Source organism: Pavona decussata, unplaced genomic scaffold, assembly GCF_977016875.1.
Source record: "Pavona decussata unplaced genomic scaffold, jaPavDecu1.1 SCAFFOLD_187, whole genome shotgun sequence".
Taxonomy (NCBI): Eukaryota; Metazoa; Cnidaria; class Anthozoa; order Scleractinia; family Agariciidae; genus Pavona; species Pavona decussata.
In genome coordinates, this window is record NW_028145596.1 from 839,941 (window position 1) to 912,029 (window position 72,089).

The window sequence follows — 72,089 nt, forward strand, 5'->3', positions numbered from 1 at the left end:
CCATCAGTTTGTAAGCTCTAGTTGTCTTGAATGCCGCAAAACATTTATAGGATCATCTATTTAAAGTTAGCTGACATAGTCTCATAGGAGTGCATGTCGTACTAAGTAAAACGCTATTTATCGTTGTTTAAATATTACCTGTACTGGTGATGGGTTTTTTGCACTGTCACCATCAGTTTGTAAGCTCAGTCTAGTTGTCTTGAATGACGCAAAACGTTTATAGGATCATCTATTTAAGGTTATCTGACATTGTGTCATATGGGTGAAAAACGCTATTTATCTTGGTTTAAACATTACATGTAATAGTGATAGGTTTTTAGCACTGTCACCATCAGTTTGTGAGCTCTAGTTGTCTGGAATGTTGCAAAATGTTTATGGGACCATCTATTTAAAGTTAGCTGACAATGTCTCACGTGGGTGTATTTCTTACTTAGTATAGAGCGTTATTTCCCGTGGTTAAAATGATAGCTATTTGACAGGGTCGTTTATGTAGGGTTAGCTGTACAACACGGATATATTTCTTACTACGTGAAACGTAATTTATCGTGGTTAAAATGTGCAAAAAAATACGAATTTTAGCGTTGTCATCATCAGGTTGAACGATGCTAAACTTTTATAAGGTCATGTATTTAAGGTTCACTGTAAACAAAAAGAGGCATGTATGCATATTTTAATGGGCCACAGACATTATTTAATTCTTCATTGTTGTGGTGCTAATAATAGCAAGTTCTTTTAGCATTCTCTGTTTTTGTCACTGTCTACGAGACACGTCAAGCCCTGTTATTTGTATTAGTGTTTAAACACAGGACTCCCAATGACAGTTCATTGAGGATTAATAGGGTTCTTTCGAAACATTAAAATTCAACTTGATATCGAGGTCCATAGAACACAAACAACAGAAGTGAATAAACTCGATTATTCAGTTTCCTTTGTTTGTGTCCTCTTGGCTTCGTTATCAAACTGAATTTTGATATCGAAAGGAGCCTATTCCATTGTACGTCGCATTTTGGTTGCGTCAATACAATTCAAGTAACATATAAAGATCAAATCTGCTCTCTGTTCGACTTTTACTACCTTAACCTGTCAAAGTGAAACGTATAACTTGTTGTTTGTATGGCTAGGGAGGTTTTCAATTGAGTGTCGAAAGAAGTTTGCTTTGTTTTGTTTTACTGCGCTCTGTGATTGGTTAGCAAAATTCGCGCCACTTTCTCCACCAATGAGAATCAAGACAAACACCAACCCACTATATGGAAAAAGATGGCGGGAAATCGCGCGCGAGAATCGCGACTTGCTCGCACGCGTTTTCCCGCGCTTGGCGCTGGTTACTTGCCTTAGCTTCGAATTCTGATTGTTTCATTAAGGTGTTTACTTCTGTTGGGATTGGCCAGAGTAGTCACTTTGGTTTTGTTGGTTTTTCGACAATCAAATCAAAGCCACTCTATTGGGCAGAATTACTGCGATTTTTCCAGTTTTTTTTTAATGGGGTTTGAATGACATCCTGCACGATTGAGATGTGTGTCTGAATTGGGTCTGCTTTCTCAGAGAGAATTGCCGCTGAATTTAAAGCTATGAAAAGTTTATTAACGGTATGACGAGAAAAAACCAATAATTTTTTTAGCGTATTTTATAGTGCACGTGTGATGTTGTTCAATATGATTAAAATTGTTAAATCTGTGGAATCTGTGTAGTAGATGTGCGCTCCTTTGGCGGTAGTCCGCGTGGACAGTGCGTGTGTGGGCCGATTTTGCTGATGTGCTTACGCAGCTTCCGCGCACGTAAAGTACGCAGCCTCGTACTGGCGCGACATCTCCTTGTTAAGTACGTGGAACCTGCTATCTTAAGTTCGGTTTTTAAGCTGATCTCTTTGAATACTTTTACGATAAAGCAAAAATAAGTTATACAGAAAACCATTCAATACCCAAGAATTGTCAAAAATTAATTGAATTAAATTCCCTTAACGACCGTGTCCATAGCCCGGTCCTCGCGATATTCAAAATGGCGGACGGCGAAGACCCATGGTACACCGCTACAAAATACTCCACGAATCGTGGAGTATTTTGTCACCTGACACAAGGTTGCTCCATTGGATTTAACACCATCCTTGTTCCCAGAGCCCCGCGTTTCTTTGATTTTTTTTTTTTTTTGCGATATTCAACATGGCGGACGGTGTCGAAGACCCTGAGACACGACGCAAAATACTCCACGAGTCGTGGAGTATTTTGCATCGTGACACGGTTGAATGTCTTCTTTGCTATTCTTTTTACGTGATCAAATATAATTACATCTGGACTCCATATCTGATCCAGAAAAAAAAAATAGCTCAGGCGAAAATCAAGTGTGTGTTAGCAAAACAATCCACGATTCCTGGAGAATTTTTCGCCGTGTCCCAGAGTTTTCGCCGCCGTCCGGCATTTTGAGTATCGCGAAAGATCCTGGAGACGAAGTTGATTTTGCGATTCTCTTCATTTGCGTGATTGTTCTGTTGTTTTGCTGTCGACCACCAAATGAACAAATTCCTTGCTCAAAGTTTTACACTTTAATTTAGAAATTGGAGCAGTATGATGCAATTTTCTGAATTAAATTCATTTTATTTATGTCTACTTCACGTAGGGCATGTAACCCTTGCCATGTAACACCTTTATTCTTTATTAAATTTACTGATCTTATTCAGTTAAATAATACTTTAATTTAATTATTTTAATACTTTAGCACTGTAAGTGTCTCGCTTAAAACCTAATGGAAAGTTAATTAACAATGTTTCGACAGTTCTTTGTCAACCTCAAGTCGTCAAAAAACATTCGCTTACTTTACTTGCCTTTTTAAAAGACACTTAAAAATTGCTATTGGTAATTGATAAGTTGAATATATTTGAACATCGTTCTATGTTACCACCCAACCTTTCAGTTAGATGTACAGTAAATATGGAAAAGATCTGATGTTTAGTCACATAATTGTTCCATTTTTTCAGATATATTATTCCCTTGTTATTTTATTATCATATCATATCATATCATATCATATCATATCATATCATATCATATCATATCATATCATATCATATCATATCATATCATACCATACCATACCATACCATACCATATCATATCATATCATATCATATCATATCATATCATATCATATCATATCATATCATATCATATCATATCATATCATATCATAACATAACATATATCATATCATATCATATCATATCATATCATATCACATCATATATCATATCATATCATATATCATATCATATCATATATCATATCATATCATATCATATCATATCATATCATATCATATCATATCATATCATATATCATATCATATCATATCATATCATATCATATCATATCATATCATATCATATCATATATCATATAATATCATATCATATCGTATCATATCATATCATCATACAACATATCATCTCATGTTTTTCAGGTCATATCTATTATGTTTAACAATTACTCCACGTGCGCGCGTTGGATGATATGATAGACGCGTCGAGTTGACTATAATCATCTCATATCCAACAAGCGTTAAAAACAGTAAAGAACAAGTAAAGAAATACTTCTAGAACTTGCTCATTTCGCTTGCAAGAACAACCAAAAGACAATTTAATGGTCGCTATTTCTCGGGCATTGTATAGGGCTCATATGTACCATGGCCGCTAAGCCAATCAAATACCTGGAATTGCATATTTATACAATGATCCAGTTTTTAATAATATATTATATTAGTTGTTGAGATTTGCATAAAAGTATTTAAGAATTAACTTAGCATTTATGTATTCATAGTTTTAAGAGTAGTATATGTTATAAACTTGCATCGTAATAGTTTCTATGACGGCTCCCGTTGATATCAGAGACATTCAGTCACTGATTGGGTTACCCTCAATAAATAAAGACATCTCTACCTCTCTCTAATCTGGGTTTTGGATTGAAAGGAATTATGTTTATACGTAATCTGTGATGTATTGTTGAAATTTGTGTTTAGAACCTAAAAAAATAGGTGTTTGTTGTATTTTTGTTCAAAACTAAAAAAAGATGCAGACACAGCAACAAAATTTCTAAAAGGTTGAACCTCACTGCCACAAAACATTAGAAACCATAACAGTGCAGTTCACGCACCCTTTGATCACATGACAGTCACGTGTCTACAGGCGTCATGCTTCTCTGCTGATGCAAAACAAGCGGATTGTCGTAACCACTCTTTGGTCGAGAAGTGGCTTCGTTGGGTTTGTTGTTCAACTCGTATGTGTCACTCTTAGTTGCTTCGTTTGTCCATATGTCGTTTGAGCGTTGATGAGTAGTGCGGGAAGATGCTACACTCCTCATTTCTTTCCACTTCTGTTTTCGACGAATGAATTCTGCGCGCACATCGCCATTTCTCAGAACGTGAAGAATGAAGATGAAAAATCCCTAAGGGAAGGTAAACAGCAAAAAATGTATGATAGAGGTAAACATCACAATTCTTTCCCCAAAACCACTCATGGACATTCATATCCTAGCAGTATGCAGGATGTTTACCACATGAACCTCGTTTGATGGGCTTAGCTCCCACGGGTCTCCTGTAGCTCAATGGTAGAGCATCCGAACTATTAATCAGTTCGACTCCTGTTTGAAGAATTCGGATTTCCTTTTTCCGAGTATGCCTGTGCCACCGACTGATAAAATACCTTTGTCATTTATTCACCAGACTAAAAATATATCATCACATTTCTTTCACAACAGAAAATGTCCTATGATTAGAATAGATTTTACCAACAGCCTTGATGTTTTGAGTGAAAAAAATGTCACAAGTCACACAAACCTTGAATTGTTGTTGTTAAGTAATCTCTTAAGTTCTGCTCTTCGATAAGCATCACCTTGGTTGTTGGGCTCGGTAATAAAACCCTTTCATTAATCCCCAACCCCTCTTCTCACCCTTTCAATTTTACCATTCATTTTTATTTTATTTGTTTATTTATTTGTTTATTTATTTATTTATTTATTTATTTATTTATTTATTTATTAACTAGGAATGAGGAACGAAGTTTCCCTTTACCAGTCATTTTCATTTATTGGTGTAATGAAGTTTATGAAAGTTAATTTGGATTTTGCTATAATTCAAGATTCGAAATACCCCCCTCTTCCCCGCTAGTTAGCCCCCCTCTCTTATAACTCTTCACCCCTTCCGTCTTTAGCGACCTGGATCCAGTTGTTCGAAGGAACTTTGACCCCAGTTTAATTACCGATCACTAAAGATTCTTACAAAACGTTTTTGTCCCTCAGTTCTGACTTAGACTCTTAAACTACCATTGGCGTGAAATTAGCCTTTAAAAACATGTTTAACAAGCGAGATGTAAACCTTGATACGTTAATTGTTGAGCGTAGATTAGCGTTAATCGGCTTTTGAACAACCAGGGCCTGGATCCAGTTTTCAAATCCCGATTAAACAAAGCCTTGGATTCGAGTTTAATTACCGATCAATATAGATTAATTCAAAATATTTTGTCCCTTAGTTCTCACTTACACTTTTCCTTACCACTAGCTAAAAATTAGCCTTTAAAAACATATCGAACTTGCAAGATGCAAACCTTGGTTAAATTTTAATCGTGGGTAAGGGTCGGTAAGCGTTAATCGATTTTTGAACAACCGGACCCAGAAGGTAAGTAAGACAATCTCCTTCAAGCGGGAACTTTGTAAAGATTTTGTGGGGCGTTGAAAATTTGAAGTCGCTAATAAACAGATTAACTGTTTGGCTAGAACGACAAGTAGAGAGCAGGGAAGATTTAATGCAGGCCATTATTTTGACTTGTAGAACTATTATAGACCTCTATATGACCGGAGTAGTATAGATATCGTCCTTTATCTTTTGTACGGATGCTTGCTGTTGCAAATTGTCTGTATTGAGGAAAAGGAAATGAACATTACATCAGCCTGTTTGTATGTATCTAAGAAAGTTACTGACTGTACCTGTAGTGAGTTGAGAATGGTGAAGATGTACTGGAACACAAGACCAGCATCCGTCACGCTCAGAATACCAAACACCCAGGTCATTCCAAGAAGAGGGAAGAGAACTGCGCATGCCTTGGCACCTTGTCTTATTCTTTCCAGCTCCGATGTTTTAGCGCTTTGCATCTTGAGGATTTCATGGACCACTAGACCAAGGATCACGGCGTTTATCTGAGAATAGTAATTGTAGTTGTTAAATGGCTCCTGGGAAGAAAATGCAACCAAGATGACAGAAGACCTTTCAAATATATGTGTTTCATATACAGCTGTTTCGACAAAGGTTGTCCAAACAAGCGTAAAAGCGTACACGACAATGCCGAAAAGTTGTCTGGAAAATACCCAATAAATTTTAATGAAAGCTCAGAATCCATAATTCCCCGACCGTACAGCGAAGACTTGAGATGGCGGGCAATATGGATTCTGCGCTTTTATTGAAATTTATTGTGTATTTCCCAGACTTAACCTTTCGGCATTGTCGCGTACGCTTTTACGCTTTTTTTGGACTACCTTTGTCGAAACAGCTGTATTCTTCCTCCATTTCTTTACCTGGACGGGTATATTACGAATTCACAAAATGACCAGCTCCCAGTTGGCTTGATAGCTCAGTTGGTAAAGCACTGCACCGGCATCGCAGAGGTCGTGTGTTTGAATCCCGCTTAAGCTTGAATTTTTGCGATGGTCATTCACTTATTCATTCTTTCATCCGCAGTTCAAATACATGCATTTCATATATTCCACTCCCAGAAGACCTTTCGTTCTACATCTTTCATTCAATGTTCTTTTAAGCTTATTTCTTGACAAAATTCGACATGAAATATTGTATAAGTAGTTACTTAATCGCTAAATATGTGCCGGTTGGAATTGAAAATGGTCTTTCAAAATTAGATTGTTTTTTGGGAAAGGGAAGAAAGGAAATCTTACCAGGCATACCAAAAGGACAGGCGTCACAAAGGTCCAGACAAGGTTATTGTTGAAAGAAACCCAACAACTACAGAAAAAAAAAATGGAGAAGTAAAGTGCCCATCACATACAAACAAACACGTTTATTTTATACCACACCGGAATACAGGTGCAGTGGTATATGCAAGGTATAATGCCACCTAGAAAGCCACAATACTACAATAGAAAGACATACATGCGACGTACAGCTTAGTAAAAGCCAGTAACCGTGTTTGGAAAGGCCACCGTGACAAAATATAAGCACCGGATCCTGTAGTAAAGGATGTAATCAAAAAAAAAAATTGTAGAACAACTAATGCAAAAAAAGAGCAAGGCTGATCAGGTCATGGTCAGAGAAATAATACTTTTCCATTATTTCGAAAGGCACGGCCTTTCTTCTTCAGGGGATTTTAATAAAAACGTAAGGCCAAACGTACAATCTGCCCTTTTAGAAAAAAAATGTCACATGATTTTCTTCTTCATTCCGACAAAGTCTTGGTTCAACACCATACTTTGTAGTCCGTTTCTTTTAGAAATATTTGAAAAAAGAGTTCAGTGTCGAGACACTTTTATTAAGAAGACAGTTTAAGTTAATCAACAAGATCGTGTTTTATAGGGACTTAATACTAATTATGTTCGAGTGTCTCAAGTGCTTGTAGAATATACTTCAGTGGAAATAAAGAAATAGACAATTGTTTGCCTGGAAGAAAAAACTATCGATTTCTTTAATTAATTACAATATCTAAGTTTTCAATGAAGTTTTTCACTTGAAATGATAAATGGCTGAAATTTACTCACAAGTCGCCATGCACATAGCTGTGTACACCGCCATCTTGGATGGAGGCAATCCCAATTGATAGCACCACAATCACAACAGGAAGGCCTGTAGCGAGGAAAAAGATGATAGTAGAATCTCATTAAGCGACGAATTGGGAGTGTAAAGTGAAACGGAAGTTCTGTTCCCTTCTCCAGCCGCTTTCTTGTTTCATTGCTTCATTAAATTTGATTCAAAAACTCATTAATAATTCGTAAGCCCATTGACCTATCAAATGGTCGATAATACATCACGTGTAGTGACTTTATATCGATAAACCTCCTTATTTTTGTGCGGTGTTTTATCGGCTGATAAAATACTGCTCATTAGTATGCGGTCTTTTTCTCGTATGCTAATTTTCAACGTTCACAAAAGCATAATTGTTATGAACTCTATTGACACTCTTTTCCAGGAATGTTTTTGAAACCGTTCAAAAAGCTTGCAGCTTGTGTTTTATCGGGTCTAAAACCACGAGGTGCATAAACCCAATAAAACACTCCTGCTCGTTTTTTAAACATCATTCGAATTCAAATGAATTCCCCTGAGTCGGTTGGCATAAACAGTCTCAGAATTGTTCCAATTGCAAGCCCTTGCACGGGATACTAGACAATTACGTGTAGCATCTCCTTGAAATACAGCTATTTCAATTCACGTATTTGGATTAAGGCATAAAGCTATAAGACAAGACCTTAAGATTCTGTGGATTTTTTTATGAATAAATTCATCAAAATCAGCTATGACTCGTCTGTCCAGTGAAGATATACGATGGAGAGCCATTTGGATGAAAGAAATGTTAGGATATCAAATGGATGTGGTGGCAGCCTCTTTGAAGATAAGCTTTGATCCTACAACGTTAATTGAAATAGTTGTATCTACTTTGATAAGCTAGCCTTTAACGCACGCAGTCGTTACAGGTCATATTATAAGTCCTAAACACACAGCAAATTTTAGGATAGTTGTGAAGAAAACATTTCTGCCCCCCTTCCATAATTCCACAAATATTGAAGCTGTTACAATGAAACTTGAAAGGTAAGTAGAACGTCCAAGGACGTTGCCTTTAAGGTCCACAACACTTGGCGATAATGTCAAATAAAGGGACAATTACGTCATGATTCTCAAGCGGCGGCCACCGTGGATAATCGATTTCAAACATTTTCTACTACCTCAGAAAAACACCAGAATAGAAGAACGCTAATTTGATACCAAAAAACCATTAACGTTGCCGTACGAAAGGTAATATTTATTCGATTGCATTGATATACCAAATTGTTCTCCAATAAAATTTCGAGAAAAAGTCACAACATGGGGCATCCTCACAATCAAAAAGTTATAAGCCTTCAAAGTCCGCGAGGGCAGAATCCGACCGTCTCCCATCCTCTCCCCCCCCCCCCCCCGGCCACTCTCCGTCCCCAGGTCTAGACTGTCTCGTAGTATAGTATGGGGATAAGCTTAACGTAAACCGTCGAATTTTGTGAAATTCTGCGTCAGGTTACATAACAAAGAGCGCCATTTTTTATATTTCCTACAAAGTGACATAACTGGCATAGCACCCACCCCAGGCAATTACATAGAATAGCCACATTCTGATCATCGTATTAAATACTTTGACCACCATCAGGTACAAATAAACTCCTTCAAATAACATCCAGGCAAATCCAACCAGGTAGAAAAAATGGATTACTGCTGCTACGAAGACACACACACCCTGCGGAAGACAACAATGAATCATTGATTAGTTTTTAGTTCATGAAGCAGGGTAACTCAATATTTATCGACAAACGGTGGATTTCTAGTCATGGAACAACATTGGGTTGATTAGCTGTTAAAGCTTTCAAAACCCACGCTTGTGTCCAAGAACTTTGTATCCTAAAAAACTGGAAACATCCGAAAAGGAACGACCGTAAGGCTCACATGGACGGCGGAGGGTGGGAGGGGAATTACAAAAACCGGATGGCAGATGGAGGGTGGCGGAGAGAGTAGACTGAGAGATTTAGAATCGCGTTTACAGCAAATGGCAAGCGTGAGATTCATACATAGATGCCGGAATAGTGCAAAATAATTCCGGCTTTTGACGCTAACACAAAGCGACTCAATTTCACTGAGAAACAGAAAACGCAATGTAGGACAATCATGGTCACGTGGTCATTTCTGGAAAACAAAGCAGGGAAAGCGGCAGACGGCTGATGGAGAAGAGCTCCTGGAAGAGATGGTTGCAATCAACACATTTTAAAGAAGTGGACCCAGAGTTTGGATTCACTCCAACTAATCCGACCTAATTTGCCATCGCTTTTTAGAAAGTTTTGATCTTCTCACTTATTCCCGATTCCGGGAACTTTCTTAACAGCCCATACCTATTAGGATTGCGAAATGTCTTTAGGCCAGCGAGTATTGGCGTAACTTACCTTACTTTCCGAGGCATCGATTCCGGAAAGGAAGGCAATTTGTGCCATCGCTATGGCAACTACGAGGTTGAAGCGTATTTGAATTTGTTCCTGTTTTAAATTCCTAAATGAGGAAAAAAAATAGTATCTTAGAGTCAAACATACTAACATAGGTCCGCCTATGAAAGCTTTATACTAGCACTTTGTTGTTGTGGGAGAGAGGTATATAAAATTCAAATATTTGACCTTCGGATGAGAGAATTAATAATGAGAGACCATCCCAGTATGTATGCAACTCTAATCTTGTACTCAGAGTCCTCATGCTCTTTGGCCAGCGGTTGGTCGCTAGGAGAGACTCTGGGGAACTGTAATTTTATCACCGCAGGATTTCTGCGGTAAAACAATGCAAGTAGTTACGGGGAAGCCAGTCAATTTTTCGAATTCTCCAGACTCTCTCCTGGCGCTCACCCGCTGACCAAAAAGCCTGAGGACTCTGGGTACGAGATTGATGCAACTCCTGAATGCTTTGCTGTGGTGATTTTTCCAGACAGATTGTTAACCAAAAAACAGAACAAAAACAAAACTGAGAAACAAACAAACAAACAAAACAAAATAAGTAAATAAAAAAAACACAGACACACACTCACAAAAAAAAAAAAAAAAAAAAAAAAAATGGGAGGGGCTCTATTATGTCATGGGGATTTTCAAACCGCAAACGTACATTGTCCGAAAGCGGCAGTCGTGTTAACCGCGAGGTCAAAAAGCGGGAATAAAGTACACCCTGCACTCACATTAGCGTACAATATATAATGATAGTTAACACTTCCCCAATAAGCGACAAGGCACAACCAACGTAAGTGATCACTTCTAACGCCAATCTGTGGTCTGTAGAAACCACCTATAAATGTAGGAAAGAGAAATGAGAAACGTACGCTTTGAGAAATATAAATCTTGTTTCTTGTATTTCGATAGATTTATGGAACCTCGACTAGTATGGGAGTCGAAACACGAACTTTGGAAAAGTGTGACCATTGTTACCCGGATTTCTACCAAATGTCTAGGGATATTTCTGATTTAAAAACAACAATAACAACGACAAATTTTATTCAGTGAAAGACATTAACAAATCGAGTCGGGCGGACAATTATACAGTTAATTTATAAACAATAAGAGCACAAAATAAAATGAATATCAGTAAATTACTACAATAAATTACAATAAATACAAATACATCATTACAAACCCCCAAAAATAATTAACTTAGTCTAACAAACAGAAGGAGTTATACAGTGATTTCCATTCTTTCAATACTGACAATTTGGAATATGAGCATCACATTTAATCAAGATGGAAACCTCGAATGGTTTATATCAGTTGAAAACTGACTACTGGCTAACGATGTCAATTTTCAGGTTTAAAACAATTCTATAAAAACACGGAGAAATTGTTTTATATATCTTTCATATAATACCCAATGAAAAACATACTGTGTTTCCATAGTCACAGGAACAAGGATACAAAACAATCACAGCGCGCCCTGACTTAAGTCTGAGTTGACGTGTAATGTATTAATCAGGATAGCAGCAATGGCTTACTCACTCACATAGGAAATCTGATACTAAGGTCCTTAATCTGTTGACCGTCTGAAGTACAGGCAGCTGGCGTTTGCACTAACCTTACTTTCTCCAACTTGCATCAGAACAGCAAAGTTAGTGAGATGATTAAAGGAGCAGGTGATTTCATTATGGGCTATGTTCACCAACGAGCATCCTTTGCTGGACCAAGATCCATTCAATTCAGATCTGAAATAATAATGAACAACAACAAAAAAACCTCTATCTCAGTTTCTTTGTTAATTCTTTCAACTCGTTGCAACCCTGTTTTAACAAAAACACATAAATATGTTACAATGGGCCCTCCTTAAATAAACTTGGAGTTTTTCTTGATAAACAGTGCCATTTTTAACGCCAGTTGTTCGGTAGATGAGTCTTTGTTCTCCATGACCTTACTCCGTGGGGTGGGGAGGGGGAACCCTGAAGTAAATATAACTCCCTCGGCACTTTTTATTTATTGAAGATAGATAGTTAGGTAAGACCTTATTTTTAGAGGATGATGTTGTTTAAGACGTGTTCAAAGCATGAATCTTTGACCTGCTATGTACGCGTCCTTTACAAGGCTAGGTGAAAAGCTGTTGTTGAATAGGGCATGAAATAAACGAATAAATAAAATAAAATAAAATAAAATAAAGTGACACCACATTTGGAAAATACTTCAAAAACTCATTAATAATTCATAAGCCAATTGATCTATCAAATGGTCGATAATACATCACGCGCAGTGACTTTATATCGATAAACCTCCTCCTTATTAGTATGCGGTGTTTTTCTCGTATGCTAATTTTCGACGTTTACAAAAACATAATTGTTATGAACTCTATTGCCCCCGTTTTTCAGAGGAATGTTTTTAAAGCCGCTCAAAAAAACTCGCAGCACGTTTTTTATCTGTTGTAACACTAAACCCGATAAAACATTCCTGCTCGTTTTTTAAACATTACATAATGTTGGATGATGGCTCATGGCGTCTATTATTTTTGGAAAATTAAATCGCCCTTAAGATCCAAATATCACTGGCATAACTTTGCATTTCCCAAGTTAAATATTTTGGACAAAAAAGGTATCATCATTAGGTAGTTTGTGATTTGCTTCTAGCATTGGCATTTTTGCTGCAAACATTGTGATTAACAAGTTTCACGGTTGTTTGAAATCGGTTAAACAACTGCATTCCTCAACCAGATGAAGCTTCGCTGAGCAAGATGTACAGCATCATAAAACATGTCTGGCATACTCTGCATGGTAATAGTAAAAACAGCTACACAAGTACGAATCGTAATATTGGACGTTTTCGGCAATCTGGGCTGAGTTGCTCGAGGCATGGTTAGCGCTAACCATTGGTTAAGAGGTATTAAAACCTATAGGTTGTCATGGCATTTAACCCGGGTTAGCGCTAACCATGCTTCGAGCAACTGGGCCCTGGCGGCTACATTCAATTGCAGTGCATTGTGGGACGTCAAGAGCCACGCCTTTTCACAGACCAATAGACTTTGTATGGGATTCTGTGAATTTCTTAGTGAGACAGTCCAAAAAAGGAATGTTTTTGTGGAATTCCAATTTAATGTTTGTGGACTGTACATTCAACGAGGAATTCACAGAAACCCACGCAAAGCCTCTTTGTCAGAAATAAGCTTTGCCCCCTGGACACCCCACAATGCATTGCAATTCAAGATGGCCGCCAGATTACCCAAAATGTTTACTGTTCTGCCTTTGTAAGCCTTACTTGATTGAAAAGTTCCAGAAAACACAATGCGGTACGTCTTCTTTCCTTTTTCCCTGTAAATTCAAAACAAGCAAATAAAATATCACAAACAACCTTTTCTGTTTGTTTTCAACAAATTTTTCTCAGGGAGAGAGAGTGACAAGTGCTACTCTAAAGTTTTTATTCACAATGGACATACACTATTGTAACTGAATGAAACTGTGACATTCTCTTCAAGAATTCCAGTGGGTTCAGGGTCTACTCTTCCGGCAATTATCCTGCTTCCCAACTTGAGGTTCTTAACATTATTGCTGTATAAAAAAGGACAAAAAAATCTTCATATTAATTAACCATAACAACCGTTTTTTACATCTCTGTAATGTCTACTGTATAGTGAGCTGAGAAATAAATAAATGGAACAACCTTTGAACCGCGGTGTCATTAAAACCCAAACTGAAGTTTTAATTTTGGATACAGTTGAATGCTGGCTCAGTATAAATTTGGAATTGATAATAGGTATAATTAGGGTGAGTTTTTGATTGATACTTAGGACACTGCTTTAATCGAACTTTAATATAACGACCCCGCCCGTTAATAGCATTTTGAGGACACTGTCGTTTAAGCGTAATTCCAGTCCTCTCTTTTTTCATTTGCATAGACCAGCATAGACCAGCAGAGGGCGTAAAAACTTACAATTAGTCTATGTCGTTTGTGCGACTAGTACTTTTTCTAAAACTGTCAGTTTTTGTAAAATTTATAAAGAGATTCGAATGCTGAAGTTTCGAGCTTTCTGACGAAGGTCTAAAGCTCGAAAACGTCAGCACTCGAATCTCTTTACAGTGGCCAATTTACCATATCATGTTATGCGTTCAAAAGTTCTCACTTTGATCGAACTTTTATACTATGAAACGTTTTCCTTTCCGCTCTACCATTACGGTGGGATCTTTGCAGACGTGATAGATAACTCTCGCGTCAAAACGGCAACGGCATGTACTACCCTCTACCCCCTCTTGGGCCATGTTTGATGACGTCACAGGCTCTCTAAACTATTGTTACAAAGCAAACCCCGTGGGAGATAGAGAGTTTTACACCTTACAACCGGTCTGCCGATTTCTGTTCCAGTTTGCTGTAACGCACAGGGAAAGAGAGGGGGTGATTGGTGGTGCGAGGAATCGGCTTGATTAACACAAATTTGTGTCGCACTGTCGGGAATTTTTATAAATCAGGCCGATCTTCGTCTATTCGGCCCGAATAATTGGTACATGCAAATTGCTACGTCATGTAGAATATCCTTTTAATTTATCCAAACCCACCCGTCTAACGTGACTTGCTTTTGATCCGGGACCCATTGCTTGATGTCATTATAAACAACGAATACAACGACAGCGTCTAAGGAAAAAGTGAACTAACGAAATTAGCAACAGAAGAACATCGTTATACAATCTAATTTCGTCTATTACAACCTCAAGATTGTTTTTACTCAGTCGGTAGTTATCAATATACTATAAAGCCCTTGTTTTCACTCGTGCTATGGGCACAAGCAAAAGCGTAACAAAATTCTTGTGTGAACCACACCAATTAAATCACTTGTGAGCCTATAGAGCAATTTTATTATTTTGGTTCAAGTATGTTAGCTCTAAATGTAGATATATGAAACATATATTTTGAACTGCGGATGAAAGATCAAATAGAAGAAAGATCCTCGCAGTTAGTACGTAACTTAAGCAGTTGCGAAAAGAAAGCCTGAAAAGCCTGTATGTTAGCTCTGTTACGACGTGACGTCAATCACTAGTTTCGCGGGTTCTCCATTCCTCAGTTGTGTTTTCGTGTTCACAGGAGGAAAACTGTGTGGACGATATAATGGCTGGGATTGTTGAATGCTCAGAATGAAACAACGGAAAAATAGAGAAACCGCGAAAGTAGCGATCCTGTATTGACTTAGTTACAGCTATACTTTGCCCAATCTCAAATCTTGCGCGGTTTTGTATTCCACCGAAAGTGAAATTTGACCCTTTTATTTATATACCTCAAACGCTGGAAAGAAAAGTTGAAGATTTGATCAAGCAAATATATAATAATTCTGTCACATACACTTTAATCATTTTTAACAGTAACTGCACTTTACCTTTTCCTCCAAAAGTTTTCGAGGGTATGGAAATACTCGCCCATCCTTCCTTAACGGAATATTCTGTCTCATTTACAGAGAAAACGGCGGCATCCATATTATCCGTTGGTACTTTCTGGATCTTCATTGCTATGAAGTAAATTAGAAAATGACGTGTTCTGTTAACTTCAAATTTCGCCACACTGTCGCGTACTACGAAGGTGGAAAAGACACTGCTTTAGCGGTGCCTCCTGCATAGCCAACTATATCGAGCAACCCTTGTTTTTAACTTCCATTTCTTCCGTTGGAACTGTTACGTGAAAAGCAAGATTCATTGAGCTTTCAAAAAACATTTACTCGCTTCAGTCTATAGTTATATGCAGTCTTAGGCACTGAAAGGAAACGTCCCAGTCGGTTTTCATTTCAATAATAGTTTAGTTAATTGAGGTACTGGTTATGAAACATTGCCATGAAAACAATCAATGCTGTAATTTATCTTGGAAGGCCCGCGACCGTGCACAATCCTTTGTTTTAACGTTCACACTACAGTTGAACATCTTAACGGGAACGTGTTTATTGGTCAGCTGCTCCAACGCTTTTAAAATCTATTGTGGTTTGTACACTGTCAAGGCCAAAAATGCTACCAAAAACATATACCAGAGAACTTTGTTAGTCTTCATAACCATTTTCTCTTATTAACTATGACAAAAGTAACCAGGAGAAAATAAGGGGATAGAGAGGAAAACTAGGGGAGTTGGTTGGGATATGTGAATTTCACTTGATTTATTTTTAGACATTAAAACCCTCAGTGTGACGTCAGGAGAAGTCATCGGAGCGTGCCAATGTCGCAATGTGTTATGGCGGTTGTTGAATATTCAGTATGGCTTTCCTTAGTGGCATTTACCGGTCTAGATACGTTTGCGGACGTCTTGGGAAACAGGCTTCGTATTCACGACGTCTAAAAATAACTTAAGTGAAATTCACATATCCCAAGGACTATACTGGGAGTCTCCCTTTCTGTCCGCTTAATTTCTCGTGAAGTTACTCATTCAAAAATGTTTCGGTTAAACTAAGGTATGAATCGACTGCGACGACATGTGAGATTGGCGACTGTGAAATGGAATGAAATTTTCAAAATTGGCCATCCTTAGCCTTCTTGATTCTTTCTAACTTTATTGTAAATAGTCCACAAATATAAGTGCAAAATTAAATCGAAAATAACGTTGTTAAGTTTATGGATGAAAGTAACATGAAAGTAACGAACGTTTGACAAAATGCAAAGGTATGGTTAGCGAAACGTGTTGCACAGAGATGACCCATCATACATTTGGCAATTTGGTGAGTTACGTGTCAGCGATGATGATGTTAGCTGAAGGAATATTCCCTTCACTTATTGTGGACACTTAACGTAAAATTATATATACATAAAATTATATTCAACATTTAGTAAATTAACATTTGAAAGTAGCTAATTTCTTCCCTCGAACTACTCCTTTATCTTACTAATCAATCTAATGCTCACTCACCATAGTGTTCTTTGGAAATGACTTCGCTTTCGTTTGCTTTGTAATGAATCTTGCCGTACGTTATCGCGAATGACTCCAATTCCTGAGTAGCTAACAGTACGTTAATGTCGATGGACTGTACTTTTTGCAATTCTTTGAAAAAATTTCTGGTTGTGTCAGTTGCATTCTGTAAGAAAAAAAAAATGCAGGTGAGGGAGAAGTTTTAAGTCGCATTTCTGGCGGTCTCGTTGAATTCGGTTAAAGTTATAGTTCAGACGCTGTACTTCACATAAGCCGAATCGAATTCTATGAATTTTAAAAGTTCATGTGAAGTACGGTGTCTGAATCAATTCAGAACGGCCGATCTAATTCGGATCGTCTCAGCAATTTTTCCTGCCAGTCTCAGCCTGAAATAACGTCTGTGGACCGGCTTTGATCACTTAGCTTACTGGTGCGACAGCGACATGATATTTCAGGCGCTTTGTTCATGGTTCGTAGTCACGCTCTATGACTGCGGTGAAGTACGGCGTCTGAATCGAGCCATAAGACTTTTCAAAAAACGTGTATCATCTATTTTTTGTGTAACTATTGGCCTAATTTAACTGATAAGGTGACGAGATCTGCTCCAAGAGATCTGAGATTGTACACGAGCTGATTTCATGTTCCCTTACCTGCAAAGAGCCTTTTTTCGAGGCGTTGATAGCTTTCATCGCTTCCATGAAACGATTCAACTACAAAAACAAAACAAAGTCTTATGAATCCGCTCTATATGATGATTAAGCCTGGGGGCCTTGTGCTCCCTGGTGGATCTTTGTCGAGCAGAAGTCGAGGTAAATCGTTACTCAGCGGGGGTGAATAATTTTTTGTAGTATAATTTTCTGAGGTGAATATTAATTCTTTGTGAAGCTGTTCACGATATTAGTCCTGGCAGAAATCGTCTGGACGAGTGGCATTTTTGAAAAAAAAAAAAAAAAAAGTGAAGAAGCAATCTGGCAGATTCTAATGGCTTAACGATTTTTGTAAACCAGAAATTATGTAAGTTATTTAGATAAATTCTCAATGGATATTCTAAATACCCGCAGCTTAGTAAGAGGGTAGAAATGATCCCAAGACTGCCCACTATATTACTTGGAGCACCTTGAAATTCTGAGCACGCGGCGAGTAGAACTAAAAGACTGACGAAACTACTGAAAATTGACCATAATTACAGTAATAATTTTTAACCCAAATGGTCAAAGCTAGGAGGTCTTCATATCTAGTGTCTTATAACAAAGAAATATCAGAATACCTTGTTTTTAGCGCTCAGTTGGTTCTTTCTTTTGGAAGCTCCTGTGATAGAGGCTTTAACACCAGCAGTAGATAATGTCAACGTCTGTTTTACATCAGTCACAGCTGTTGTGAATACAGTGCTTGACAAGACTGTGTTAGCAGATAACGTGCTTGCTAATGATGGAGTAATTAATCCAAAACTCTTCACTGGTGTTGTTGTAGTTGTTGCTGTTCCTGTTGTTGTTGTACTCGTTGCTATTGCTGCTGTTGCTGTTGGTGCTGCTGCTATTGTTGTTGTCGTTGCTGTTGCTGCTGTTGTTTCTCTTGGTGCTGTTGTTGTTGTTGTTGTCTTTGCTGTTGTCGCTGTTGCTGTTGCTGCTGTTGTTGTTACTGCTGCTGCCGCTATTGTTGTAGTCGTTGCTGTTCCTGTTGTTGTTGTTGTTGTTGTTGTTGTTGTCTTTGCTGTTAGTGCTTTTATTGTTGTTGCTGCTGCTGCTGCTATTGTTGTTGTCGTTGCTGTTGCTGCCGTTGTTTCTCTTGGCGTTGCTGTTGTTGTTGTTGTTGTCTTTGGTGATACTGTTGTGGCTGCTTCTGACGCCGTTGTTGTGATTAATAACGTAGCAACTGTTTCTTTTCTTGCGTTACTTGTGATCAATCCAGAATTTGTCGGCGACGCTTGCACTGTCCTCACCGTGGTTTCCGGCTGAGTAGAAACTGCTTTAGTGTCCGTAAATGCTGATGTGTACGACTCTAGAGTTCCTATGAGAAGGTTATTGGAAAAGGTTAACAAAAAAATAAACTATTTTCGAGTTGTCGAGTTGCCCTTTATTCTAAAGTTTTGTAGTAAATCAAACAAAAACCATTTGAAATAATTTAGCAAATGAAGATAAAAGAATGATAGTCTTAACTAGTTGCCTTAACTTATTTTAATAGAGAAATAAAATAACATATTTTTTGTACTATCGGAGATAATTTGAGTTAAGGGCCAAGAGTATTCTTGGATGTGCTGCTAGCTGTTTGAAAATTAGGCGCCTTTTTGTAGATATATGACTTTGCTTGCCTACTCTTGAAATCACTTCACTTGATCATTCCATTAATGTGATATATGCTATATTTTGTACGACAATAGGGCAACAAATAAGGATTTCCAGACCAATAAAAATTGTCTCAATTTATAGTCTATTTAACGCCAAAATGCCTCAGAACCTATGTCCGTCATGAAAGATGAACAATAAAACACATTTTACAGTTTGCGCGTAGTAACCTGGCCCTTGTGTGAAAGCGAGGATGGAATTAACTTTGTTTTGGTACAAACCTCAGTCCTTTTGATATGTAAATACCAACTAGTTAACATAAGAAAAACATGATTTCCGCATGAAAAACCAGTAAAGATTGTATCAAAGCAAAGTCAACTCCAGTCTCCCCTCCATCAATAAGTACAGGGCCGGGTTGTTCGAAAGCGGATTAACGCTAATGTTTTTGTAAGCTAATTTGAAGCTAATGGTAAAGTAAAATCTAAGTTTAAACTGAGGAAAAAGATAATTTTAAAGAATCTTTATTGATTAGTAAATATACTCGAGTTCACGTTAACCCAGGATTAGCTTAATCGGGCTTTGAACAACTGGATTCAAATATTCTAAAATAGACGCTGTAAAACATTTTTAACCGACGTTTCGGCAATGCTGCCTTCTTCAGAATACAAAACTATAGTACAGTATAGCTTTGTACTCTGAAGAAGGCAGCATTGCCGAAACGTCGGTTTAAAATATCTTACAGCGTCTATTTTAGAATATTTGAATTCACATTTATTAACTACGCTGCGCAGTATTACAATCTTTGAACAACTGGGCCCAGAACTGTAAAGTGGGGTATTTTAGTAAATAAAAAATAAAATGCTTATTGCATGACTAAGGTCCTCATTTAACGTACAGTCAAACCCTTATTAAGCGGGTCCCCTATCAAGAGGCCAGTTATCAAAGTCCAGGAACTTTTACCAGTTTAATACTGTATACAAGACCCCAGTTAAACGGCCATCTCTATCAAGCGGCCGCGGCCACCTTTTAGCCGTCCCGATGAGGGTTCTCCTATTGTTTGTACCACTTTTTAGCGACCACTAAGAATTTAATGCACGTAGTTTGGCCTTCTTTTAAAAAAGCGGATGACGGATAAGAGTTCGGAATCGGAGGTTGCATCCGTTAAAAACATTCAAATACATTTAAATTATCGTCGCAAAATCAAATGATCCAATTTACTCGTTGAAGCTGACGAACCCTTCTTAAGCGGCCAACCCCTGTATATTAAGCAGCCAGTTGCCATTTCCCCGAGGGTGGCAGCTTAATATATAGGTGTTCAACTGTATTTTTCTAATCTATTTAACAATTAGATTATGAGCTCGAGATTTCTATCGCATGATAGCTGATGAGGGCGCAGCCCAAATCAGCTATCACGCATAAAAATCGAGAGCGAATAATCTAATTGTTTTAGTATAAATCTACTGGTCGTTCAAAACTAAACAAGTAAAATATCTATATCCTTATCGCAGACACTTCGAAAACGCGAGGAAGCGGCCGCCATTTTGTTGAAAATCGCTAATCATTATCTATCACAGAATAGAGAGCGAGGAGCGTAGCCAATCAGAGAACGGCATTCGTGATAGAACACTAGTAGATTTATACTAATTTCTATTAGTTATTCAACATTTTACACAAACCTTCTTCGCAGATGTATTTGTATTTTTCAGGTTTATTGCATTCCTTTTCTTCCAATGTGTTTTCGTTCTTTTGAACCAAAAAGCAGCGCCATTGTCCTGATTTTCCCGATATTGGTGCAAACGTGGGATCGATATTCACCGAGTGGTCTTCTGTTTGATCCCAGAAATACCCCTTGTTCTTTTTCCAGCTACAAAAAAATACAGAAAGTTCAGTCTGTATTATCAAATGTTTATGACGTTATTCTCGTAACGCTCTGATTTACTGCGTGGCGGTTGTAAACCTAGGATACGGCTTCTGTAACGGAAATGGACAAAGGTTTATGCGAACAGACCAGTGCATTATGTTAATCCATTAATTTCCAGCGATTTACACAAAAAGCATATTTTTAGCAGGAGATGGGATTTTATGCTCGTCACTTAAGGACGTTGCCTACTTTTGTTACTGCGCATACGTTCTGCGAATCTCGAGATACTCGGGTTTCCTATGGGTGGTGCTTACTAATACAGGGATATTTTAGCGCAGTTTGAAACTATTCGGAGAAAGCAGAACTTAACAAGTGCTCTTGGTATCGAAAAAGAAAAGTAGGGGTAACAATGCATTTTTCAGAGATAATAAAGCTTCAATTTGACAAAAAAAAAAAACCCCGCCATACATTGCATTGCTTTTTACTGTTTTTTACTCTAAAAGATGCATAGTTACCCCCAATTTTCTTTTTGGATTTCAATAGCCCTTGCTAAGATTTGCTTTTCCCGCATAGTAAAAACCCACACAAAAATACTTCCTTATTAGTAGGCACCGTCCTTAAACAAATTTCGACCTAATCTTCTAAAACGTGCTTTGCAATGTAGAAAACTGGCATTTCCTCAGTCTAATTAAGGTAAGGACCATTTCTAGCTGTAAACCTGTAATTTGCTCAGTGCTCGCTCGCTACGCCCTTAGCTTATCGGGTAAGTTAGACGTTACGTAAATATGCATAAAGCGCGCACTGTCGCGGTACGACTGTTATCTTAATAACCTTTAATTACACGCATGTTCACGGTTTGAATGTTTTCCCCCCACAACGTTTGGAAAAGGTGAGGAGCTACTCATGTAGTTGTAACAGACACTTAAACGTTAATATAATGGGTATCGTATAGAGTGTGTGCACGGCGGCCATGTTGGAGGACTAAAACAATAGAAGATGTTTGCATAAAAATAGAATATATTTCCCAAAGGAAAATCATTGTATTGTTTTGGTTCTCCAACATGGCCGTCGTGCACACACTCTATACCTCCAGTCTACGAGCCACGAGCATGAGACCCGCCTGATTACAAGCCGACCCTCCCCTCCCCTAAACATGAGACCCTAAGTCTCATGCGCCAAAAACTCTTCCGACCAATGGGCGAGCTCGACGGTGCCTCTTTTTGCCACTGTTCATATACTTTCAGCACATCTCAGGGTGTGCCTACTTATTCAAAGGTATCTTTTCTCGGCATATGACTACGCAGGAAAAGAAGGTTATAGCAACGGCTATTGAAATCCAAAAAGAAAATATGAGGTAACGATGCATTTTTCAGAGATAATCTAACTTCATTTTGCAGAAAAAGTCTCTGCCCTATTATGTATTTTAAGAGTTCTTAAAATTATTGTTGCTTTAAATTATCGCTTAAAAATGTGTGGTTACCCCCAATTTTCTTTTTGGATTCCAACACCCCTCGCTTAGATCTACTTTCCTGCATATTTAATATATATATTTAGCCAAGCCTAAAAGCGGACCTCCAATTTTTTTCATAGCATTTATAGAAATCTGCTTTTCGTCTGAGCGTAGTAACCTTACCAGTTTCTCATTCTTTCTACAGTTATATATATTTTTAGTGCATATGAAGCAAACTTCCCATCGCCAATAACAAGAATAATGTCATACAGAAGGCAAAATGATTTAATGCTGATTTGTTGTAACAGAAGGCATTGTTTCCTTAATTTTCCTTTCACCGCGGTAAGGAGGAGGTGATCTTTGCGCTTGCGCCCCAGTCTCGTCCCCAGAGCCCCAGCGCGTCAAACATGGCGGCGGAAGGGGCGAATTTAGTTGCCTTTGGCTCTTTGCTAAGTTGAAGAAGAAGAAGAAGTTTTCTAGTTTGGAAGCGATCGAAGTTTTCCTACGCCTCATATTATTTTTCCTGCGTGACTGTGTGAAAAATGTTCCGTTCTACAGCAAATTTGTTGGGCTGAAGGAAAATTTTTAGTTTGATAAATGTCAAAAGTAGATGGGGTTTTGCTGTGTCGGTGGAAGGCGAAAGGTCCGACGGCTCTGTCAATCAAGGAGGTAAGATAACTTCCAATCTTTATGTATGGATGCACATCTTTGTACTGTTGGATGTGTGTGTTTTTTTTTTCTGAAGGAAGAGCAATTTTCTAAAAAAATCTTCGATCTTTAATCAAGATAATGTTAAAATGGCAAGCTAATACGACAATAGTAGGCCAGTGTTGTTATATGAATTGATGTGGTCGGTAACATAATATGCAGAATACTAAGAGATCGTTTCAAACTGCGGGCCAATTGAAAATCGAGTCATTAATGGAGATTTACAAAATATTTTAGATTTCATCGTTTTCCACTCAAATTGAGTGATTTTTTTTTTTTTTTTGATGTTCAGGTTCTATTTGAGGGAGATGCACATCGGAGATGTTTGAATACAGGAGAAATATTTCAAGTCAAGTTAGCTTTGGGTCATTTTTCTATTTTCTAATACTGTACTTGTAGCTGATTAATTCAATAAATTAGATTAAAAAGCTCATTTTTTTTAAATTTGTTTTTCCCAGGTTGATAGCTATTCTTGTACACATGAAGTTGTTTTTTTGTTTTTGTTTTTGTCTGTATAAACTCAAATTAGGTGCTCAGTTCCATGCCTTTGATATTGATTTAAGAGAGTCAAGATGTCTTTCTTGCTCTCAACTTATCTAAGAATGCATTATAATTTTCCCATTTGTTTTGGAAGGGATAGGAAAAACATGAACCTTTCATAACTTCCTGTCAATCACATTAATCCTTTTGTTTTGAGAGTGCAAAGTGATACTGTTTTCTTCAGGGAAACCACAGCAGTAATGCATGAGTCAACAACCCCCCCCCCCCCCCCCCACCGCGGGACAAGGTGGGGATCTGGAAAAAACCTTGCTCAAATCTTGAATAATATCCCCACCCCTCGGAATCCTTCATAAACTCAAAGCATTACCTAATACCCCACCCCTGGAGTTTTAGCTAAAACTGTGGGCCCCAAAATTATGTCAAGCACAAAATATGTAACACCTTGCACACCTTTTTACCTGTTTCCTACATGTAAATCCGCTAGCATAGGTGCGGTTTTACGTAATGTAAAATTTATTTTAGTCTTTTATGTAGGTATATATACAGGTCACTTATGTTGTATTGTAAAACTCCCTGACGAAGTGTGCGTTTGTCACACGAAACGTGTAGGACAAAATAAGTCGTTTACAACTGTAAGAGTTTGCAGACGTGCTGCTCACTAGTTTTATCTAAAAAATTCTTTGACATTGCAGTCTGTTCACAAATCCCCACCCCCTCGGGGCAGCTAAATCTACTAAACGCTTCCAATGCCCCACCGTCTCGGGCATGATTTTGTATCAAATCCCCTACTATTCCCTTGTAATCCCCACCTTGTTCTGGGGTGGGAGGGTCAGGGTTTTCGTTGACTTGTGCATAATTGTCTGGCTCTTATTCTTGATATTGCAAAGTCAACATGACAATCACTTGTGCCTTTTGCTACTTTATATACAGTCATTTCAACTAACGTTGTCGGTTCAAAGCATAAAGCTAAAAGACAAGACCGAAAGTTTACGTGGGATTTTTATGAATAAATAATTCATCAAAATCAGTCATGCCTAGAGAAAACAATAGGTTGTGATTAGCAGTACAATGACCTGCACATGCAGGGATGATTTTGATGAAATTATTCATAAAAAATAATCCCACAAAACATTGCGGTCTTGTCTTTTAGCTTTTTTATTTTGATATGAAAACTAGTAATGATCAAAACTGGATTAGAGAGTGCATTTGTTGACCTCAATCCTTAGGTTCTCTCTCCTTTGCCAAGTTGGTGATGATATCATCTGCCCCTGCAAAATCTGCAGGGGGTGCCCATATACATGTCCTGAGATCCTTTCATTCATGGCAATCAAGGTTGACTCCAATCTGTGTAAGGAGTGCGTTCTTTTGATGTAATTGTTGAATGCAATAAATTTATTCAACAGAAAAAAAAGTTTTTGCAGTCCCTAGCCATCTGTAGCTGGTTTTTAAAGTTAGTAAATTGCTTGACATAAAATCAAATGTGCAGTTCCAGAAAATATCCATACTCCCCCCACGGAAGGTCTTTTGTTTTGCACCCCTGCTCCCCCTAGGAAATTCCAGTTTAGCTTCATACTTTGCTTCTAAAATTTTGACTTTTAAGACCCCCCTCCCCCTAGGAATTTCCAATGACCTTCTGTGGGGTGGGTGTGGATTTTTTCTGGAACTGCACAATAACACTTGGGTAATTAAATCCTCAACTGTCCCTGTCAAAATCTTTACCAAAAAAATCCATCATGCAGTTAAGGGGTCAGTTATCCCCAGCAGTTTTTTTACACGTTGCTACATGAGAATTCACTTGGAGTAAAGTAAAAAAAAAAAACACAACAATTAAGGGATAATCAAATTTTGTGCTGTGCAGTGCTGATGCAACTGGGGAATTAGAGAATTATCTCTGGAGTGTAAATTTCTGTGTGTGAAGGAAACCACTTAATAAATTTTGCATTGCCCTGGTGAGTACATTTGGTCAATCAGTGATCAAAATCCTGGGGTAGTGGGTTTGAATCCTGCCAAGATCAAAGAGTTTTTCTTTAACTTGCATGGACCACATTTCCTTACTGAGGTAATACTGAGATGAAAATTTAACGGTTTCCATCACCACAAAATTTACACCGCAGATTTTATTCTCTGGTTTCTCAATTTAGGTACAGACCTTGCTGTCCTTAAAAGCAAAATCCCAATTGAAGAAGTCATTAAACACTACCCTGCTGCAGCCTCATCACTCAATCCAGCTTATGGATAGCACCTCATCTGAGAAGTCACATTCATTTTTACACAGCAAGATACCTACCATGTATCATGTAATAAGCATTCGGTAAAAATATTCCTTACTTTACTTTTCATCCTCTGGTTTTTCCGAGAAAAAAAAATGGTAGGTAGAAGAGAATGTAGGTATAGAGAGTTGAGTGTGCATACAACAGTCGTCTTCTGAATTCACAAAATGATGAACAACTAATACTTTGCTTGAAATATTGCAAATTGAAAGCATTTTATTACTTCATTCTTCAAAAAAATCAGTGGTTTAAACTGTTCTTATACAAATAAAGAAGAATTTGCATAAACGCAGTGGACAGAATGGAAAAGGAAAATAATATTAGTGTTTTTCCTTAATTGTTTCTGAAAAAGGTAAACCAGACTATGTTATAAGGTGTAGAAAACTGTAGCACTGGTTACTGACGTTACAAAACCCATGAAAAATAAACAGTTATTATAGGGTGATCAAAAGTAAGTAAAAGAAAACAATTGACTTGGGGTATAACATTTGTTATCATGAATGTAAATCACTACAGTGGAATACCAAAAATTGTTTTTAACCTCAAAGGGAAACATAATTTTGTTCCAAAAATAGGAGGTAAAAATCTGACTGAAGCAATCCAAAAGAATTTAAAACAACTATTAATTTGTTCAAAGAATTGGGAGTGTCAAATAACTGAGATGGCACTGTAAAAATTAATACCTGTACATATTTCATAATTCATTACTCACTACCAAGTTTTAAAGTTTTCTTTTAATTAAAAGAGATGGCTGATAGGAAGTTTGATGTTTTATCTTTAATCAACAGAAGCCAGGGTTTGGTTGCATTAAACATGGCCTGAATATCAGCCACCTCCTCTCCTCTCAATTGAATAGCTATAAGAATGATTGAGTACAGCGCTCTGTTGCTTATAAACACAGCTAGGCTCAGGCATCCTGTAGCCAATCTCTGTTGTACTCACCATGCTAGAGCAATAGCCCTACCTGGCCAACTAATCAAATCTTTACTCAGTGAATTTTCTTTTGAGTAATAATGAGATGCCCATTCTATTTGGCTTCTGCCATCATAAACATTTTCGAAAAGGTAGGAAATTTAATGCACAACTGGATCTATTGATTGGGAAAGTGCACAGAAACGTTCACACAAGAATGCATAATTTACAAGTTTATGTACTGCTTCAACAAGAACGTCCATTAACAAAGTGATTCTTGAGGCGTACAGTGTTTTCATCACATCTACAGGTATGGATCTGTGATGGTAGATAAAAAGCTTACATCAATTTCTTTTTTGTTACAATTTAAACAACAGGTCTTAAACTCTACCAGAAAAGGCTACACCCGCTGTGTGTGGCTTTTGTACCAAGGCAGTGGCAGATTCTAAAACAATCCAGAGGGAGGGTACAAAATTTATGCAGATGAGGGCCTATGATGATTTTTATTTTTTCCCTTTCATGTTTTGAAAGGCCCCCCTCCCCTTCCCCCACCTGATGATGTTCTAAATATTTTTTTTCTGGCACCCCCTCATGAGATATCCTGTAAGCCATTGTAAAATACCTTGCCCACTCCCTCTATCACCCTTTTTAACTTTAAAACCTCCTCTAAAATGGCTGATACAAGCATTTCTGGAGTATTAAAATTTTATTACATTTGCAAACTTATAATTAACTAATAAATTTCACTTTCAAAAATCCTTTACTAAAAATTAAAAGGATAAGGCTCAGATATTCACTGCATGACTCTAGAGAATGCAGTGGTGTTATGTTGTAAACCACATAATATAAATAGCTGTTTGCTTTGCCAAGGAATCATTCTAATATTCCTTCATGCAAATACTTACATCGATCTAGCCCCATATAACCTCCTTTTTTGAAAAAAAAATTTCACATCATACAAATTTGATTGTAACAAGATATCAATAGATTCTTTTTAAAATTCAATTCTTTTGGAGATGAAATCCAATAACGAACATTTTTTAATGTGGTCTTTATCATAAATACTGCATGCATGGACAGTATTTATGATGCAGTAATTACTAATTTTTTGAGATAATGCTGTTGTCAATTGCAAGTCAGGTTCAGAGATGCCAAATTGTCCAGAATTTGGAACTCTAATTACTGCATTAGGATTCATCGAGCACACAAAGACAGTGGCCAGGGGGAAGCTGAAAGGACTAATTCTACAGTTGGAGATGCCATTATCTATGGCAATTCTATAAAATGGGAAATTATATGTACTTCTCAGATTCCATGAAAAAACAGACAAAGGAATTTAGAAGATAACTGTGACTAGCTGACTATGAAAATCACAAACCTAAAGAATGGAGAGGAATGCATGTCCAGAGGCCCTTACCAAACCAATGATATGGTAATAATATGGGGAAAATGAGAGCCATATATGGCCCATATATGGAAAGTAACTGGGTATATTAAATCAAAATATGGGTTTTATAACAAGCATGTACTTTCAACTTACTCCAAGTATGGTGTTTATATGGACACAAAATTAAAGACATCAATAATGTGGGAATAACATGGTTGACTGATTCCCCATGTAATAACCACATTATCTTTCATTTTGAGATACAATGTATATAACAGTTATATGGATATAATATGAATGATAACTATAGTTATGTCATATGTGGAATTTATATGGCAGATGTACCCATGATCACTACATTACAAATATATCATGCCGATCACCTGGTGTCCATGCTAATCCCATATATGGGATTAAGACAACAAATTAATGCAATTTAGTGTCGGCTGAGGAGGATAAAAACCACACTCCCTCAAGCACATATTGAAAAAAGGATCAGCAATGCTTTGAATCATAATTTTTTCAAGCACAATGCTAGGTTTTACAACGAGTTAGAAACAAGAAATTTATATGGTGGAGTCACAACAACAATGCCGGTTGCTCATGACAAAGCGTTGCGCACTGACGATGCACCTGTTCCGTCAGATTACATTTTAAAGGGAATTTGTAACAGAAGGGGAGGAGCTACCATTATTTTTTTCTTCTTTTGTTAACAGAACCCGGCTAATCATGATTACATGAAAGCATCCAAAAGTTTAGAAAAACATGTCCCCGGCTATAATTATTTTTCTAAAATTTGTGACTATCACTATGATGTCGGAGAGTTATAACTGGAATTTGACAAAGACACCTGCAAGGTTAAGAAAGAGCAGCAATGCGCTTCATGTAAAAATCGTTGGCTGGCTCCACAATGGGCAGAATTCCACGCCCTTTCTCGGATAAAGAAAAATTAAGGTACGCGTACAAATTAAAGTGTTTTTGAATCTCCGGCTACTTCTTTAGATGGAACAGCACAACCAGTTGATGACTTAATGCCTAGAGCGCAAAAAAAAAATCCTTCAATAAAGGAAAGCTGAACACAGTGAAAAAAAATTACAGACTTTTCTTCAACAGTGTACCTTTGTGGTTTCTGAGGAGCTAGTTAAAATATACCTAGACAATTTAAAACATCTCCATTTCGATCTCCAATTAGATTTGCGAAATCAAGCAACCGTCGAGAAGCGACGAAACCGAGACCCAATATATTATTGGAAAGAGTTACTAGACCTTTATACTTCTATCTGGAGTTTTAAAATCTCTTTATGTTTTTGAACTTGACCCTTCAGTTGAGTTACTTGAAAAAACACTCCCTTCCACACACTGAGAAAAAGTTGAAAAATGAAAAGAATGGGCTAATTACCAGTCACCTACAAGAAGCAAAGGGACATGTTTTTGATGAAAATGAAATCATGTTTTGATGAAAATGAAATCACACTAGTTTTACACTCGCTTTTAACATTGTTTAAAAAGACTTAATTTCAGCTCAGTCAAAAATACTCCCACGTCTAAATCTTTGCCGTTATACCCTATTATTTTAAGTATTTGTGTTTGTTCTCTGTAGAGATTCTCCCAAATAAATGCTAAAATTAGAACTATATAAGCTTATGCCAGACAAACTTGTCAGTTTATATAAACTGTAAGTTTATGTCAACGACACTGAGTAGCGAGACGTTTGTTTGACTGACTATTTTACCTGAGAATAAAATTTCTTAAATGAAGCAAAATGGGATGAGATTAGAAAATAAAACTCCAAGGAAAATAACGAACATGGACCGAAAAAACGAGCTCAAAAGACTGCTGTAAAGTTAGCAGTAGCTATAAGTTAAATGAGTTGCATGGTCAACACTGCAAGAAAAACAATATCTTGCAAAACGGCAAAGTTTTGTCAACAAAAATATACTGTCACATAAATAGATATAAATATACTCGCCTCTTTGGAGAATAAACAGTCCTTTTGTTCCATTGCTGATTTTTTCGTTCGTTTTAAAACGTTAAGTGGGCGAAACGTTTCACTTCAAGAGGAAAAAGCCAACGTTTCGTCGTGTCGGAACAGAGTATAAAAATGATTTCCCTTCGGCCGCTCTTCATGATGTGGCGATTCCGCCGCTAGTCGCCTTGCTCTTTTTCCCACTGATGGAAGGCAAAATTGGACGAGATTAGAATATAACTCCAAGGGAAATAATGAACATGGACCAATAAAATTACCTCAAAAGACTACTCTGGAGTTAGCAGTAACTTATTTTATAGTTTATAAGCTTATAAACTGCGTGTCAACACTGCAAGGAATCAATATCTTGCAAAACAGCAAACCAGGAAAGTTTTGTCAACAAAATCACACGAATATACTCGCCTCTTCTGAGAATAACCAGTGCTTCTATTCCATTGCTGATTTTTTCGTTTGTTTTACAACGTTAAGTGACCGAAACGCTCCACTTCAAGAGGAAAAATCCAACGTTTCGGCGCGCCAGATCGGAGTAAAAATGTTCGGCTGCCGGTGACGCTAAATGGGGTAAGGGTGGAACGGCGAAATTGGGAATGGCGGAAAATCACCCCAAATTCTAAAGCAAGGAAAGGCGGAAAATCACCCCATTAGAAAATAAAACTCCCAGGGAAATAATCAACATGCACCGAAAAAAATGATCTCAAAAGACTCCTCTGAAGTTAGCGGTATTTAGCAGCTTCAGCTTAAATTAAACGGCGTGTTAACACTGCAAGAAATCAGGGGCAAGAAATCAAGATCTTGCAAGAGAGCAAACCAGCAAAGTTTTGTCAACAAAATTACATGAATATACTCGCCTCTCCGGACAATAACAAGTCCTATTTATTCCATAGCTAACTTTTTTCGTTTGTTTTACAACGTCAAGTGAGCGAAACGTTTCACGTAAAGAGCAAAAATCCAGGTTTCGTCACGCAGGATCGGAGTAAAATGGTTTCACTTCAAGATTCTGCCAGTCGATTTGTTTCTCCCGCCGCTAGACGTCTTGCTGTTTCTCCCGCTGTCGGTCACATAAATTGACTTTGTATTTTGTTCTCTTCAAAAGATCTTTTTGTTTTCTTAATTAAAGCAGTTGGCGATGCAACTTCCCGCCAAACAAACGCGGGTTGCAGCACGGCTTCACACATCTAAGTTTTCCTGTGGCTGCGTACGGGCGTACGTACGGGCGTACGGATGGACAAAAGTGACGTCATAACCAAACCAAAATTTCTCGCATTCACGGGTTACCAAATTCTCTTAGCTATGGGGCTCCGCACGCACGCCTCCGGCGTGCGGAGCTCCGCTATTAATTGGGCAAAAAGATAACTTCGAATTAGCAGGCACCGTCCTTCCGAAAAGGAATTTCAAAGTCATGCCGAATTCACGATCTATTGCCTGTCCCTTTACATTATAATTACTATTTGACACAGCCTTTAACTTTTCCTCTTTTTCAGTGCCGCACTAAATGATTTTCATAGTGATAATTAATTATAGACTTTTTCTAGCTTTTATTCATTTTATATCTGTGTTGCATAATAATATCGTAGTTTTTGACCCTTTTAGCTTTTACTTTTACTATGTACGTTTTATTATAATTTTGTAAACTTACGTTTTTCGATTTTTTTTGCCAGTCAGGTAAATAAAGTTATTACTACAAGAATGATGTATTATTTAGTGAATAACACAGGCATACTCGGAAAAAGAAATTCTAAGTGCTCCTATCAGAAGTCGAACTTAAGACCTTCTTCTTATTATTATTACAGTTATTGGGATCGATCAAACTCACCTGAGTCCAGTCCAATATTTGTTCCCTGAATCTATTACTTCTTTTACCTTTGCAAGAGTGTAGTTGTTGTTGATCCTTGCCACTCGTTGGCCGGGACACTTATTTGTTAATTCCTTTCCCTTACATTCTTCAGGTTTTAGATGATAGGTCACACAAACGCACGTAGGCAACCCTGACAAAATAGAACAAAGCAGATGTCATAATTTAATAATGGGTAATATTGATCAGTCACTGATAAAAATGACAGCATCTTCACTGAGTAATCTTAAAACCAGCGCTCGTAAAATGTGTGATTCATTTGACCACTCATCAGTGTTGTCATTTTAATGAAAGAATTTGTGCCTTTTGAAATAAAAGCTTCGGTCGCGTTATCTTACTTTGTCTTAGAATTTATTTCTTTCTCGAAATGCGTTTTTCCTTAGGCAGTCTTTCTACAGAGAGTAATTTAGGAAATTTTAATAAAGTTCGGTCTTTGTTAATGATTGCAGCAAATTGACATAGAAAAGAGAATTTCCGTTCGTTAATACGCTGCCTGGCAGCATTTGAGCAAAATTTGTCTATTTGTTAGTGGACTGGGCTTTCTCTCAAATGCCTCAGCAAACACTGTACGTCTTTGTTAGAACTCTTTATGAAAACAGTGAAGTTAAAATATTTAATCAGAGGTTTGAATTTGCAGTCAATTAAATAACTATTTTTCGACTCTCACCCCTGTAACGCTTCAGCATAAATTTACAGAGTTTTCTATAACTGAGGCTTTTTATTTATTTCAAGTTATCATAAAAGAGATTTAGAATTATTTTTATGGAAAACATCAAACGGTAGAAATGACCACGCGGCCATATTTACCTGTATTTTCCGCTCGCTGTCTTCACTTTCTCAGTAAAATTGAGTAGTTTGGCGTTAGCGTCAAAGGCTAGAATTATTTGGCGTGATTCCCATCTGTGTACAATCTTTTTTTTTTTTTTTTTTCAAGAAAAACATAAACGTGAATCTCACGTTTGCCTTTTGCTATAAACGTGTTTCTAAATCCCTCCATTTTCTCACGTAAACGTCTCCAAAATAGAGACAAAAACTGACCAGAAAAAGGGTGGTTTAGAGTATCTAAATCCTATCAAATTCGTCCAAAATATGTAAGATATGTGGATATTTACATGTAGGTGTCACATTTAGGAACTGCAAACGTTTATCAAACAATAAGCAGGGTGTTTGGCCGGGCCGTAGGTAAACAGTTTTGTCAGTTCCAGCAGCTGTTGTTTATTATAATACGTACAAAATCACATTTTGAAAAACCTTGTTATCCACAGTTTCAAAGCTTGCCTTACAGATAATGTTTAGGACAGGACTGGAATTTAAATACATTTAAAATCTCAAAATCACAAAAAAAAAAAAAAAAAAAAAAAATACGAAACAGACTTTTCTGCAATGCCTGGTGTAGTTTTTATTTCAATCAGTCACCAAGAGGACGGAAAATTGAAAAATACGTGGGGAGAATTTCCACGATACAATGTACCTTTCATTTGAACAGTCAAACATTAGAAATTTAATCCAAAGAGTAACAGAAGAAAGCCAGCGACCGAGAGAGGGAAAGAAGTCAATTGAGAATTAGCAATACAAGGGGAAAAAACAAAAAAAAAAGAAAGTGGATTTAGAATTATATCTCAGTCAGGTAGCTTTGTGTTTGCTAACCATAAACAGTGTTCCTGAAAGTGTTTCGTACAGAATTTAGTTTGAAAATATCCGTCTCTCACTTATTCTTGGACGTTGTGAGCGCTATTTTCGGCAAGGGAATGAATCTGTAAAAATTCGCATTTTCCGAGTTATATTATAAGCGTAAAACCTATCTAACCAAGACATAAATAAATGTCTTTGTTTGCTTCATTTTGTGTAATTTTAACGTTGAAGTTAAGACTAGATAAGATAAGACTATGAAACCTGGAACAAAGCAGTATTTCTAAGGGTTTTGACTGAACTTGAAAGAGACAAAATAGTATAGCATAACACGACTAACTTACCTGCAATCAAGATTGAAAATCGCAGAAGGAAAGTGAGACTTCCCAGCCGGTTGCGGTCAGAAGATTTCATGCCAAAAGCAATTCCACAGCCGTCCAATATTAGTTTTAGGTCAAGCTGGTGTTAACTCTTATGACAAAACTGAGGTTATCAGAAGTCTCATTTTCATTTCGTGAAAAGAACCAGGCGTGCGGTTTCCCATTTGTTCAATCTAACAATTTCTTGGCAGCGTTTCAATTCTTACGTGCGCTTTGCCATTGCCTCAAGCGGAAATGTTTTCTTTAAGAAATGTAAATGTGATTGAGTTACAGATTGACAGGTTTTTGTTTAACCAGTGAATTTGCAATTGCAATAACGCACACTGTTTCACTACTTGAAATGGTTTAGCTAGCGATTCAGCTGAACACACTCATACACAATCGTACAGTTTGATTTCTCAGCACGATAAACTGGCAAGTTTACTTTTGTCGTCTTCCATTTGGCTTTTCGCTCTCTTTGGCGTCTTAAGTGGGACAATATTTTAAAGGGGCATTTTGAAGCCTAAAGAGGGAAAGACATTGATCACCTTAGCAACAAATAAGCCAAAAATATCAAGCATGGTTTAATAAACGCTGTAGTTCGACGTAAGATGGATTACAAATTAAAGTTAGATTTTAATTAGACAGGCACTGTAAAATTAATTTCTTTACAGGGAAAATATGTCTAAAGGATGGAACTCAATCGCTTAGAACGGACTGAGAGATTCCAAACTTGTTTTGTAAATTTAATTTCACTTCCGCGGAGCAAGCAATAATATCAAGTTTAAATTGTGCTTTGTCATTGAAGCTGTCGAATAGTGTGGCTTTTCATAAAAGTATAGGTACAAAATTGTATAATGAAAGACAAAGCAAAGTAATAAAATAAGCTTCAATGATCGTCTTAAAGAGCTTAAAGATGCCTATTGTAACTCAGTAAATATATGTTCTCCGGAAGACACTAAGAAGATATTACTAAAGTTACATTCGACATCAAAAGAATATGTAAAAACATTTCCTTGAAAATTTGATGAAGATTGTGAATTCGTTTTGAAGTCAATTTTCAAATTTCGCAAGTAACATGTTGCAAAACGTTGTTTATTTATTGATGTTTCTTAAACGAAATAAACCACACAATGAAGCAATACTTGCTGCCCTCAAATATACACAATTCGTGATGTTACGAATTATGTATATATTTGATCGTCATGGAATTAAAAAGTTGAGGGTCTGTTTACATGGAGGAAGAAAGATCCTAGCACTAGGAAGATCCGAGAAGGCGGAAGAACTTTTCGTTTGGTTTAGATGCAGAAATGTCGGTTGGAGTGGTTACCAGGTCGGAGAAGGAATAAAAGAAAACTTGTCCGCCTTTCATGGCTTTTAGCAGCCGAACGCTCGGCTACCGCCATAATTATTTGTTCTTTTTTGTCCCTAGTACTAGGATCTTCCGAGCGAAGGTTGTTTACATGGAGCTAGGATCTTCCTAGTACTAAGATCTCTCAGCTCGAGAGAGCCTATCCGACTCTAGGAAGATCCTAGCACCAGGGCCAAGCACAACTTTTTGCTTGTAAACGGAACGCGGAAAACATATGGCGCTAGGATGATCCGCCTTCTAGGATATTTCTAGTGCTAGGATCTTCCTTCCTTCATGTAAACAGCCCTTGAGTTGACCATGTAGCCACTTCGAGCACAGGTCACCCAGGCATAATATTTGCTGAATTTGCATATCAATTACTCGAAAAATGTAAGGGTCTGGGTGGTATGTCTGAAACTAGCAATTTGAGCAAGAGATGAAACTCAAGTTACTAAATTAAGTAAATAAAACATCACATGGTGTTGTTGGCTATCGTTCTATTGGGTTAAAACGCGTTTTCATGCAGTTTTGAGCCATTTCAACTCTGTGTTTCACACGTGTACATATTCTTTGAAACGGTTGGATAGAATTTGACTTAATTACATACAAGAGTTGGTTTCAACATAAGACTCGTTTCCAAACTGCCTCGAATTCTGCGATAAATCTCTTTTCTTATCCCATTTTTACTTCACGCCATAAGAAAAGCGTAACATACCAACTGTCGTTCTTAAAACCAATCGAGCATACCTTATCATTCTTGAGAACTAACAGCTCCTCAAAAATCGATTTTCTTGATGACGATATTTTACTTAAACTACCAGATTGCTCTTCACTTTTCCTTTCTTATTTAAATTTTGTAATCCCAGTGAGGTTTATATAACAATATTCCTAATTTTCGAGAAAAAACAACAACAACAACAACAACAAAACAAAAAAACAAAACAAATGTCCAGAAATGCACGCTAATGAGATTCATGAACTCAGTATGGTGGACATCACAAGGTGTCCCCTAACCTTAATTCTCACTAAAACACACATAATTCTGTCGAACATGAAGTCATATGAAAACGACAAAAAGGTCTGTTTTATATGAAGTACCCAAATTCAGCGTTAGGTGCATTTCTGGACATAGTGAAACGAACAACAACAACTGAAGGGTTCTAGTAGGTGTAGCAAATGACGCTATCAGGAAAATGGCCCATTGCTGATATCATAGTTACTGAATTAAAGGCAATGGTTATGAACAAGAGACTATGAGGTAAGAGAGCGAATCCCCCATACATGCCCCTCTTCCTATGAAAATTTTTTTCAATCTATTTTTGTTTGAGTTGCTATTTTAATGTCGACATCTTATTGGTCAGTTAGAGTGACGTCATTTAGTTTTAAACTCAATGGCGGATTATAATTTCCCAAAATAGCATGGCGCGAACTAAAAAAAGATTGAAAATAATTATCATGGGGCACAGGGATTCGCTCTCTTACCTCATAGTCTCTTGTTATGAAGCATGACAAACGTCTTCGTTATACATGTTTTTGTTAGCATTTTTGGCTTGACAATGCACAGACAACAATATATTTTGAAATTGGTTGGAGCAACTGACCAATAGAAACGTTAATGTTAAGATATTCAACTGTAGTGTGAACGTTAGAACAAAGGATTGTGCACGGTCGTGGCCCTTCCAACATGAATTTCAGCACCATTGTTGTCATGGCAAGGCTTCATAACCAGTCCCTCAATTGACTATGCTGATATGGAGTTCGTGAGTGACACGAGGGACCACATTGAGTTATCAACACTGGGAACCAGACTATGATCCCAGCAGAGAACTTGAGTTGTGGTGTGATGCATCACCATATGGACTGGGAGCAGTCCTCTCCCATGTCATTAATGGAGTTGAAAGTCCCATTTACCCTTCAAGGACTCTGTCATCAGCTTATCAAAACGATGCCCAGTTAGACAAAGATGCAGCTCACGAAGAGGGTCAATGGTTAGGGCATGTAACATTTTCTCTGGTGAAAGCTAGTCCTTTAAGCTGGTCTCTTAGATAACCTTTCGATGAAGAATAATCATTGACATGTACATAGAAGAACTCTTTGACCAAAGAATGTTTTGTTTTTATCTGATTAAAGTAACCTCCTCTGGACACATTCTCGTCCTCGTCTTCTCATTTTATATATTTAAATTTTAAGAGTCAATAGGACCGTTTACACGACATTATTATTTAGTAGTATCGCTAATCTCCGGTAATATAAATCTTATGAGAGAGTCATACATCGCTGTAAATTGATACAGTCTTGTATTTTCTTCTATTTCTGAAGGTTCTATTTGGCGAATTCGTTATGAAAGCCGATTTCTTAGTTTGACTTCTTATACAAACTCGAATCCAATTGAATTTGAAGTCCGGAAAAGAAGTGGTTAAGTGTAAAATCGCCTTTCCGGTGTTTGTACTTCCACGTATTTGTGTCAGTAATAAAACAAATTACGAGCTGTCTACGTTTGATGTTCCCTGGTGTTGAACCTGTCTACCTTTCAGTATTTTGGATGCGGCGATCTTAAAATACTTCCATATCAAGACTTAAGAAAAGCCTGCCTGCTGTGGTTTTGCACAAATTCAATGGTAAAAAGTCGTTGCTGTAGCATTAGTTTCATTTAGCTGTTCTTTCCTTGAAATCACCGAGAAATCCGCAATGAATACAGTCGAACCTGTATTAAGTGGTCACCCTTCGGGGAATGGCTAAGTGACCGCTTAATACAGGTTGCACAGAATACATCACTTACTTGGTTAAAAAAGTTCGGCGATAAAATAGTATGACAAAGGAGAGCATGGTACTGAAACGGACTAGTAAAACATTAGCGCCACGATTGTGCAGCTCATTAGAAACTCAATTGCCTGGCACGCTATTTATTACCATATTTAAGTGGTTTCCTTTGACAAAGTGACCGTTTAGAAACAAAAACAGAGACAGAAATAGAAACAGCTCGCTGGGACTTAGTATAGGGTGACCGCGACCGCTTAATAGAGGTGACCGTTTAATGCAGGTCAGGATTAAAGTAATTAAGGGAGGTAATTTTCGGGACTTTGACAACTGACTGCTTAATAGAGGGTGACCGCTTAATACGGTGCCGCTTAATACAGGTTCGACTGTAGATAGATAGTTTATTTAAAATTACCTTGCAGCCTAAAGTCTGAATTACGCAATTATTTGCGACGACAAGTATTAAAAATTAAACCCAATTACAGCAATATGATACAAAGGATCCAAATAATAGAAAATTGTCAATAGGTCATATCAAAGATGCGTATATTAAACTAAAACTAGAAACCACAGCCCTTATAAAGTTTAGCTAAATTTCAGTTGAGCTGTAATTGTAAAGAGCGATTGAACATCGCTGGAAATTGCGCTATATAAATAAAGTATTATTATTATTATTATTATTATTATTATTATTATTATTATTATCATTATTATTATTATTGTTATCATTATTATTATTATTATTATTATTATTATTATTATTATTATTATTATTATTATTATTATTATGACAGTTGTAAAAAAGTATGTATGCCATAAGATTAAGCGTGGCCCAAACTACGTGTAGGAATAGCGAATCCCTCTAGACTTTGTACAAAATATATAATAAAGGCTAAATAAATAAATAAAACTTAGTGACTAACAATCTCTAAAAATCATGAATGTGAGTTCCTTAAAAATGTCGTCATCATTTCAAAAGTCCATGATATGTTCTTGATATGTGTACGAATACAGAATCTCTGTAGACTCTTTAAAAGATATATAATTACAACTAAATAACTAAATAAAACTAAGCAACTAGTAACCCCTAAAAATCATGAAAGTGAGTTCCTTAACTATCTAGTCATAATTTTAAAAGTTCTTGATATGTTCAATGAGTTATTATTATTATTATTATTATTGTTATTATTATTCAACAGAAACCACAACCCAGATAAAGTTTAGCTAAATTTCAAGTTAAATTTCCTCGAATAGGTATTCGTTGTATTTCTGTTCGAAAATGTAAAACAAACATATAACCTGATCATTTCTAAAAGGACGTTTAGTTTGCATTCCACCTCCCTTGTCTCTACTATAAACATGAAACCATTACAACGTGGTCCATCAACCTTTAGATCACGTGAAAATCAAGCGTCTACAGGAGTTATGCTTCTCTGCTGGCGCAAAACAAGTGGATTGTCGAATCCACTCCCTGGTCTGGAAATGGTTTCGTTTCTTTTGTTGTCCAACTCGTATGTGTCACTAATTATCACTTTGTTTGTCCACACGCTGCTTGAGTGTTGAAGGTGGCGGGAAGATGCGATGCTTCTCGACATTTTCCACTTTTGAATTTTGCGATCGAATTCTGTGTGTACGTCGCCATTTCTAAGAACGTGGAGTATGAAGATGAAAAAGCCCTGAGGGAAAATAACAGTGGAAAATATATTACGCAGCATTGATAAATTTTACCTCTATCTACATCTCTAATTGTCTTTGGTGTTTTTAGTGAATAATAAGGTTTTCATGGACCTTGAAAATTTTGTTCTTAGTTGGCAAAGTGTAATGTCCTTTCACGGCGGCCATCTTGGAAGGGGATATTGTGAATTCAGATTTTGCTTAAATTTATAAGTAGGATCCAATCCCGCCCCTTATTTTAATAAAAGCGCCCTTCTTTTATAACCCTCCACCTTTTCTTCTCTTAAAGGTTGGGGTTAAATTAGCCCAACCCCTCCCCCGGGAGATAAATATACTTTTTGACTTGGCGTATGAGCCTTATAGTATCTAGGAAAGTTCCTGACTGTACCTGTAGTGAGTTGAGAATGGTGAAGATGTACTGGAATACAAGACCAGCATCCGTCACGCTCAGAATACCAAACACCCAGGTCATTCCAAGAAGAGGGAAGAGAACTACGCATGCCTTGGCACCTTGTCTTATTCTTTTCAGCTCAGATGTCTTAGCGCTTTGCATCTTGAGGATTTCTCGGACCACTATACTAAGGATCACGGCGTTTATCTGAGAATAGTAATTGCGGTTATTAAGTCGACTACGTTCTGATGGAAACACTATGTCTAGAGTTTCATTTTTTTTGGTATGAAACTGATAAGCGGCTGGTGGAAATAAAAAAAATCCTCTGGCCAAAATAGGAAAACATAATATTCCAACGGGTTAATATTGCTAAGCAGGTAGAGAGAAAAAAAAATTAAGTCGTTTTTCTCGTTCCTTTTTGTTTCAGAATGAAAGAAAGCAAATCTTACCAAGCAAACAAGAAGAACGGGTGTAACAAATGTCCAGACAAGGTTATTGGTGAAGGAAACCCAGCAACTAGAGAAGACCGAAAGAACAAGATAATGTTTATTACAATAAGGCCATTAACATGCAGGTTCAGGTAGGCCTTTTACAAGTTACAAATACCAGAACTAAAAAGTGTTGCATATAGTTACTTAGAAACAAGCAAAAGGCGTTGAAACGCTCTCAGAAAATAGAATAATTCCAAAGCGATCGCGTTTTGTAGAAATAATCCTAATTTACTCACAAGTCGCCATGCACATAACTGTGTAGACCGCCATCTTGATTAGACGCAATGACCATCGATAGCGCCACAATCACAGCAGGAAGGCCTTTGGTGAGAAAAGTTGAGTTAAGGATGAGTGAGAGAGGAAATTAAAGTAATTTAATTTGAAGGAAACCGGTAATTGACATAACACTTACCCCAAGAAACTGCATAAAATAACCGCATTCTGATTACGGTATTAAAAACTTTGACCACCATCAGGTACAAATAAACTCCTTCAAATAACATCCAGGCAAATCCAACCAGATAGAAAAAATGGATTACTGCTGCTACGAAGACACATACATCCTGTGAAAGACAACGATACATAGCTGATTAGCTGCTAGTTCACTTGACAAATTTCGACAAGGGGTTGAGTTCTAGTCATGCAAGAGTATTGAATTAAACTTTTACAGTTAATCTACGTCACGCGTGACCGATATTTTTGAAATTTGAACGGATTTTTGAAATTTACATGTCAGTTTTGAACATCGCCAGCGCAATTTCAGAGTCCTGTAGAAATTTCTCTTATTTATTGACGGTATAAAGCTAATTATTTTGTTTTCATTACAGCGTATTAAGCACAGATGTTTCCGGAATATTTTGATTTTTTTTTTCAGTTAATGCGTCTTTTTCGGAAAGATGACCAGAGAAATCTTTAAGATTCCATTCAAATGCCGGACATTACAAACAGGAATTCGAATGTTCATTTCATTCTCGGAAGTACTGGTCATGCGTGAGGTAGGTTGACTGTAACTTTCAAAAACTACGTTTATGTACTTGTCATAGAACTTAATATCTTAATATAATAATATTTAATATATTAACGACATCCAAAATTGTCGATGAAAAATTGTGGAAGGCGGACGGGCGGACGGACGGACGGACGGAGGATGGTGGATGGAGGTGACCAATGCTCGCCTCCCACCAGTGTGGCTCGGGTTCGATTCCCGGACTTGGCGTTATATGTGTGATGAGTTTTTGTGTCGGTTCTCGTCTTGGCTCCGAGAGGTTTTTCTCCCAGTTCTCCGGCTTTCCCCTCTCCTCTAAAACCAACATTTCCAAATTCCAATTTGATCTGGAATCTAATGGTTTGTCAGCCGTAACAGTTAAGTGTCACCCTCGTTAAACAAAGATAATTTATTTTATTTATTTATGGCAGACGGAAACCAGGCAGGAAACACCGAAACCAAGATTTGACACTACTACTTATGGCAAACATTCGTTAAGATAACTTGGTCCCAAACTGTGGCATAACTTATCCAGTAAGGAGAGACTTGCAAGCAATGTGAATACCTTTAAATCACAAATACGAAAGCGCGATTTGTCAAGCCTCTCAAAAGATGATTGCATCTATGCAATCCCTAGACTTGCTGTTTACAAAACTATTTTCTCCGTAAAGATATTTGCCCTCGATCTTTTGTCACTGTTTGATGTATTTAAGTAGACTTAGTCATATGTATATTTTTAGTCTTTTATAATTGTTATATTTTGTAGTTTTAGATTCTCAGTTACGCTTAGTTAGGTGCCCCCTATTAGCTGAGGGCTTACCCTCTGCTAGATATTTTATTGACACGTTAATTAATATAGTTTGTTCGTTCATTCATTCATTCATTCATTCATTCATTCGTTCGTTCGTTCGTTCGTCCGTCCGTCCGTCCGTCCGTCCGTCCGTCCGTCCGTCCGTCCGTCCGTTCGCTCGCTCGCTCGCTCGTTCGTTCGTTCGTTCGTTCGTTCGTTCGTTCGCTCGTTCGTTCGTTCGTTCGTTCGTTCGTTCGCTCGTTCGTTCGTTCGTTCATTCATTCATTCACAGCAGACGGAAGACGGTAGACGCCAGAGATGATGTTCATTGGATAACAAACAGAGCATTTAAAGCAAACTTAAAATTTTGATTGACTTCAAGTAAGCCGACTGAGTCATATATTCGTTGCCTAAACATTTTTGATCCTCAGGAACTTTTAAGTCTTACTAGGACAAAAAGTGTCTCTTTGATAACATGACCTTCTAAACTATGGAGCATTGCTGTGGCCTACCTTTGTTTCAGAGGCATCGATTCCAGAAAGGAAGGCAATTTGTGCGATGGCTATAGCAACTACAAGGTTGAGACGTATTTGAATTTGCTCTTGTTTTAAATTCCTGGATGCAAGAAAAAATAGCATCTTAGAGTTAGTTACAACGATGGACCTACTGCTTAAGGCAATCAGCAAGACTTTTCTGTCGTGCGGTTTGTTTTGTGCGACCGGATGTTTTATCGAAAAACCCGCTTATTGTTCACATGGCGAGTGTATGTCACCGGAATTGTGCTTCGTTCTGTAGTCAATGCTGGGCTAAATATATAACTGTTACTTAGTTTATATATGAAATGATTCTACAGCAACAGGGGGCGAAATGTTTTTAAAGGATTAAAATTGATTTATTTAAAAATTTTCTTAAGTTGGAAACCATTTCCATCATAGCCACCATACTTAGAAAAAAAGAAAACTTATCAATAGTTCAAGTGAACCGACAAGACCAATTTGCTTTTGATTTTGGCTTTTCATAGTGATATTGCAAATACTTGACGTTGTCCAGTCATGGATACGACTCACCAACAGCTCATGTTAATGTTTTTAAATTAAAGGAGTACTGTAGGAATAAGGAGGCTCTTCTTAGAATGGAACTGATGGTATGATCATTTATTCGGGTACCAAAAATATCCTGGATAATAAGGCACTCGTGTTAACTGCTTGTTTTCAAGGCTGCGTACTGCTACACTTTCTTGATCTAAAGAGAGGAATATACACATACTGAACTCACATGAGGACACAATATGTTATTATAGTAAGCACCTCCCCAATGAGTGACAGGGCACAACCAACATAAGTGATCACTTCCAACGCCACTCTGTGATCTATAGCAACCTCCTATAAAAACAACCGAAAAGAGGTTTTCTTACATTAATAATTTCTATCAGTCACCCGCATACTCCAATAATAATTCAGCAAATTGCATGAGCAGTTATCTTTTCAGAGAATGAGTGCCTTGATCCCAATTGTCTAAATAAGTTTGTCTAGACTGAGTTGCTGCTCATAAAATAATCCTACGCTTTGGCGACCTTTGCGAGTAGATCAGAAACGCGTAACACAAAATGCTATCTTATCACTGTATATTATATAAACACTAATGAAATACCAGGTGAGCTTTCGCGCAAAAACATGATATCTTCACGCGTGGAAAGATCACCGCTGCTATGGTTACATAATGAATTGCGCCTTTTGCAATGACTTGGTATTTCATTGGTGTTATGTAATAAACATAACATTACATGGCCGCTTGGAGATACGAAATTTCTCATCTCGTGTTAAAAAATATTTCACTCGTTCGCTGCACCCACTCTTGAAATATTTTTCAACACTCGAAGAGAAATTTCGTATCTCCGCGCTGTAATGTAATATCCTCTATGTCTGTTTGTGGGGTACCTCCAAAGCTAGTCCGTTTGTTCAGGAAAATTTCCGTTTGATCCACGTGCACCATTTATATTTCAAACCAGATAAACCGGAAATTTTGACTAAATAAAAAGCGCTGGAGCTCTTCAAGAATTGTGTAAGTGCACGAGGTATTAAACCAAGCACTGACCTTGTTTTTCCCAACTTGCATCAGAACGGCAAAGTTAGTAAGATGATTACAGGAGCAGGTGATTTCATCATTGACTATTTTCACCAACGAGCATCCTTTGCTCGACCAAGATCCGTTCAATTTAGACCTGCAAAATTAGGGAAATATAAATTGACCGCTTTATTGCTTCCTAAAGTAAGATATCTTCATTTGGACATTTACGTCGACTTCGACCTAGCAATGACCTTGGTTTTGATTGTGTCGAGGCACTTTCAAAGTATTTTAAAATCTTTGTTTTGTTGGGTTATTTGGTCCATTGTCGACGATGACTCAATGTGAGACAGAACATGGTCAAATGACATCAGTATTAGAAATCCACCACCTTGATTTTATGATTTGTCACAAGACTATTACTTTTACTTTTATTACGACTTTAAAATCAAGATCATCGTTGAAACACTGTTGTAAGATATTTCGAACAAAGTGATTTATCAATAGTTAATTTGTAGTTATGGTGGGGGTTTCTGCTGGAAAACACTACCATTTTCAAATATAATGGTTGTCTTAAAGGGAATCTCCAATCTGACGACAAATTGACATTAAATTGTTGCAAATAATGTCTAAATATTAAAATTATAGTTTGAAAAGTAAAAATACCATTCAAGTGTGCTAAATATTAAATATGATCATCGCCTATGTTCGTGCGCCACCAGTTTGCCGCTGCTGTAAGTTAGCAGACGTTCTTCTTTGTGAAACAAATTGATCAGCCGTATTACGTCATAAAATCCAAGATGGCGGCACTCAGGATAACTGAAAAGTCAAAATGCGGTTTTGTCCCACAGCAAAATTTTTTCTATGTTTTCCAACGAAATTGGATTGCTTTTTCAGCAATTTAACGTTAATTTATTTCAAGAGTGGAGGTTTCCTTAAAATCCGATTAAATGTCATTCAAAACGTAATCTACAAGCAAATGAGCCTGTTAAGCAAAACAGTATTATGGTATGGCATGGCCAACGTCACGTCAGTAGTTCCCTAACAATATGACAAATTGCAGCTGGTATACATTACTTGATTGAAAAGTCCCAGAAAAGACAATGAGGTGTGTCTTCCTTCATTGACTCCTACAAATTTAAAGCACGCAAGTTAAAAACTTTCACATAACCTTTTCGTTTTATTTTAACGTGTTTTCTTCTAGAGGAGAGAGATGGAAATGCAACTTTAAAGGTTTATACTTGTTGAACATACATTGTTGTAACTGAATGAAACTGTAACATTTTCTTCAAGAATTCCAGCGGGTTCAGGGTTTACTCTTCCGGCAATTATCCTGCTTCCCAACTTGAGGTTCTTAACATTATTACTGCAAAAAAAAAAAAAAGATAAGAGAACAAGAACTAACCAGCAGGTTATCTTAATAAGTTGTGTTACAGTATAAAATATTCAAATCTTTCTTTTTCCATGATTTGTCACACTTCGACTCCAGTTAAAATCGGTTTAACAACTTTTGACAGAATTGACAATTGGTGAATTGCAGGTTGATAGGTAGGTAGCAACTTTATTTCGGTTCGAATTGCAGCGTGACAAGAAAATGCTATTATCTCTCAATTCAAAGTGTGTAAGAGTAAAATAAATAATAAACTAAACAAATCTATTATATACGATTGTTGCAATGATTATCTAAAAAATTACATTTACGAACTAAAACTTAATTTACTGTAGCGGCAGTTCGCATTTCATCAGATAGGTGCTCGGGATATAATCAACACCTCCCACCCCCGGAGGAATCCCATGTAGAAACACCCTAAAAATTGATAAAGGTATTTTTCAGTGAGTGACAGTAGCATACTCAGAAAAAGGAAATCCGAGTTCTCCTAACAGGAGTCGAACCTATGACCTTCCGATTACTAATTAGGATGCTCTACCACTAAGATACAGGAGACTCGTGGGTGCTCCACCATTAAACTAGGTTCTTGTAACATACATCCTGCATACTGCTAGGATTTGAAGTTACCAGAAGCTCGTTTTATGGGCGTAGGTCTAATTCACTTTCACCCCAAAGAGGTAGAAATTTAGTACCCAAAGCGGTACGAATCTTCAAAATTTGCCCGCGGAAAGTAAAGATACGATGATCAGATGTCTGGAGTCTCTGCCCAGCCTCTCCCCCCGGGTGGCGACCAGGAGGCCCGGCGAGTTCTTGACGCAGCATCTTGCCAATGTTAATGATTTAAGGCGTTTAAATATATTATTTGAATAATAGTTTTAGAAATTCTTTGCTTTCCCATTTCGACCTGGCCTTTGCTGTTCTTTCCCCAAGTACGTTGGGCTTCAACCTTTTTAATTAACCTCGATCTTTTTATAGACTGGTTCTGTTTCTGAGAATTTTAATTTAGTAATGTTTGCTTAAACTGTCTTGTTATGTTACAAGTTTACAAGAACATTTTCTATATTCAAATTCCATCTTGAAACTTTTATCTTCCTACTCTGCCACGGCGCTGGTAGTTTTTCAATATTAACTTACATTTAACCGTGCAGATATTAAACAAAAAAAAAACCTTAAAATTTTTCTATCAACTACTTTAACGGGGCAAAAATTCAGGGGAGAGGTTTCCAAACATACGATTTTGCTTAAAATTACAATACACTTACCCGTCCAAATGGACATGCCCTTTGTCCGGGACCCATCGATTGATGTCATGATAAACAATGCATACAATAACAGCGTCTAACGAAAAACGTGAAGAATAAAATCAGCACGAAGACCATCACATTACGAACTCATCCATTGATTGTACGTATTCATTGTAACCTCAAATTATTGTGATAAGGTGGCAGTTATCCTTTTTAGTTACAAAGAAGCTTTCCAGCGTTATTCCCACTCCGACAAGCGCAAACATAAAAAAAAAAAATACCCGGGACCTGCGCCAGTGAGCAAGGTATCACAGCTTGGCTCCTTCGAACTCCAATTAAGAAGGAAGCAGTACTGTGGATTGACTAAAAACAGTACAATGGCTGTATTGGTTCCTAATTCGTTACTGTAGTTGGACCCTACCTTTGCCTCCAAACGATTTCGACGGCAAGGAAATACTCGCCCATCCTTCCCCAGCTGAGTATTCTGTCTCATTAATGGAGAAAACGACCGCGTGCTTATTGTCCGCTGGTACTTTCTGGATCTTAATTGCTGCAAATTAATTAGAAAACGACTTTTGTTGACATGTTCAAAGAGCTTACTGTGATAGTTTGCATTGATCACAACTTGTGTACAAACTAAGGACACGTGGTTACGTTGGTCCTTTCCGTAACTGATTTATTAATTTTATTCAAAGTGAACTCGACCTTTGTTCAAGAACAACATTCACAGTTTCCAAATCGATAGTGTCCCGTCTTAGGCACAGTTGATTGCAGCAGTACAAAGGTTTTTTTTATGGTTAATTAAATAACTATCTACCTAAATGCGGTCCTCATGTTGTGTGCAGTAAGAGGGCTTCACACCAAAGTAAAAAATATTCAGTTGTTATGGCTAATACTTGTAAAGTAAATACCTTTCAAGAACAACTCTGTCGATGATCGCTCCTAAACGACCTGCATCCGTGCCTGCAATTCCCCACTCCAGAAACAGTGAGAAGACTGGGTCCGTTAACGGATTGTAGGATCGTTTGAGAAGACGGATGGACATGGCGCCGACAATAAGTAAGTGCATTTGAAGGGAATTTTCTTGGCGTAGCGTAGCTCTTGTTAAATAATTTCACTCAAAGAGTATTTTCTACTTAATTGACTGCAAAAAATGCACTTATTGATCGGGGCAATTTCTATTCGTCTACCCAAACCATCCCATAATCCCTCCCTCGTCACTCACTCGAGTCTCGACGTAGTTTCCAGAGTGGGAAATTTCAATATAAGAGGCTAATTATTTTAATATATTTAATATATTTATAATATAATTTCAATATAAGAGGCTCACTTTTTTACTTCCTTCACTTCATGATAGGTCTACATGAAATATTTTTTTCATGGAATCTGTTATTTTTCTCATGAACTATCCATTTTGAAAGCATGTTAAAAATTGTCAGGTCATTTTGAAAGAGAGCTGTTTGGGCTGTTTAGTCAATCGCTAGAAGATAGTCTTTACATAAACTAAAATGTTCACAATTTTTCTCACCATAGTTTTCTTTAGAAATGACTTTGCTTTCTTTTGCTTCGAAATGAATCTTTCCGTATTCAACCGCGAATAACTCCAGCTCCTGTGTAGCTAGCAAAACATTAATATCGTTCTTTTTGACCTGTACTTGTTTCAACGCTTTGAAAAGTTTGCTGGTTGCTTTGGCTGCGTCCTGCAACATGAAAAGTATGTTGGTGGGCACTGTAATCGGTTTCAATCAACTTCTCTTAATTAAAGTATCAGCATTACTAAATAACATAAGTAAATGGAGGTTTGGAACATGATATTAATATCAGCTGCCCTTTGCAAAGCTGAAACTAAAATTTCCTGTTGATAGAGTATTTTCATTTAAACTTAACTTCGCTAGTTTGGATAGAAGAGCGATATTTCACGTGAAAAAAAAATGTCATGAAAAACATGGTCTTCTTGTCTTTTTATGACTCTTTAGTTCCAGCCAGTCAAGTTAATATTCACTCAGAGAAATGCGTTGTCTTAATTCGACTCTTTTCGAAAACGTGAATATTGAAATTGATGATGTAAAAAAATAGTTTTTATTTATTAAAGACTGATTCAATTTTTAAATTCTGGCAATCTTGAGACCCACACGCTTGTGTGGGAGACCCCATCCCCAGTCTCCACCCTTTCCCCTCATCACTAAAATAGGATTCTCCTGCTCCAGAGGAATTAAGATTTGCAAACAGTGCTACGGTATTGATAATATGTAAACTGACACTTCGAATGTTAAAAAAACGAGTTCAGGAAATTTCAGAGCATAGACATGTTGTGTTACCTGCAAAGAACCTTTCTCTGTTACATTAAGAGCCTTCATTTCTACAATGTAACGCCGCAGCTACAAAAAAGTAGGATAAGGAAAGAACGAAGTTTGGTTTCAGGCAATTCAATAAAGTAAAAATTAAATACTTAGCCATTCTACTCCTTCAGTGAGGGACTTTCTCAGTGATGATGAACGTAGCACAATTATCAAGAAATATTGCAACTCGAAGATAACAAATTAAGAATTAATTCCAAGTGACTGTAGGTGGACCAACTGGCTATTTACAAGCGTAGTCGAGGAGTTGAACTCAACTCAAGCCAGCTGGATTTGAAGTCTAGGCCTAACCACTTGGCAAGGTTGTCTCCTTAAAGCAAAGTTAAACTCCACCAAGATTGGAAATGAGTCAAACGTTCAATAAGCGACCACCTGCTCGATCGGGGCATGGGAGTGCAGCCAATGGCTGATGTTGGGAGGATAAGACCAACTTGTCATATGACGCCGTAACTACGTCATCATTTCCACGGGCGGTCATCTTGGATTGTATTCCTGGGTTTCCCCAAAACTTCAGAAAACCATCAAAATCACAGAAAAGTAATTAAAACCAATAAATGAAACTAAAATGATCTAAAAGAATAAAAAGTACCACAAGAAAGTTAATTTTTGTTCTTTAAAAACAGGAATATTTCTTATTTTGGAAGAAACTGCCTGTCAAAATTTGGTTGTCATGGTTGCATAAAATTCAGTGAACACTCATCTCTCACACCAAATTATTATCAGATAAAGTTACAAACATTAAAAGAAGTTATAGACGTTCAAAGTTGGCTTTTCGGAATCTATCCCTGGGTCTAGATTAAAACGTAAACGATGTTTTCGTGTCAGATAATATAATGTAGAAAACGGGACTGAAAGAAGGGGAGTGGAAACAATTGATACAGAGGAAAGGGCTGTGAGAAATTCAGACCGACAACCGATCAAGACGCCATATTTGAAGTATTTTTGGAGCGCATTGGAAGGACTGCATTGCGTTGTACTTAAATGTCATTCCAAGCTGGAAGACGTCTAAAAAAAGTTCGTCAAGTTATGATTGGTTGTTGGATTTTTCCAAAATTAGGCCCAAGCCGTTTCGCCTTATCACGTCTTGAGGTGAAATGTTTTTACCAGCTTCACCAGGAGAGCGACTATTACATTTTGAAAGGATGCAATCGTCACCTCTAGAGGGTGGACACCTTTCCTTCGCGTACACTTAGGTATGGTCCCTGCCTCTTGCAATTTACGCTTCCACCAGTGAGCATTGAAATTGGCATCAACGATCTCCACTGAAGAGGTTTTTTTTGTGTTGAAAACAGGACCAAAGAATACCTAGTGGCTGTCTAAAATAAAAGTTGTCACCTTCTTCCAAGCGTTTAGTTTCTGCTGCGTCTCGTTTACTTTGGACTCCGCTATTGTTGGTATCCTACTTGGTAGAGCTGCGCTGACAAATGGACTGCTCGTTGGGGATGGTGTAATCAATCCAAAGCTCCTCACTGTTCCTACGGATGTTGTTGTCCTCGGTGCTGCTGTGGTGGCTATTGCCTCCGTGGAGGTTAGCAGTGTTGTAGCGGCCGTTATTTTCATTACTTCATTTGTGATTAATTTTGATGTTGCAGTCCATGATGGTTCAGTCTCCGCTGTGAATTTTGGATGCTTAGAAACTGTCTTAGTTCCTGTTAATTTTGAATCTGATGACGTCAGGTTATCTATGAGAAAATCATCGGAAAACATGGTTGTTAGGATGAATACGATGGTATTTAATTCATTGGTTATTATTTAAAGAAGTGAACATTTCAAAGTTATATATTAAGTCTGTGTTGTAGCATGGCAGGGGTTGGTGTAAAAAATTTGTTCGAAATTACGTCTATTTGTGTTTATTGATCATATGCAAGGTTTTTCTGTTACTTGTAGGTATTCATGCTCTAACAACTTCTGCTCTAACGACTTCTGAGCGTCTCTCCGTTTGTCCAAGAGTAATAGCGCAGCCGAACACACTCCCTGCATCAATTGTTAGTGAGCACTATTCCCTGGACTCAGTTAAATTTCAATTCTGCAGTTTAACTTTATCATTTATTGATATATTTTGATGCTGACCCCGGCCGACAATCCTCGGAATTGAGGGGTAGGCTTGCTTGATAAATGTCTTCTTGGTTCAGTGAATCAGGATGTATCACACCCCAAAGGATTAAATGAAGATGGAAACCTAAAAGCAGAATCTTAGCCCAAACCCATCATGCTCACTAATTTCTCTATTAGAAATCAGCAAATTGATAGTGTGCAAAGCTGAGCTTCATGGGTGTTTGCTACGCAATTGTTTCAGGTCTGAAATCTTAGTTCACTTTTATCATCATTTAGCTATTCCTTTTGTCATCGGAGCTCTTTGAGGATAGCTTTGGTCATGGTTGACCGATTGCTTTCCTGTGACAGCCATGGTTTGTTTTGTTAGGCATCGACTTTTAATACCCTATTTGGATTGTTATGCAATTACTTATGAAGTATTAGTTTCGCTTTGCACATCGGTGACCCTGGAGGAACGCAAGACGTGTGTCATATATGTGCCTATTAAATGGCCCAGCTCGCCATAAGGTTGCTAGGAGCTCACTGGGTGGAGCATCTGAGTGGTTTATGGATAATCTTGGGCACCACCGCCATCAGCTTTGATTCAAATTTTTTGTTGTCCCAAAATCGTAACAAGATGAACATCAAACCTTCTTAAATCAGGCCATTATTTCTAAATATGGCGCTCACCTTTGGACAATAGCCACTGTTTTATATTAAAATTATTTGAACGTACCTTGTTCGCAAATGTATTTGTATTTTGAAGGAGTGTTGCATTCCTTCGGTTGCAATTTCGAGATGCCGGCCTTAATCCAAAAGCAAAACCATCTATCAGAAACGATATCAGTGTCGACATTGGCAGGATACGAAGGATTTTGGTCCCAGCACAACTTGTGGTCTGCGCTCCAGCTAAAAAATTGTACAACATAAATGGAACCAAAGGTAAAATAACATTTGAATAGCGCGCAATTTAAATAACGAGAAAAACTAGAGCCACAAGAGCTTTTCAATTTTTTGTGATCAGTTCCGTTGCATTTATTTTATGTTGTCTTTTCTTCCTTTTTGCTAGTCTTGTAGTCATTGAGTAGATGTTCTTTGTGATGAAAACATTTTGGCCCAAATTTTAAGGAAATAGTAGATATTTTTTTTAAAGAGTAGTGAACGGTCATCCAGTTTCAAAAACAAAATGACTTTTTTTAATTTCTCAGACGTGTTTCGACGGTACATCCGTCATCTTTACGAAACGGTTATGAAAACAAGTGTTGAATTTAATAGCGCGCAAGTCACAATGAATACGTTACATTACCTTACAGAATATTACGTTACATGGATTCAGTTACAACGAAGCTAGAATGCACCTGTACCTGACCAAAATGAATGTAAGTCAAGGTGCCTGTAAGAAAAGTGTCAAATTAATGTGTTTGACCTGCTGATTGAGGTCGGGTTTTTCCCATGTTATGTATATAGATTTACATTTACCATATTACAAGCATTCTCTCTCTACAAGGCTTAACGTTAAATTTAGCAGCTGTAGAATCTAAAATTTTCAAACAATCTGTTGAACAGAAGGCACGACAAGACTCTGAATTCTGCAAATGTTCGAAGATGTGAGAAGATCTGTCTGAGCATAAGTGCTCGTGGATACGCGTAGAAAAATGTCGGCTGGTTCTTTGTATTCCTTGTTTTTGTTTGCGATGTGTAGCCCTTGCCTGATTCATCCCATCGTTCTCGATGATGCATAATTTACAAGATATCAGTCCATTGCAACTTCTGACTATCGAGAGTAGCTTTGGTCCTTAAACGCTTTGACGACGAAAGAAACCTGGTCTTTCGTAACGATAAAACTAAGACTCGCTTCTTGTGGTTATTTCAGCTTACTGTAGTCAAAATAAGGGTTAGCTAGGGGCCCTGAAGCTTTGTAGGGAAGAAATCTCTTGGCTCCTTTATCTTATATAAGATGTCTTTGATGGTGACTATTCTGAAGAGAACGTGAGGCACATATCGTAATCTCTTAATATTTTTAATGCATATTGTCAATCCATCCCACCTGAGTCCAGTCCAGTATAGCTCGTTGTTCCCGATAACTGCTTTTACTTTCTCTAGACTAGTCTTGTTGTTAATTCGTGCCACTCTTTGTCCGGGATCTGTGCACTTGCTTTTTAGTTGTTCACCATAACATACATCCCTGCTTGGCTTGTAGGCCACGCTGGGAGATGCTAGAGAATAAAAGAAAGCAAAGAACACCTTGCACTTATCAGAACGGTTATACTAATCAATAAGCCCTTTTATCCGTCCAAAAATAACCGGGTTATGAAATCGTTCATTGTGAACAAAAACAATTGAAGATGCTGTCACGTTCCTACAATTTCTTAAATTGACATAGAATAGTGAAGTGTCCTTGACTCCTTTCTCCGTCAGACGTGACGTGCGCCTCAACGAATACCTTCAGTTTTGTCTTGAAAGGCGTCAGCGATCGTGGTTTGAAATGACAGATCGACATTGATAGAGAGGTCTCGACCGCTATACAGCTGGAGTGAGTTGCATAAAATTTAACGTCGGGCGTAACTGCTAACGCCAGACCTTCAGCCCAGTCACATTCAGTATTTTAACGTCTGACGATAGCATTTACGCCCACCGTTAACGTCCCTGGTCTTCATCAGGTGATAAAGTTGACTTGCTGTGTATCAATATAAGTCGCGCCATCAGCCACGGCGGTACTTATACTTATACACAAGCAGTTGCCACTATTGCCTGATGAAGACCAGCTGAGCGGTCGAAATGTCGCAATCACCATCTATGCCACGCAGTCGTTAATTTTAATCCACCTTTAGTTTTCGTATCGCAAATGGTCCACGATACATTTAACTTCAATATGAGGGCCTCGTTTACAAATTTTTCTCGATTATTGTGGATGCAGCATTACAGGTTTTCAGGAGAAGTTCCCTTGCTTTCAACATAACGTTTTACAGGAGTTCTATCCTTCTGCTTTATATTTATCATGCAGTTCGGTTATATCACTACTACTTGTTTAAACTTACTCTCCTCGCAGATGTAATGTTGTCTGATGTCATTACGTGCACATTTTCTTGCTGTCAACGTTTGGTCGGCCTTACGGACCAAAAAACAAAACCATGTGTTATCCCATAGGTATACAACATTTTTATCCACTTCTGCGGGAAGGTTTTCATTTTGGTACCAGCAAAATCCATGCTTAAGGTGCCAGCTAAAAAAAAATTTGAGACATTATTGGAAGGTCATTTCGTATTTTAGTTACTTTTTAATTGACCATTTAAGAAGATGAACACATCCACAAGAAACAAATATCGATAACTGCATTTATCCCCAAAATCCGGAATTGAAATGTAATCTGGCCTTCCTAAACGAAAAAAGGTCCCGAGAAAACGAGAAAGGTAGTTCCAAATTCCGAAACGGAATATCCGAGCTGAAACTGAAAAAGTGTGCGTTCCATTTAGACATTCTGCCAAATCAAGGCCTTTTGGCTTAGATCGTTTATGGCTACCTCGCAAATGGAAAACACACATCCAACTGGAAGTTTTAATTCGGGGTCTTGACCCGCATCTCATTTACTGCAACTGTCGATCAATCGGTTTTTCCAATGCTACTCTTTAACCCGTGCTTTTCATAATATACAGCGGATTAGAAAGCTAGAATGATGTTGTTTTTGCGGCTTGCAACGGTTAGTAGCTACAATTAACTTAATTGAACGAGTCTTTATTACTTGAGTTACCTAGCACTAAGACTCGTCCAACCATTGGCGATCGTGCATTTCAGTCATCAACAATTCGCAACATAAAGACATTGGACACTTTCAAGACTGCTATTAAAATTAATTTCTTTAATTTAGCTTTTAAATAGATTTTTGTTCATGTCTTGTCTTTGAACTGGTTAATTGACTAGGTAATGGGCTTATAGTTTTTAACAATATTATGAAGCGCAACAATATTGTGAAGCGCAATCGAATATATTCATATAGAGGTTGGCGCTATACAAATGTAATTATTATTATTATTATTAATGTGTTTCTGGGCGTCCCAAAGGCTTCCAATTTTTCCCACCCGAAGCCAAGCCGGTTCCGACATCCCCACACTCAGCGCCAAGGAAAATGCCTAAGTTTATAAAAGTAAAATCCAATAATGGAACTTCTACTGGAAACAAAATTAATAAAGAAATCGACAAAAAGTAAGATGTAAAAATTTGGTTGAATTTTGCGTTTTTGTTTAATTTGAGCCACTGATGATTATCAGATAGACCCACTTCAGTTTCCTTAATAATTTTTGATACAGATTCATGATGAAACCGAAGCGTTTTGGTATTTACAAGCAGAACATGAATCCGGAATAAAAAGAGCTCAAATTCCCTGCGAATCCGGAAACTTATGAATCCGTACCATTTTTCCTGTGTAAACGGGTTTTTTCAACGAATCCAAATATTTTCTACCAACCATGAAATAGCTAATTGTTTGCCTATTTTCTTACACATAAAAATCAGTTGAATTCACGAAGCAGTGATTTTCAGCCTGTTTCTTATCGTGGCTGATAAATTCGCCTGTTGTTAGGGCTAATATACGCGCATGTGATCGTCTTTACGCACCAGGCTCCAGTTGTTCAAAGGCCGGATAACTTTATCCTGTGGATAAGTCACTATCCGACCGTTTCAATCTGTGTAAAGATAATATGCACACTCTAACCACAGTTAAGTTTGGGAGTGTGTGAAAACCTTGGACAACGTTTAACGTGAAGTATATTTTAGACCCTGAATAATGACTTATCCAGCGGATAAAGTTATCCGGCCTTTGAATAACTGGGGGCAGGTTTATTCCCCTCTCCATTCTCCTTCGCACGAAATGTGAGCCAACAAATATGAAGGAGTAGTTTTACACTAATCCTTGGTCTATGCGGAATGACTTTAACATCTGAATCTTTTCCTATTCTGCGCAAAAATCGTAGTCAGACTTGTTGGAAGATTCATAGTGCAATGTAAACCGTAAGGAATCCAAATACCCTGTAAGTAAACACCATGTGAATCCGAATTCTCATTATGTAAATGAATCCGGAAAAAAATTACGAATACAAAAACGTTTCCTCTAATGTAAACAACAGCCTAGGTATCATGTGAAGAATACGTGAACTTCCTCTCAACTAGGTGAACAGCTGCAAAATATTGCACAATCAGAGACTCAAAAAGTCAACAGAAAGATAGATGTTTGCATGTGTCCGACGTATTTAAAAAATGTGTCAGACAAAAACATATATTTAGTATGCAATTCTGATGGTTTAGGGATTTCGGTGCAAGGATGCTAACCGTCTGAGTTTATCTTTTATTTAAGTAAGGGAGCGAAATAAGCTTTGGATCAATCAATTTTACCTTAGTCCAGTCCAGTATTCTTTGTTGTCTTTGATGGCTTTTTGAACCTCGTCATGACTTTCCGAGTCATTGATTCGCGCTCCGCGTCGTCCAGATTCCGCGCACTTTTCTCGCAGTTGATTTCCTGTACATTTGTCAGAACTTGGACGGTAGGTTACAGAGTCACACACTTGCAGCCCTAAAGAATAGAACCAAAAGCTAAGGTTCTGTTACTAATACGAATCGGATTCCTAATCAACCAACAGCATCATGAAAGATATAGTGTCAACATATAAGCCGCATTCACAGTAGAGGATAACTTTTCTGACGAGTTTTTCGTCCAAGTGTGAATCGGTGATGCAAACTCTCGCCAATATAAATTCACATTAGGACGTGCTAGAGACCGACTTTTGTCACCAAGGTACTGGGAAGAAAAGTGTTTGGTTACCGGTCAAGCAGAAAGCAAGAAAGGATGTGGATAAGTGCTGTGTATCCTAAGAATGTATACCTCGAGGTTTATTTCAAATTACCTCTTAATGTGCTCTGGAAAACAAAATTTAGTTGACAATTCCCAGTTAAAAAGATCTCTCGCGTCCATGTTTAAGTAATTTCTTAAGAGACAAAACTCTTTGCATGCCTACACCACTAGCTGTCTGCCGGTGCTTCGGTTCTCTAACATTAGCCTTAACTGCTTGTCAGTCCATGATTTGTGTTTGTGTTGTTTCTCTCCTTCGCCGCCATTTTGTTTTCCTAAGGTGCTTTGCATTCGTTCTAGTTCCAGTAGTTCCTCGCTATACTCGACAAGGAAACCCGTCTCGGTGCGAATTCGCGAGAGACGGATTTCTCGCCTAGTCGGCAAAGCAGCTTTTTAAAACTCGCCGACTCAGGCGGATAAATAGACGGATCCATTTGATTCCCAAAAAAAAACCTGATTTGTTTCGTTTTCATAATAGGACGGGAAACTTATGTCACAGACGGAAAACACAACTTCGACGGATTTCTCGTCCCTAGTGCGAATTCGGCGTTACCAGTTGTTAATTACCTCAACATGATAAGAGCCTCATTAAATCAAAGAACGTGCTATTTTAAAACTTTTTAAAGCTAGGATTTGCCCTTTGAAAATAGAGCTACCACTGTGGCCTGTTTCACTGGGTTTCCATTGGACAAAAGGACAATTTAATAATAACATTCGAATCGCTTTTATTTTTTCGTCGTTCACCATCACGAGCTTACGCGAAGGTTCTTAATGAATGGAGAAAATTGACATTGAAAAAAAGAACTTCCGTTCTTCACTACTTTGCTTGTCAGAATTTGTACAGAAGGTCTATTTGTATGCAACAATTTGTCTCAAACTCCTCAGCTAACAGGTTTTGTGTGTTGTTCTTTGTGAAGGCCACCAGCCTTGCAGCTTTAGTGAACAGTTCTTATTTGCAACCCAAATACATTTCTTCTACAGGCCTTCTTTTTAATTAATGAAAATTTATGAGCACCTTGCTTCTAAATCAGTGTTTTCTGAAGGTGATGCTTTTTGTTCATTTACTCACGGAAGCACTCCCTAGAGTTGGAGAGGAAAATACTAATTCACTGGCAAGAATTTTCTCCAAAACACGAACAAAAAAAAAATCAGTTTAAATTACTACGTTTTGGCTCATATGAAGCCTCCCAAAAGAAATTAATTTAATGACTTTTTTTTAAATTTTGAATGTTAAAGGTAAGATGGGAACACGGTAATATGTAAAACTGCTCCCAGCGAAATTTAGAAAATATTTCGCCTGGGCATGAATGTAAAGAACGTAAATAATTTAAGAGTAACCCGGACACTCACCAACAACGAAGATCGCGAAATGCAGTAGCAAATTACAGCTTGTCGTCAAACGATGATGGTGAGAAAATTTCATGTTCTAAGTCAATCGCAATTTCTTAGCTATACGATGTCAGCTTTAAGTCACGCTTAGCGATCGTAGGAACACAAAGCAGGATCAGGCCATTTTTTCCTCAGTTCCTCATAGCTCTCGGCTACGTTTCCGTTTGTTAAGTGCGTTTATCTCTGTCGCTAGCCGATATGTTTTCTTCGGGCCATGCAAATGTATAGCATCCCCAATGCTGACAGGGTTTTGTTTAACAATCGAATTTACAATTGAAATTAAGATGCCATTGTTTCGGTCTTAAAAGGTTTTGAACCTGTTTTCAGCTGAATACACACCATGGACACTAATGTCAAATCACGATACATTTAAGAAGGAATTGTAGCTGGCCTAAAAAGTATTTTAAAAATCTTGGCTATGCTTTCGTGTTATCTTCTGGTTGGCTCAATATTGTTTTAAAGCAGCTATTTAAGGCATTAACGAGGAAGAGACGTTGATCACATTGCCAACAGAGCATAATCCAAAAGGACTTATAAACATAATATGTAAATAAATATAGCTTGAGCCAAATACAAAAAATTATAAATTAAGATTATGTAGGAAATCGGAAGAATGATCTGGAACTTGCAGAAGCTCAGTATTTTTTTTTTAATTTGATTTCATAACTGGGAATTTTCTACCCTTTTTTACGCCTGTTAATTTCAAAGTTAATTTCTCTGTTAGCATGTTTTAAGGCTAACAAAACCATTGAGGTCACCTGGCTTTCCATCAATATACAGTAAACAGTGTGTAATCAAAAGCAAAGCAAGACTTTAAAGTGGAATTAAAGAAGTTCAACTGCTGTTTAATAATTACAGATATTTAATGCGTTAAAGTTGATGCTTTGTACGTCTTCACGGCATAAGATCGAAACTGCGAGCGGTTTGCACTTCGTTGAAGAGGATATTCACTTTTCGAGAGTTAATTGACGGGTTGTCAAGAGTCAATTATTTCAACTGAATGAAAGCGAATCTGTGCTTTTCAAAGCTATAAAAAGTGCAAACGCATGGTAGAGATCTTGGAAGACCTACTTTCAAAACTTTCTCTTTTTTGAAGTTCTGAAAAGGATACTGTCTTAAGGTAGCCAGAAAAATTGTTCAATTTTTTAAAAATGCATACTACTAATTCTGAGGTTATTTTTGGTTAGTGCTTCTTTTAAGAATATGAATTAGCTCCGAAAAAAAAAAGAAAAGAATATGTTAAAACATTTGACTGAATATTCAGTGACGATTAAAAAAATATCCTATTGATACAAGAAATTATAATTTATCACTTGTTCATTTTGAAATCACGAGAATTACGTGTTAGCTGTGATCGTAGAAGAATGTTTGTGTTTTGTCTTCGTGGACAAAATGACTAAAATTTCAGCACCTTTTTAACCTAACATGAAATTCTCTTTTGATAAAGATGCGAAGGAAGGTTACCCTCATGCTTTTTGTGTAAACAGTATTTCACTGTTCTCAGGTTTTTATTGATAGATTATATGCAAACTGTCACGTTGATTCATGGTATATTTGTTGAAGTCCGCAATTGTTTTTCACAGTTAGTACACGTAAACATTTCCACTTAAATAACACCTTGAACAAGACTGAGCACAAACCTAAATCTCGATAAAAAAAAAAAAAAACGATTACGCGAAAACTTTAAAGCTCACAGGGGGGTAAATTGCACAATATCTTTCATTTGAATGGTTGCTATTTAAAATTTCAGGTAAGGTAAGATTTCATTAAAAAAATTAAAGTCCAAGCGGAAATTTCCATTACAATTTAGTCAAATAGCTGCCTCTTTACAAGACGTAAATACTTTTACTGAAAGCGCAAACTAGTTCATAAATGTATCTGTTGCAAGCTTATTGTTAAAAGTTTAAATTTTATGTTCCTGAGTTCATCACCAAAACAAGACAAAACAAAACAACGGTATAAATTTGCGCGTTTCGCGTTTGAGGAGTCCAGAAAGACTTCAAATGTCAGGTGGCAGCAAGGTATATAATAAAAACTGTTCCTAGAGAAAGACGATATTTGGCCAGGGTGTGAATGGAAGGGAGATTAATTATAAAGCAGTTACATGATCACTCATTAAACACATTGCACACAAATTGCAGAACCAAATCATAGCTTTCCAACCAAATGTGGTGAGAAATTTTCATGCTCCAAATTCAATCAAGTCTCACAATTATACAACGTCACCTTTCAGCCGACCTGCTGTTAACGTACTATGAGAATACAAAGATGGTTCAAAACGTAAATAATCTTCTTTTTAATTCCTGAAAAAGGCGAAGGCCTGTATTTCCGATTTCCTCTGATCTCCCAGTTGCGTTTCGTTTATTAAGTTGGCCTTAGACACGTAAATGCATTGCTGGAATACTTTGATTAACGTTATTCAACTGCGAAATGTTGAATCTTTAAAATCTTTGCATTTCCTTTCATTTTATCGACTGCTCGGCTCAATATTTTTAAGAAGCTTTTTAAAACCTTAACAGTAAAAGAAATTGATTGCCTTAGCAACAGAGCTTAGTCCTAAACTACTTACAAACATCATTTGTAATACAGCAAGCTTGTCACAAATACAAGAAATTAAAAATTAAAATTAGATAAGAAAATTAGGGGAAATATATTGAATGACGAAAGTAAATCCAGGTATGGAACTGGGGGAAATTGTATATTTATTTTGCAAGTTTAATTTCCTTACTTGTAAGTTGTAAATCTTTTAATGCTGCTGTGGTTTTAAGGTTAGCAAAACCATTGAAGCGGCCTGGCTTTTATCGATACAGCTATTTCAATTAACGTTGTCGGATTAAAATCAAGCTAAAAGACAAGACCGCAATGTTTTGTGGGATTATTTTTTATGAATAATTTCATGAAAATAATTCCTGCACGTGCAGGTCATTGTACTGCTAATTACAACCTATACACCGTATTCACAAATGCCGGACACGCGCGGAAAAGACTGGCACTACGCATCAAAACGAGGCGTTTTAGGATAAAAAAAAAAAAATTTCCAGCGAATGTAAGCTTCTAGAGGGTCGATAAGCGCTGAGTTTCTAAAAATTTCTAAAAATTTCTAAAAATTGAGTTTTTCTGATCACTTAGTCCGAACGAGTTCAAGTTCTAGTGTTTATTATTCATTGGTTGGCTTCTTGTAGCAATCTCAAATGCAAACTCGACACTCACGGGAAAAAACTGAGTTAGATTCTTTGTTTGAAACCTTTGAGTGTAATGTCTACAGAAAGTATGAAAAGTTGTTAAAAAGATCTTCACTCTAGCAGGAGCCACAAAAGGTTTATTCAATGTATTTTTTGAAAAGGGAATTAAAACCGGTTTCGAAGGAAAGAAAATGAATCTAGAAACTGTCGCAGTTCCAAAGAGGGTTGCGTGGTGATTACTACTCCGAAGTTCCGATCACAAAAGCTACTAAAACCGACTCCTACTATTGTGAACAGCTTTAATGCCTAAAAAACGAAAACAAAAGGAGGTGGAGGGAATCTACTGAAAGAAAAGTTTAACTAAGGAAGCAATATGTGAGCCGGTACATTTTAGGCGCTTTTCCCCCAAAATAAAAAAGATATCATGCATCGCAAGATTGGCCAAGATTCATGCAAGTCATTGAAAATGTGGCAGTTACCAAAGTCAAGAGGAACTACTGGAATTAAGGTATCAATTTTAAGAAAACGATCCTGCAAGGAAATTCAGGAATGTCACACTCAAATGCGTTATATTGTAACTGCATTACAAGGAATGGCAAGTTTAGGAACCCAGTGTAAAGCGAAATACGATAATCTAATTCTGACAAATTACCTAATCAAGTATGCAAATCTTAAATGATTTCAACCGAAATGCCGGTTAAAAAGCCACAATGCTGTGTTCTCTAGTCCCTGTTTCACGGAATACAATTTTCTCATTCAAGCAAGAAACGTTCCTTCTGAGCTTGTTCCATTATTAAACAGTGGGATTTTGATGACTTGATTGATTTAACAAATTATGAATTTTGGGGGGACTGCATTCTCTGCTTGTTGTTTACAGTACGGCTACAATATAAATGAATCGAAACAGACAAGTCTTGGTTCACCTGTTGCTTCTTTTTAAATTATTCATCCAGCCGTTTCTCTCCACATCCTTCACGTCTTTTCGTTGTCGTCTTCGTCTTTTTTTTCTCGGTATTATAGCGGTTTAGACAAATGGTTGTAGTCTCTCTTGCGCTCCGAACGTCCGATACGAAGTTGATCACGCAACTCTCGTTAGAAATGCATCCTTTTGTATGTTCATTTTGTTTCCTTCAAGACCTATCTTACCTTCGGATTCCGAAAAAAAAATACCAAACAGACTTCTGTAGTATCTCCATCCATCTGCGCTCGAAAGTTGAATCCTTCGGAAACAAAAACTCTAACCGATTTGTTTCCGTGATTGCCTATTTTGCATTTGGGATTGCTACAAGAAACGAACCAAGAAACACTAGACCTCTCTCGTTCGGAATAAAACTAGCGATCTGGAAAACTTGCTGTTTAAGAGCTTATCAGCTAAATAGTCCCTCTGTGAGCTTGTACTCGCAGGCAAATTATTTTTTGTTTATCCTAAAACGCCTCATTTTGATGCCTAGTGCCAGTTTTTTCCCGCGCATCCGCCATTTGTGAATACGATGTTTTCTCCAGGCATAACTGATTTTGATTAATTTATTCATAAAAATCCCACGTAAACTTTCGGTCTTGTCTTTTAGCTTTATGCTTTGAACCGACAACGTTAACTGAAATAGCTGTATGTATGTAAACAGAGTGTAATGAAAATTTAAAGGAGGCTGTAATATTATATTCAGCGAATTTATCAAAAAAGTTTATCCTTGTTTGCTTATCACGATGTAAGGTTGAAACTACTGGCAGTTTTCACTCGTAGTGAAATTCTGTTGAAGGCTCGACGTATTCCCCGTTAGTTGGTTTCCTATATCGTGACACCTAGGTTGCGTCAAGAGGTCCACCAGGTGGACCTATGACGTTATATAACATGAAAATAACCTTATTTGTTCTTCCCAGCCGCCGCCTTTGATTTCTCAATATCTCCAAAACCAACACCTTCCCCAGAGTCTTTGCGATACTCAAAATGGCGGAGTATTTTGCAGCGTGTCCCACCATTTTGAATATTGCTTAGACCCTGGGGAGAAAGCTGTCCTAAATGGCAGACCACCGTCCAAATGGCGTAAAATTTAAGTTTCAAAATAGTTACAAGGAAGTAAAAAGCTCTGCAATTTCGAAAAACACGGGCTGTCAACAGTGTTTTTTCCATGGAGACCACAGGTCACATAAACAATCAGTTATTAAGGCGACTCGACCCAGTTATTTCTTGGTGGTACCACCCTACTTTGAAGCTCTCTGGTAACCCCACCTTTACTTTTATCGTAAGTCTAACACATAGAATGTACAACATATAGATCAATGTACAATATAGCAAAAAAATTTTGGCGATCGGAGTAAATGTCACGTGGTTATAGTGCCACGCCCCTTTGAGGTCTGAGTCGAAATTCTGCTGTTGCCGGCTTTTTTTCGTGCGAATCTCTCAGCTACACATAGTGCGCATTAGTGCCTTGCGCTGAACAAAGTTTCAACAAAATCATAAAGACCCTATTCGAGAAATTTAGCGCTTTCCAAATTTAGGTCATAATTTATGTAAAAATGATAAGCAAACTTTAAACGGTTATATCTAACAAACTATGAGATTTATTCCTTTATTTTGGGGATCTTTATAAGAGGTGGACCCTTGCACGTCAGCAGAAAGCTTTAGGGTCTTGCAAATGCGCCCAATTTTGAGCAGTGCAAACATATAGAAATTATAGTTTTAGCTATTTGTTGACGCTTGTCAACGTTTCAGAGTCCTCCTCACAAAAAAAGCATTTTCTAAAAATTCGTAGTTTTTTTTCCTTCAAATCTTTTCAGGGCTACAATTGATTAACTAACTGCCCGGATTCCGAATTTCATGGTCATTGAAAAACTGTGACATTATCTTCTATAAGCCCAAACTTGAGTAAACATTGAAGAGTTTTAGCGTTTTGGCTGAGATTGTGCTTTGGGAGTTTTCTATTGTTTCGAGTCTGTCATGATGCAGCATTCTTGTTCAGCACGCGTGCAATGACCACGCTTGCCTGACTTCCGAATGCACTCATTGGACATTGAACGCGTGCTGAACAAGAATGCTGTATCATGACAGACTCGAAACAATAGAAAACTCCCAAAGCACAAACTCAGCCAAAACACTAAAAATCTTCAATGTTTACTCAAGTTTGGGCTTATAGAAGATAATGTCACAGTTTTTCAATGACCATGGAATTCAGAATCCGGGTAGTTAGTCAATCAGTTGTGGCTCTGAAAAGATTTGAAGGAAAAAAAAAACTACGATTTTTGAGAAAATGCTTTTTTTGTGAGAAGGCCTCTGAAACGCTGACAAGCGTCAACAAGTAGCTAAAACTATAATGTCTATATGTTTGCATTGCTCGAAATCGCGCACATTTATAACACCCTAAAGCTTTTTGCTGATTTGCAAGTACCCATCTGCTATAAAGATCCCCAAAATAAAGGAATAAATCTCATAGTTTATTAGATATAATCGTGTAAAGTTTGCTTACCATTTTTACATAAATTATGACCTAAACTTGGAAAGCGCTAAATTTCTCGAATTGGGTCTTTGCGATTTTGTTGAAACTTTGTTCAGCGCAAGGCACTAATGCGCACTGTGTGTAGCCGAGAGATTCGCACGAAAAAAAGCCGGCAACAGCAGAATTTCGACTCAGACCTCAAAGGGGCGTGGCACTATAACCACGTGACATTTACTCCGATCGCCGAAATTTTTTTGCTATATTGTAGATTGATCTATATGTTATCCATTCTGTGTGTTAAACTTACGATAAAAGTAAAGGTGGGGATACCAGAGAGCTTCAAAGTAGGGTGGTACCACTAAAAAATAACTGGGTCGAGTCACCTTAATTTAAATTGTGGCCAGATAAATTTTAGGAAAAGTCACAAAGTTTGGGGTGTTTGCTTTTATTTTTGTTTTTTTTTTAAGAGGCATATTGAAAGCCATGGTGGCACCCTGTGTCCGCACCTCCTAGGCTGTGTAGAGTTAGGCATCTGAGAAAAGACCGATATTAATTTTTGCAGTCAACGTATTTCAACAAAATCGACAGGAGACTCGTTGTACATTATGTAGTTAAATGGCGCAGTTTCAAGTTGACCCTGCCTGGCATGTTGTTAGAAATAGTTATTTCTTCCTAGGTGGTTTGTGATTAATTGACAGTTTCCTTGCTTCAAGCCAGTCTATCGAAAATTTACAACATTCTCACATAGCCAATCAGAGGGCGATTTGGTCAAATTGTCGGTTACTTAGTCTGCTAAGAGTAGACAGTGCATGCTGATATCTATTATTACTTTTCAACCGAAATCTATTTTTATTAAATCGTATTTTCTCTTGTACATTTCAAATGTATGTTGGGCATTATGGAGACAGCACCCAAGAAAAAAAAAAAAAAACTTGCCAAAGAGGGTCTACTTGAATATGCACCATTTAAGTACATCGTACTTTAGAGATGGAACAGGGAAGGCGAAAACATTTCTCCTAACATCGGGATCCTCTACAAGGTTGAATCAATCGGCTTGCAAAACTGATGACGTTAAATGTGGAGATTAGCAATTAAAGGGAACGAGTAAGTGACTTAACAGCCTTTCATCATTCTTGGTGGCATGCAGACGTGCGGCAACAATCAGCAATTATTGAAAGAAATTGAGCACTACATACATCACAATACGTTAAATGTATTCAATGATTCCAAAGGCAGGGGCAATTATACGAATTGTGAGACTCTGAACGATCAAACTCTTTCATAATAACCGAGTTCAAATTTGTTCTATCGTTAAAAGGTGGGATACTTTCTTCTATACTTTCTGAAAAGAATTGAATGAAAATAAAGTAGGTGGTGAGAGGTTCCCTAGCTATTGCCTGCCGTTCTATCAGCTTATTAAAACTATGATTTCCATTAATCTAGTCCCGTTATAACGTTCTCTACTTATCTTGATTAGGATTATGCTATACCCTTAGATAAAGCAAACCCATAGCTCTCTTGTATTTCTCGCATATGTTAAAATAATTAGTAGACTACAATGTTACTTATTTACCGGGTAATTCCACTCAGGTAATTCCCTTTTCCGTACGAAAATGTCAGATAATCGGCGATGTGCTGTCATAAACGTAACGGTCGGCCGTGTGAGGACATGCTGGGGTCTCTTTGAATAAAAAAAATGCCAGAGCCCATTTAAGTTTAACATGCCAATTGACAAAAACACTACTTGCTCTCTCAGTAGTTTGCAAGTTTTAATGTCATAAACGTAACGGTCGGCCGTGTGAGGACATGCCAGGGTCTCTGAATAGAAAAATGCCAGAGCCAATTTGAGTTTAACATGCCAATTGACAAAAACACTAGTTGATCTCTCAGTAGTTTGCAAGTTATAATGGATGACAATTGCAAAGACTCTAATAAGAGTATGTACGATGCATAATTCTCCATTTTTGGGATTCAACACATTTTAAATTTGGGGAGAGCTGCAATGATCACCAAAGCATAGACTACGCTAAATATTTCATTACTTGATTGCAAAGTTGCATTGTTTTCGGCCTCGTCAAGAAAGTATCAGGAGACATTCCGTAAGATTTATAGGGTAACTGTAAAATATAAGGACCAACTTAATACCAATATGAAGTAACTCCTGCTCTTAGGAAGGGGTGGCGTTTGGCTGTGAATATTTTGACTATATGGAACCTTGAGGATCACCAAAAACGCCAGCATTTATTGTTGTGCAATAAGCACGTGGAATGTTTCGAAACGGCCACCTAACACGCGAGGGTGTGCCAGAAATATACAATCCAGTCTTCTTCTTTGCTTTCAATGATTATAATTATGTCATAAAATGGAATGTGCATCCCGATACAGATGAAATATTAGCACCAGCAAAGACAGCTTGAAGGGCGTTTGAGCTTGACGATTATTAAAGTTGAACAGCTGACGGAGGTTTCAATGTTCGAAATGTTGCAAACTGAAGGAACCTTGACAGAATCACCAAAATTTATATCCCCTGAGCGTCCAGTTGTTGACTCTGTTCGCCTACTTAGTGCATTGTTTATCTGGCGTTGGTGGCCGATTTGTACTCATCTTAACTTAAAACATTTTTGAGTCCCGCTCAACATGGCTAAAATCTAGCGATTCGTTGCATTTCTGTCCCAAAATATTACAATGACTACAAGACTAGTCTGACAGCTTCTAAAGCGACATTTAGCACTCAGCCTCTTACCACACGAAATTAAACGGAAATAATTACAGTGCAGGTCATCCATCCTTAGATCACGCGACAGTCATGTGTCTACGCGAGTCATACATCCCTGTTGATGCAAAACAAGTGGATTGTCGTAACCACTCGCTGGCCTGGAAGTGGCTTCGTTGGGTTCGTTGTTCGACTCGTACGCATCAATACTTGTCACTTTGTTTGTCCACATTTCGCTTGAGCGTTGACGAGTTGTGCGGGAAGAAGGTATACTCCTCATTTCTTTCCACTTCTGTTTTTTACGATTGAATTCTGCACGTACATCGTCATTTCTCAGAACGTGAAGAATGAAGATGAAAAATCCCTGCAAGAAAATAACAACAGAAAGTGTATTACGCGGCTTCATGACATTTTGAGTTAAAAAGATTCACATTTAGGAATTATAAGCTCTGTTCTTGATCTAATTAATTGGTAATTAGTTTAGAACCTGGTGACGTTTTCAAAATTCATCTGTGAACAGTTTGTTGTGTTATGCCTCTGAATTTTATATCAATAATAACCAAACTTTAACAGTCAGAGTATCCTTTTTTTAGTTAACAAAAACCAATTTTCTTACAACAACTTTCATGATTTTAGGTCATTCTAGTGTGTATTTGTCTCGATTACTTTTTGGTCAATTTTGGTGTTGTGAAGTTTTGGGGAATCCAGAAAGAGAAATATGAGGTGTCCTAGATGGCCGCCATTTGGAATTTATGACGTTGTTTTAATGTCAAACGATGTCATTACTTCTCATTAGGGACAAGCCTGGTCTAGATAGCTCCCTCTAATTAACGTATCCCCGAAAAAAAAATCACACGTACGTAGGAACTGAGACTGGCAAATGTTCAGAACAACACGATTTCCGTCAAATTTTCGTCCAGTTAAGTTAGGTTTTCGTCTTAAAAGTAAAGTAACCATTGACCAGTTACTTTCATTTATATTTTGTGGAGTAGTATTTTGATAAATTGCTGTGAATTTCGTTGAAATTCGTGATTCTGAATACCCCCTTTTTTTTTAATATCATTAAAAGCCATGCCTCTAATTTAGCGCCTTGCCTTTCCTTTGACTTAAGATTAAATGCCCATCGTCTCCTCTCCCCAAGCTTCGTAGATTCTTTACGGTAAAGGAGAAGTTACTGTACCTGCAGTGAGTTGATGATGGTAAAGATGTACTGAAATATAAGACCAGCATCCGTCACGCTCAGAATACCAAACACCCAGTTCATTCCAAGAAGAGGGAAGAGAACTACGTATGCCTTGGCACCTTGTCTTATCCTATCCAACCCAGACTTTTTATCGCTTTTTATCTTGAGGATTTCATGGACCGCTAGACCAAGAATGACGGTATTTATCTGAGAATGATAATTACAATAAGTTAAAAAATTAACGTTGCTATACAAGAAAATCTCATACGGGCTACAGACACAGACATGAACCGAGAAAAAAATCTTCTTGCCCCTTCTTCAATCAATGTTGCTTTAAAGGTCTGAGAGCTTTTGTTTTGTGGAAGGCGATGCTGACAAGAAGGTAAAGGGTTCTAAAGTTTACAATTTATGAATTTTAACTGGGGAATTTGTAAACCGGCTGAAATTGAGGCAAAATATTTTTGTTCAAACTTGTAGTAACTGGTCTCTCAGGTTATGACTAACATAGTACAGCAATACCAACAACAACATCAACAAAAATTAAAAAAATAGCTATTTCCTCACAACAGGCACTCGCATGCTGTTCAACACAGCGATCTTAGTCGGAGCCGTATAGCCTCTAGTAAGGCAGACTCATTCCGTGCTGGGTCATTTTCTTGGTTACAAGAAGAACGAGAAAGAAATCTTACCAGGCTTACGACAAGAACAGGTGTAACAAATGTCCAGACAAGGTTGTTAGTGAAGGAAACCCAGCAGCTACAGGAACAAAAAAAAGTGTTGATTGCAAGACAAACCTTCTATCTAAGAGTGGTAATTGCAAGGCAAACCTACGTACATGCGAAAGACTAAGGGTATGCTTAAGCCCTTTGTTAGATACCTTTAGATTCTGGTACGCGAACGACTACGAATACAAGATTTGAGATAAAGGTTTTAGGGAAGTACTAAGGAGATATATATCACAGAAAGCTTCATTTGAAACTGCCTGGATTGGCTACTTATACTAAAACCTTCAAGGACAGCTTCAATGTTAAACAACACAAGGACGTGCTTAACGTACTTCCTTCTTTAAATAACGGCAATAGTAATGCCATTATTGTCTTAAATTAAATTTTCATTATTTTGCAATACATTTTAACTATTCGAAGTGACTGATGGCTGAAATTCACTTACAAGTCGCCATGTACATAACTGTGTATACCGCCATCTTGGCTGGTGGCAATCACAATTGACAGCACCACAATCACAACAGGAACGCCTGTAGTGAGAAGAAATTGGCGAATGAGCAGTAAGCGAGGACGTTGAACTAATTAAGAATCCACTGAGCCTATTCAATGCAGTCTCGAAAAGGAAATTATATCAAACCCTTGCACTTGATGTGCAATTTCTCCGTTATTTGTCACTTTCTCCCGAAAAAGCACTCTAGTTGTCTACTTCAATTTTCGAAATTTTCACTTTTCAGCACCAATCAACTGGCAGTAACTTATCTGCTTTCCATATGTAAATGCAACTGGTTAGCATAAGAACTGGCTGCATGATCTATATGTGAAAAACCGTGAGGTTTGTATCAAAAGAAGGTCATCCCCAAGCCTCGCGTACAATCCAAGGCCATGTCACTTGGTACACAACTGTAAAATTGGCTATTATCCTGCGAAATCCCGCGAAATATCGCGAAATATCGCCTGATACTTAGCCGACAATGCCGTAGGCCGAGCTGGCTAAAATTAGGAGATATTCCGCAAAATTGAGCAGGACAATTTTTTTATATTGTTGCTGTTTTATCATTCGATACATTGATAAAAAAACACAGTCAGTTATTGTAGAAAAGCTGGAGACGTTATTTTCTTTGCCATTTTCTCCCCGACACATGAAATTACCTATATCGTAGGATATCAGTGAATCATGACCATATTTGGGCAGTGTTACAATGTGTTGAATAATAAATACAATTAGTTTGCATTTTTTCGCAGTTTTCGTAGAGTTGCAGGAGCTATTGGAAAGCAAAGACTTAAGTGACCCGTGCTGCTGGAGGACCTCCCACGGTCACGTGCTGACCTTAGAACTTTACAACTTTACATGTTGATTCTGTTGTTGCGATAGAAACACTCTTACAGTGCGACGCGCCTTACCGTGGCCACCCAACAAACTATTTTTTACAAGTTAGCCAATCAGGATATCTTCCTCCTTGTTCATTTAAATACAAAACGACATGTTTTCAATAATTCGTTGTTGCGTCACTTGCCTGTTGGACTTTGCGTATCCTGATTGGCTAAGTTGCCAACAAAAGTTTGTTGTGTGGCCACGGTAAGGCGCGTCGCACTGTGGAATGAGTCTCTTCTGACTGTTTTTTCCAACATATTTTGCCTCTATTTGTACAGAAAGATAACCAATGATTTCTATAAATTCCTTTTAATTCGCTAAGCATGCATTTTTTAAATAGGACTGGGCTCACATAAACCAATTCATAACTAGCAAAACACTTACCCCAGGCAAGTGAATAAACCAGGCGCATTCTGATAACGGTATTAAATACTTTGACCACCATCAG

The 72,089-nt window shown here is 37.5% G+C and overlaps 4 protein-coding genes and 1 long non-coding RNA gene across 7 annotated transcripts in view; 1 reads left to right on the top strand and 4 right to left on the bottom strand.

Annotated features, from left to right (window-relative positions):
* Window positions 1-1,674, top strand: part of LOC146462489 (kynureninase-like) — a 25,267-nt gene extending 23,593 nt beyond the window's left edge. Inside the window, exons 15-16 of one of the 2 annotated variants that reach the window (XM_085085587.1) lie at window positions 1-65; window positions 239-1,674. The exon at window positions 1-65 is cut by the window's left edge and continues 22 nt beyond it. The gene's annotated coding sequence lies outside the window, so the exon portion shown is untranslated. The other variant, XM_085085586.1, reaches the window with a different exon arrangement.
* Window positions 1,675-3,232: 1,558 nt separating this feature from the next.
* LOC146462490 (adhesion G-protein coupled receptor D1-like) lies at window positions 3,233-34,507 on the bottom strand. The gene is made up of 18 exons (XM_085085577.1): window positions 34,265-34,507; window positions 32,253-32,424; window positions 21,040-21,227; window positions 18,349-19,088; window positions 17,732-17,791; window positions 17,082-17,247; window positions 15,577-15,705; window positions 14,765-14,840; window positions 13,651-13,762; window positions 13,473-13,525; window positions 11,815-11,941; window positions 10,931-11,037; window positions 10,161-10,263; window positions 9,313-9,463; window positions 7,743-7,827; window positions 6,927-6,993; window positions 5,967-6,176; window positions 3,233-4,430 (listed from the first exon to the last, which is right to left on the bottom strand). The coding sequence occupies exons 1-18, from the start codon at window positions 34,332-34,334 to the stop codon at window positions 4,158-4,160; spliced, it is 2,889 nt and encodes a 962-aa protein (XP_084941703.1). The 5' UTR covers window positions 34,335-34,507; the 3' UTR covers window positions 3,233-4,157.
* On the bottom strand, window positions 29,636-30,032 carry LOC146462491 (uncharacterized). Its single transcript, XR_014857133.1, has 2 exons — window positions 29,797-30,032; window positions 29,636-29,747 (listed from the first exon to the last, which is right to left on the bottom strand). It is a non-coding gene; the product is annotated as an uncharacterized LOC146462491 (long non-coding RNA).
* A 4,707-nt stretch (window positions 34,508-39,214) lies between the features above and the next one.
* On the bottom strand, window positions 39,215-59,237 carry LOC146462492 (uncharacterized). Its single transcript, XM_085085579.1, has 20 exons — window positions 58,991-59,237; window positions 57,193-57,370; window positions 54,846-55,030; window positions 53,855-54,023; window positions 52,544-52,716; window positions 51,109-51,455; window positions 49,735-49,794; window positions 48,945-49,116; window positions 47,838-47,966; window positions 47,435-47,510; window positions 46,037-46,148; window positions 45,860-45,912; window positions 44,813-44,939; window positions 43,994-44,100; window positions 43,231-43,333; window positions 41,356-41,506; window positions 41,180-41,264; window positions 40,902-40,968; window positions 40,450-40,659; window positions 39,215-40,063 (listed from the first exon to the last, which is right to left on the bottom strand). Exons 1-20 carry the CDS (start codon window positions 59,067-59,069, stop codon window positions 39,794-39,796), a joined length of 2,853 nt encoding a protein of 950 aa, XP_084941705.1. The 5' UTR covers window positions 59,070-59,237; the 3' UTR covers window positions 39,215-39,793.
* Window positions 59,238-68,443: 9,206 nt separating this feature from the next.
* Window positions 68,444-72,089, bottom strand: part of LOC146462493 (adhesion G-protein coupled receptor G2-like) — a 17,107-nt gene continuing 13,461 nt past the window's right edge. For both annotated transcript variants that reach the window (XM_085085582.1, XM_085085581.1), the window contains 5 exons: window positions 72,026-72,089; window positions 70,715-70,799; window positions 70,234-70,300; window positions 69,542-69,751; window positions 68,444-68,725 (listed from right to left, as the gene is read on the bottom strand). The exon at window positions 72,026-72,089 is cut by the window's right edge and continues 87 nt beyond it. In XM_085085582.1, coding sequence (XP_084941708.1) covers window positions 68,453-68,725; window positions 69,542-69,751; window positions 70,234-70,300; window positions 70,715-70,799; window positions 72,026-72,089 — 699 coding nt within the window. In that variant the 3' untranslated portion in view covers window positions 68,444-68,452. The remainder of the gene's footprint in view (window positions 68,726-69,541; window positions 69,752-70,233; window positions 70,301-70,714; window positions 70,800-72,025) is intronic.

Bases quoted from the DNA above. Each gene is read 5' to 3' on its own strand.
- LOC146462492 (XM_085085579.1), bottom strand. From the start codon at position 59,069: ATGAAATTTTCTCACCATCATCGTTTGACGACAAGCTGTAATTTGCTA. The intron at 41,265-41,355 runs GTAAGTGTTATG...TTCTCACCAAAG, and splicing joins ATTTTATGCAGTTTCTTGGG to GCCTTCCTGCTGTGATTGTG. The intron at 40,969-41,179 runs GTGAGTAAATTA...GGTCTTCTCTAG, and splicing joins AGTTATGTGCATGGCGACTT to TTGCTGGGTTTCCTTCACCA.
- LOC146462490 (XM_085085577.1), bottom strand. From the start codon at position 34,334: ATGAAATCTTCTGACCGCAACCGGCTGGGAAGTCTCACTTTCCTTCTG. The intron at 17,792-18,348 runs GTATTCTGATAT...TTGTTTTTGTAG, and splicing joins AACTGAGCGCTAAAAACAAG to TTGAATCGTTTCATGGAAGC. The intron at 7,828-9,312 runs GTGGGTGCTATG...TCCTCGCTACAG, and splicing joins ATTCTATGTAATTGCCTGGG to GCCTTCCTGTTGTGATTGTG.